This window comes from Gymnoscopelus microlampas, assembly GCF_963454915.1.
Source record: "Gymnoscopelus microlampas genome assembly, chromosome: 7".
Classification (NCBI taxonomy): domain Eukaryota; kingdom Metazoa; phylum Chordata; class Actinopteri; order Myctophiformes; family Myctophidae; genus Gymnoscopelus; species Gymnoscopelus microlampas.
Window position 1 is genome coordinate 57,587,264 of NC_139944.1, and position 72,089 is coordinate 57,659,352.

The 72,089-nt window shown below is 40.1% G+C and overlaps 3 protein-coding genes across 3 annotated transcripts in view; all 3 read right to left on the reverse strand.

Moving 5' to 3' along the window:
- Positions 1-4,711: 4,711 nt before the first annotated feature.
- Positions 4,712-44,718, reverse strand: LOC311048683 (sialoadhesin-like; the record flags this gene model as incomplete). Its single annotated transcript, XM_084061945.1, has 17 exons — positions 4,712-4,993; positions 6,854-6,881; positions 7,346-7,427; positions 8,113-8,421; positions 10,588-10,851; positions 11,773-12,033; positions 12,188-12,293; positions 13,842-13,975; positions 14,156-14,413; positions 15,171-15,250; positions 21,999-22,111; positions 23,297-23,324; positions 23,789-23,870; positions 24,696-25,004; positions 28,723-28,933; positions 43,587-43,639; positions 44,475-44,718. 17 exons carry the CDS (start codon positions 44,716-44,718, stop codon positions 4,880-4,882), a joined length of 2,676 nt encoding a protein of 891 aa, XP_083918071.1. The 3' UTR covers positions 4,712-4,879.
- Positions 44,719-63,240: 18,522 nt separating this feature from the next.
- g0s2 (G0/G1 switch 2) overlaps positions 63,241-72,089 on the reverse strand; it is a 277,791-nt gene continuing 268,942 nt past the window's right edge. Inside the window, exon 3 of the transcript XR_014601184.1 lies at positions 63,241-63,273. The gene's annotated coding sequence lies outside the window, so the exon portion shown is untranslated. The remainder of the gene's footprint in view (positions 63,274-72,089) is intronic.
- The window catches only part of LOC311048911 (sorting nexin-6), a 19,808-nt gene continuing 14,994 nt past the window's right edge, over positions 67,276-72,089 (reverse strand). Inside the window, exons 11-14 of the mRNA XM_084062260.1 lie at positions 71,673-71,759; positions 70,395-70,484; positions 69,789-69,854; positions 67,276-67,672 (exon numbers count right to left, since the gene is read on the reverse strand). Of these exons, the coding sequence (XP_083918386.1) occupies positions 67,535-67,672; positions 69,789-69,854; positions 70,395-70,484; positions 71,673-71,759 (381 nt within the window). The 3' untranslated portion in view covers positions 67,276-67,534. The remainder of the gene's footprint in view (positions 67,673-69,788; positions 69,855-70,394; positions 70,485-71,672; positions 71,760-72,089) is intronic.

Sequence of the window (72,089 nt, forward strand, 5' to 3'; positions counted from 1 at the left end):
TGACAGCAGCGATATAAATCATCGGTTCTCAAAGTGGGGTCTGGGGACCCCCAGGGGTCCTTGAGGGGGTTCCAGGGGGTCCCCATAAAAATGTGTGAAAATAGCGTCACAATACTTTTAACCTTTTATACTTTGGGCTATTCAAAAATAGCAGATCTACAAGCTCATAGTGCGGCACTGAGTGCCGCACTATGAGCTTGTAGATCTGCTATTTTTGAAAAATCTTGAAGATTCATGCAAATCTTTGAATATATTTATTTTAAAGCGAACATTTCAACACAAATCTTTGCTTCATGGGGGTCCCTGGCGCAACATATTTTCAGATGGGGGTCCGCGGCCAAATATACATCAATTTGGGGGTCCCTGGCATGAAAAAGTTTGAGAAGCACTGATATGAATTATATGCATTATGCCACGCCCCCAGCAAGAGTACGTTCAAGCCGGCCCGGACCTCTGGCCTTGCGGTCCGGGCACCTAGGCTGCAATTCGAATCCTGATCCTGACGACCTTTGCTGCGTGTCTACCCCCATTTCCTGTCAATACACTATATAAAAAAAAAAGCCCCAAAAATATGTTTTTAAAACGTCAAACTGACGTGGACTAGCCATCAGGTAAACCTCTCATAAGATGTAATGTTAAAGTGGTCACAGCCTCACGTGTAAAAATGCGTCCCATCAAACTTTCAGATGCTGTTTTTCTCCCAGTATGGAGGAAGAATGCTTATAGGATTGTTACTGTGATCTCTCGCTCTAGAAACATATAATCCTTGGTTTATGTTGTGTGTAAACAATAATAACAATAGGCTCTATGCACCCAGCAGCCATATTGGAAAGAAATTGGGCCTCTTCTTACTTCCTTCACAGGTGTTACCAATGATACTAATGAAGGCTCTGTTCCATTCTGGTCAGGGTGCTGATATTGTGCATGTTGGCTCACTAGAAACACTCCATTTTGGTTCCCAAATGGCCCCTTATGGTGGGTGTGTAACTCTGAGAGTGTACAAATTGTACACTCTCAGAGTTATGGGGGTCCTTGAAAATAAGACGACCACTATGCCACACTAAATGGAACAGGGCCTTAATTAGTATTATTGGTAACACCTGTGAAGGAAGTAAGGAAGCGGCCCAATTCATTCCCAATATGGCTGCTGTCAAAGCAGTTGTCCCCCAATCTATGTTGGAAGACATTGGCCAACTTGGCCATAGTGACACACTGTTGACACATACTGTTGATTAAAAACATAATTAGACATAACAGACCAGATGTTTCTGATACATTACAATATCTTTTATTGTTTTTATTAACAAACTGTAATGATTATTTTTGCAGATTTTGCACACAGGGACATTTAAATATTTTCATCTTTTAACGTTCTGATTACATTTCCATCTAAATAAACTGCAGAGGTTGTGATTGGTGCAGAGAGATTATAAAGGCTCTGATTGGTCAATAATTGTAAAACTGTACTTGGTTAAAACTGTAATAATGTGTCATAGTTATTGAGTTGGTCCATGACGAAAATCTACACAAATAATGTTAACAGTATCCACATCTATATTATGCTAAAATAACAACAACACGGTTGTTTACACACTTATAAATCATTTGAAGCCTTTTGCTTTAAGCAGCTGAACCATAATATAACATCGTTGTTGTCGGGCAGAAACCTCTTATCTCCATATTTTACTCTCTTTGTGTTTTTTTCCCTAAATAAACGCTCCTACTTAATCATACTTCAGCTTCACTCAAAAGCATCAAAAGTTATCCTGATTATCAGCCTGAAGCTGTGTGGAGCTTCAGTCTGATTGGCTCCAGTGTAGGCCATTACAAGGGGGAGGGGATTAGAATTTCCCTAAACCAATCCTAAGGGATCCCCACCCCCACCTCCGGACTCTCATTGGACAATACATTTTGTACCGAATAAATCCTATAGGTTCACGTTTACAACACCAGACCAAGAGGTGGTCCACTCAGAGAGTGGGCGGGGCCTATGGTCTGGAACCAGGCTAATCAAAAGTAGCAGATCTACAAGCACGAAACTTGTAGATCTGCTACTTTAGCATTTATCTATTTTTTGAATCCTGAAAAGTAACAGTTTTGGAACATATGAGGTTTCCACCACGACAAGAGACGATATATATATTTGCAGGAATGCAGTAATGAAACCTCAGTGAAAAGGAGCATTAGTCACAGTAAACATTACATTTCACCATAATACATATATCACACAAACATGTGTAAGTCAGTCAGTAGATAGTTAGTCATGCAGTATAAAGTTATAAAGTTATGCTGGTTGTTGTTAAAATGTTTTTCTGTTGGGGTTTCAGTAGATGAGGATAGAGAGACCATTGGTCAATCTGAAGGTCACCGGTTGGACCCCCGGTCTGCCCCAGTCTAAAGACACCACCTCACACTAAGTTCAAACTTAGCCTAGTTACAGCTTAAATGGCTTTAAAAAAACATTTAGACCAGGAAAATATCTGTCATTTTTAGATGTATTTGGCTATTTTTAGAGAAATCGTGAAAATGTGTGCAAATCTTTAAATATATATTTATTCATTAAAAAAAAAAACATTTGTAACATATTTTTGTTCCAGGGACCCCCAGAAGCAAAGATTTGAGTTATATATATGTTCAAAGATTTGAGTTATATATGTTCAAAGATTTGAGTTATATATATGTTCAAAGATTTGAGTTATATATGTTCAAAGATTTGAGTTATATATATGTTCAAAGATTTGCACACATTTTCACGATTTTTCAAAAATAGCAGATCTACAAGCTCATAGCACGGCACTCGGTGCCGCGCTATGAGCTTGTAGATCTGCTATTTTTGAATGGCCAAATAAATCTAAAAATTGACAGAGATGCGTCCCCGGATTGAATGGGTTAAGATATAACCTAAGTTTGAACTTAGTGTGAATTTTGCAACTGGCTCCTGGACCCCTAACAGAGAGCTTGTCTGAGCCATCTGAGCATCCATCTGCTGGGTGTATAATATAGAGCATCGAAGTCTGAGGTTAAGTTACACATCCTCCTAGCCTGGCATTGTCCAGACTGATAACGTGGATTCACTCTCACGTTCCTCCCCGGTATCAGTCTGGACTTCAGGCCAATAGGGAGCGAGTATGAGAAATCAGACAATGATTTCGCTTTCACTGTGTCGTACAGACAGCAGTTGAAACGCAGTCACTGATTGGCCCGATCACTTTCTGATTTCTCATACTCGCTCCCTATTGGCCTGAAGTCCAGACTGATACCGGGGACGAACGTGAGAGTGAATCCACGTTATCGGTCTGACCAATGCCAGGCTAGCATCCTCCTACCTGGGTCACGTTTTTTCCCCCCTCCATTCTGAATTCCCATAGACGTGTTTAATATGGCATCAAATTTTAACTGTGTTCCAGAAATAAACTAATGATCCCTGTGGGTTGACTTGGATATGAAGTATGAACTGACGCTGAGAAAACTCTAACGTTACCGTCGCCAAATTAATTATGTTTTCGCCAAAACAGACTGTATCAAATACGAGTGAGTGACTATCATAAACGATACAGAGCCTCCCTGACAATATCTCTGTATATATAATATATAAAATCTCTATATATAATATCTATACATTATAAACTATACCTGACATTAGCACCGGGACAATTTGTTTATTTTTTAGACCACAATTCTTTGGATTGGACGAGTGACGTCAGAACTTCAGTAATCTACAGAAAAGTCCCCCAGAGAGCAGAAAATACTCCCTTTATGTACCTTAATACTGCTCTAACATTTACCTTAATATATTCATATATATATATCGTTGCTGTCGGGTGGAAACCGTCCTTTTTTTATCATTATTTTAAAAAATATTTTAAGTCAGTCATTCATTTATGAAAAAACATATCAAACAATTTGATATAAAAGGTTTCTGCCCGGTAACAGCGATATATACATATATATATATATATATATATATATATATATATATATATATATATATATATATATATATGTATATATATATATATATATATGTATATATATATATATATATATATATATATATATATATATATATGTATATATATATATATATATATATATATACATATATATATATATATATATACATATATATATATATATATATATATATATATATATATATATATATATATATATATATATATATATATATATATATATATATATACACAGTCTTATTATTATGAAGTAAAGTTCTCTGTTGTTTCTGCTCTTAAACTAAGAAGCTGATCTAAGCTGTATGTCAGTGTTCAGGCAGCAGCACACTGATCATTATAAATGTAAATGAATAAATCCTCATGGCTTTGTCAGTGGTGGAAAGTAACTAAGTAAATGTACTTAAGTAATGATACTTAGGTACAATTTTGAGGTACTTTTACTTTACTGGACTATTTTCAATGTTCAGTACTTTTACTTCTACTCCATTACATCTCAGAGGCAAATATTGTACTTTTACTCCACTACAATTATTAGAACATTTTAGTTACTCGTTACTTTGCAGGTATAAATTATTACTATAAATTATTATATTCTAAAACACAGGCTACATTAACCTCTTTAGCCTTATTTTATACCTAGGCTATTTGAAAATAGCAGATCTACAAGCTCAACGCGTCGCATCGCGACGTGATGTGAGCTTGTAGATCTGCTATTTTCAAACATTTTAGTACTTTTACTTTTGGTACTTTAAGTACATTTTGATACCAATACTTTTATACTTTTACTCAAGTACATTTTGAATTCCGGACTTTTACTTGTAACAGAGTACTTCCACATTGCAGTATTGATACTTTTACTTAAGTAAAAAAACATTTGAGTACTTTTTCCACCACTGGTCTTTTGTTTACATGTTGGACTCTTCTTCTACAACTCTGGTGTCCTGGTCAGCAGAGGAGAGGAGGCCTCGTGTACGACCAGCATCACTCCCACTGATGTTCACGTAATCTGGACCGTCCTCCTGGAACATGACCACACCCACTTCACTATGAATCACATTCACAACCATGAAGATTATGTTCACTTCACTGGAACATGACCACACCCACTTCAATATGAATCACATTCACTGGAACATGACCACACCCACTTCAATATGAATCACATTCACAACCATGAAGAAAGACATCATAAGTGTATATTATGTTCACTTCACTGGCTCCACATCACCTTCAGGACGGAATGCAAGATCTCTGTGGGAGCCAAGTTTGAAGCTTTAAAGACGCACTGAAGTGACATTTTCGGTCATTTCACGACTCTAAACCAATCAGAAGGTCCCATCCCTTCAGGCTATGGGACGTTGGATCTCAATCACTTCAGCCGTGCTGGCACACGGCTAGTGTTTGTTTACAAGTGAGAGAGAGACGGCCAGTGAAGCACGTTTGCTACTACCTGGCTTATTTCTAACCTATAATGTTTTCAGATACATATTTTAGTGTGCAGATGAAGTTTAAAATGAGTAATACACTCATCTTCAATGAGATTCAAAACGGAGTATCTCTGTAATTAAAATCAGCTGTGTTTGAAGAACGTGCAGCTATGGGAATCAAACAGGTGCATGTAATCAAGATTAATTTATATTCGTGAAGGCTGTATTATGTCATCACGCAGCACGTTTTCGTTTACAGGAAGTAATTAAGATTGGCTTTTTAGGGACTTTAGATGTAATAATACACAAAAATGGGTTTTTTTCATTTTTTTTGGCATCTATTGTTAGGTATGCCCATATGATGACCACGGATATGCTCTAAAAGTGTGAAAAACATATTTTTCATTTCACTACACCTTTAAGAAGAGAGCTCAGGTTGTGTAACTGAGAATTTAATTAACAATTACCAACACCTGAGTGTGCAGGGGGGGGTCAGAGCGACACAGTTTTTTTGACCGTAGTTTATGCGCGAGAAAAAATGAGTCTCTGCTTCCAAATTCCGCCGATTTTCGCAGTTTTTTTTTACTCACGCCGTTTGGTGAACCCCCCAAGGTTGGTGCCCTGTGCTGCGCTGCTTTTATCCGCCAGATTGGGACGTTCACGGCAGATTTTGTACCATTACGGTGCGTTCATCATCGGTGACGAGTGCCTCTAACAGCCGCTGCGTGCAGCGAGATGCGAGTCGCAGCGTGTCTGTGTGCCAGGATGCGAGGCTCACACAATCACAGCATGCGTCCCCTTGCGCCTAATGGCTGTACATGGGGCCGACGCGTGCTTTAGCGTGATTGTGTGAGTGTGGCTTCAGGAAGTAAATTCCTAGCCTCGATCTCCAGGCTTTTATTTTTCAGTTTTTCTAAAAAATAAAAGCTTGGAAATTCCTGTCCCAGCTGTTGGTACAGGAAAAAAGCGCCTCACGTCGTCTGATGTGGTGCGCATTATTTGTTTTGGGTGCGCATGTGCACCTGTTATGTGCACCCCTGGCTATAGCCTCCTTCCATGTTAAAGGATTCACAAAAGTCAAATTTTCCCGATTTTACCAGACCCCCGTGCGTGTAGAGAAACGATCTCTGTACCGCCGGTCACAGAGAATATTCCATGATTTTTCAAAGGTTCAGTAAAATCGCCGTTTTCGCTGGAAAGGGGACGATAGACGGATGAATTAATTAATTAATTAATTAATTAATTCCTGGTAGTGAATGAGTTAATTAGTTAAAAAAAATAATGTCTTTGTTATTTTACTGCCATTTGCTTTTTAAACCCTGTAGCTCTTTGTGATTTGCAAACATTTAAAGTGTGTTATAAATCAATGTATTATTATTATTAGTAATAGCATTATTATTGTTATTATAGAATTCATCATTATAAATGAATGAAAGTAATGTAGATACTCACCTCTTTGTCCACGACAGAGCCTTGTTTCCTTTAGGAAAACAAACAAGAAAAGAGAAACAACCAAACCTTTTACAATGTTTGTTACAATACTGACAAGATCATGATGTACTGTAGCTCAATAGATTATTGAAATCTGAGGCTTTTTTTTAAATACTATTTTAAATAGTTTTGGGGGAAAATGCTGCTAATTGTCTCCAAAAGTGACTCCTGAATCCTGACAGATTTCTACTATTTGTTTCATAAAGCTTTAAACCCATACCAACATGTATAATAACGTTACAATGTGACATAGCTCTGTTTAACACAATGCTGAACCCCCTCTAACTCTACATACTTTATCCATTCATGTCTTACATTGTTTTCATTACGTTGACATTGCTTTGGTAATGTAAACATATGTTTTCAGAAGCCAATGAAGCTCCTTTGAACTGAACTGAATCATATTGAAACTCAGCAGGTCATTAGAATGAGTGATGATGACAGCAAACTCACCAGAGCCACAACATCAGCAAAGGAAACAGCAGAACAGCCAACAGCTTCACTCCCATCACAACACGAAGGACCACCACATCACCTGCAAGAACAAATGACACCATATTTACAATTCTTTACCAGTGGTGTAAAGTAACTAAGTACATTTACTCAAGTACTGTACTTAAATGCAATTTTACTCTACTTTACTACTTTACTGGAGTATTTCCAATTGTCTATACTTTTACTTCTACTCCACTACATCTCATAGGCAAATATTGTACTTTTACTCCACTACAATTATTTGAAAACTTTAGTTACAAGTTACTTTGTAGAGATAAATCATCATATTATAAAACATACATTAACCACTTTAGCCCTATTTTATACCTAGGCTATTTGAAAAGAGCAGATCTACTATATGCCAGTTTAACAACGGTTGCAAAGCTAGCATTCGACACTCGCTTTTGGAGTGGGGTTTAGCGAAGGGTCGATTAAGCCTCTTAAACCCTACACATAGTTGACCCATAGACTGTATAAAAGAGATGGACAAAGCCAGACCGCTGGTTTCTACAGAACGAAAATGAAGCCGATTGTTCAGGAACTTGAAAATTTGCCTTCTCCAATATAAGCCCCAAAGCACGTCGGGAACAGGAACCGGAAAACAATCCCCAAAGAATGCTATTGGTTGGGTAGCTTGTCAATCTTGTGGATAGGGTTCAAGTGGTTAGTTGATTATGTTGCCAGGTTAACAGGCTTCATTCCAGCATCCTCCTCTCTCTACTCACTGTGTGTTGAGTCCATGATCATCTGCAGCAGCACCTCAGTAGAGTTGCTTTCTCCCACAGAGTTCCTGGTCTGACAGAAGTACCGTCCGGTCTGGTGGAGCTGCAGAGAGGTCAGAACCAGAACCTGTCCTCCTGACCCTACCTGGACCAGGGAGCCGGAGGACCCAGCAGCAGGTCCGGGGGTCCTCTGGTACCAGGTGTAGCTGCTTACCGCTGGGTTGGCATCAGCGCTGCAGATCATGTTCACACGGCCTCCCTCTGCCACGCTGTCTGATGGAAAGACCTCCACCAACACACTCACTGGTGCATCTGCACGTCAAAAAGACAAACACGACATTCGACCAAAGTATAAAATATTGAATGAGTTTCAAATTAAATTCCTTAAGAATACAAGTAATGGAATTATAACGTTATTTTATTTCACTTACAAAGAACAACGGTAGTCTTCTCTGGGGGAGCTGAAGAGGGGACATGAGCTGGAAAAAAAGATGAGAGTATGTTGTCATCAGTAATCTGGTCTTTATTATCATTTACCAAATGTCAAGTGAGCACTTTGGGCTAAGCTTACCGACAAGAACTAACTATGTATAACGTTTAATACAGTAAATAGCACACAGTTGATTTAATGCCAAAATGATTAAAAAATAAACAAAAAAGAAAAAAAACGTAAATGAACTTACACTGAACATCTAGAGAGTGTGGTGATGAACTCTGGGATCCATGTTTGTTTGTCACCTTAACAACCTCTCCTGGTGGATCCATTGATATGGAAGTCTTCCCTGGGGGAGCTGAAGAGGGGGCATGAGCTGGGGAAAAGATGAGAGTAAGTTGTCTTCATCAGTAATCTGGTATTTATTAACATTTACCAGATTTCAAGAGAGCACTTTGGGCTAAGTTTAAGCTAGCTCTCCACCGCGGTAAGTGTTGGAAAGCGTCTGTTGCCGAAAATCGGCTGTTGAATGGGTGGTGGGTACACTGTTAAATCTGCTGTTGAATGGGCGGTGGGTACACTGTTAAATCTGATGTTGAATGGGTGGTGGGTACACTGTTAAATCTGATGTTGAATGGGTGGTGGGTACACTGTTAAATCTGATGTTGAATGGGTGGTGGGTACACTGTTAAATCTGCTGTTGAATGGGCGGTGGGTACACTGTTAAATCTGCTGTTGAATGGGTGGTGGGTACACTGTTAAATCTGCTGTTGAATGGGTGGTGGGTACACTGTTAAATCTGATGTTGAATGGGTGGTGGGTACACTGTTAAATCTGCTGTTGAATGGGCGGTGGGTACACTGTTAAATCTGCTGTTGAATGGGCGGTGGGTACACTGTTAAATCTGCTGTTGAATGGGCGGTGGGTACACTGTTAAATCTGCTGTTGAATGGGCGGTGGGTACACTGTTAAATCTGCTGTTGAATGGGCGGTGGGTAGGCCTGGAAAGCGTTGAAAACCCAACGCGGGCTTGTTGTTGAAAAAGACATCAAGCCATAGGCTATTTTTAGCATCATAGTAGCCGCCTGTCTGAGTGGGCTCTCAGGTGCATTCAGCTACTTATTTCCACACCTTCCAACCGACTGATCTCCTGACTTCATTTGACTGCCAGTCTGTAGTAATCTGTCTGTTTGGTGGAGAGCTACTTTTACTGACTAAAATAACTATGTGTAAAGTTGAATACAGTAAATAGCACTGTTGATTTAATGCATAAATGATATTATGGCATTTTCATCTTGGAAACAATAACATGCCTGGTTAAAAAACGAAACAACCTATGGTAGATCAGCCTGAATCAGTGTCTATAACAGTTGAAAACACCTCAAACAAACACCAGGTAAATGAACTTACAATGAACACTAAAGCCATAAATAATGTCAATTATCTAAAAGCACTTCTTTATCATCTCCTCCTCTCTCTGTCTGTCTACAGTATGTGTCTTTATAAGTGCAATGCAAACTATGATATGGTATATTGCGTTTATGCTCTGCCCCTCCCCCCACAATAAGGTCCTTAATTTAATTTAATTTGATCTTAATTTAATTAAAAACTCACAGTGAACATCAACAGTGACTCCAGGTGAAGTGATTGTAGCGATGTTGTTCTTTGCCTGACAGTAGTATGTTCCACTGTCACTGGGTTGGATGTTAGAGATGGTCTTTATGTTCCTCTGTGCCACTTCAGTGTTGTCTTTGAGAAGGATGTAGCTCTGGATTGGATTTGATCCACTGCTGCTGCAGGTCAAAGTCACAGAGCTTCCTTTGACAACATCTCCTGGTGGACTCACTGACAACATGACATTCTTGGGACCATCTGTTGGAGAAACATTTAAGTCACTTTAAAAGCCTTCTTTATCATTAATCACTCACTGAAATATCTGACAAAAACACTGTAAACATTTTTGCGACTAATGATGCTGTTGTTTTATTGTCTGGAAAAAAAAGTTGAAAATATTAAAATCAAATCGAAACACTTGGTTCACTTACACTGAACATCTAGAGAGTGTGGTGATGATCTCTGGGATCCATGTTTGTTTGTCCCCTGACATCTGTACTGTCCAGAGTCTGCAGGAGACACCTTCTCCTTCACCAGCTGAGGACCAGTGGAGATAGATCTGCTTCCACTGTCTTTGAACCAGGTGTATCTGTATACTGGTGGGTTGGCATCACTGCTGCAGGTCAGAGTCACTTTGCGGCCCTCAACAATGTCTCCTGGTGGATCCACTGATACTGAAGGCCTTTCTGGAGGGTCTATAGAGGAATAAAGATCAATATGCTCAAATAAACATTTTTCATTAATGTATATAGACCAGCGGCCTTCAAGGTTTTTCAGGCCAAGGACCCCTTAGCTGACAGAGAGATGAAGCAGGGACCCCCACTACAATGTATAACATTGTGTTGCAGATTAAACTTTTCAGCACTTTTAACAGCCCTATCATCAGTGTTGTGTGAATTAATGTATTTAAATATGTTGGATTCATATTAATGTGTATTTTCAAAACCACTTAAACCCTTAATGTTTAGTAAACCTGACCTTTCAATTTGCGTTTTGTCTGCTCTTTTTTTCCCTCTACATCAAACCTCTTTGCTGAAAATAGCTGATATGAGCTTGTAGATCTGCTATTTATGGCTAAAGTTCTCCTCAGAATATGGATACTAGGGTTCAAGTGGTTAATGTAAAATAAAAAGGTTCCTATCACACAAAGATTTGGCAACCTCCCTGTGGTAACTTTATAACCTGTTGAAGACCCCTTATCGAGTTAACTGCATTTTTCACTAGAGATGAACAATAACAATAATTCATGTCTGAATAATGTGTCTAAATTACACCAGCTACAGGATCTGCTGCAACTCTTATTTATTTTAAAAGACAACTAAAGACCTATCTGTTTGGCGCTAGATTTCATTGAGTTACTTTTCTCTTTCTCTTCTTCACTGTAACTATGTTATTTATTTCACTTCTTTTGTTTTATGCATCATAATGTTATTTATAATTGTGTTTTCTTTGAGCACATTGAATGTCCTTATTGTTGAAATGTTTAAATAAAACTGTCTTGCCTATCAGTTCAATGCAAAGTATGATGGACAATATGTGAACTGTATTTATGCTCATGCACCCTCGCCAACTAAAGTCATCAATGTAATTTTATCTTAATTAAATTATAAACTCACAGTGAACATCAACAGTGACTTCAGGTGAAGTGACAGTAGCGATGTTGTTCTTTGCCTGACAGTAGTATGTTCCACTGTCACTGGGTTGGATGTTAGAGATGGTCTTTATGTTCCTCTGTGCCACTTCAGTGTTGTCTTTGAGAAGGATGTAGCTCTGGAGTGATGGATTTGATCCACTGCTGCTGCAGGTCAAGGTGACGTTGCTTCCTTTGACAACATCTCCTGGTGGACTCACTGACAACATGACATTCTTGGGACCATCTGTTGGAGGAACATTTATGTCACTTTAAAAGCCTTCTTTATCATTAATCACTCACTGAAATATCAGACAAAAGATGATGCTGTTGTTTTTTTGTCTGGAAAAAAAGTTAAAAATATTAAAATCAAATCCAAACCAAACACTTGGTTCACTTACACTGAACATCTAGAGAGTGTGGTGAGGATCTCTGCATTCCATGTTTGTTTGACACCTGACAGATGTACTGTCCAGAGTCTGTAGGAGACACATTCTCCTTCACCAGCTGAGGACCAGTGGAGATAGAACTGCTTCCACTGTCTCTGTACCAGGTGTATCTGTGTACTGGTGGTTTGGCATCACTGCTGCAGGTCAGAGTCACTTTGCGGCCCTCGATAACATCTCCTGGTGGATCCACTGATACTGAGGTCATTTCTGGAGGGTCTATGGAGGAATAAAGATGAATATGCTCAAATAAACATTATTTTATTCATTTATCTAGGCCAGGGGTCTTCAACGGTTTTCCGCCCAAGAACCCCTTAGCTGACAGAGAGATGAAGCAGGGACCCCCACTACATATTGTACAACATTGTGTTGCAGATTAAACTTTATCAGCACTTTTAACAGCATTATCATCAGTGTTGTGTAAATTAATATATTTAAATATGTTGGAGTCATGTTAATGTGTATGTTCAGAACCACTTAAACCCTTTATATTTTGTAAACTTTCAATTTGTACTTTGTCTCCTCTTTTTTCCCTCTACACCATACCTCTTTGCTGAAAATACCTGATATGAGCTTGTAGATCTGCTATTTGTGGCTAAAGTTCTCCTCAGAATATGGATACTCTAGGGTTCAAGTGGTTAATGTAAAAAAAAGTTCCTATCACACAAAGATTTTGGCCCCCCTGTAGTAACTCTGAGGACCCCATAGGGGTCCCGGACCCCCTGTTGAAGACCCTGATCTCTAGGCAACCGTATGTTTCATTAGAGATGAACAATAACAAGAATTCATGTGTGAATAATGTGTCTAAATCACACCATTGGTGGCTAAAATAATAAAACACTGAACTCTAACGCCATCAATAATGTACATTCTCGGCCCGGACTGCTGGCGTAGCGGTCCGGGCACCTAGGCTTCTTTGTAACCTGAGAGTACATCGCAAGTTTGAGTCCTGATCCAGACAATCTTTGCTGCAGGTCTCTATCCATCTCTCTATAAATAAAGGCCTAAATATCTTTGAAAAATGTAATATTTCCTCCTCTTCCTCTCTATGTCTGTATCTTTATTAAACCATAAACATGTTGAAGCAGCATTTAGTTTTTTTCTGGAACAAAGTCACAGTAAACTACAGGTTCTACTACTGACTCTCTTATTTATTATAAAACACAAATAAAGACCTTTATGTTTGATGCTGCCTTTCATTGAGTTACTTTCATTTTTCTCTTTTCTTTCTCTTCTTCACTGTAACTGTATCTGTTATTTATTTCACTTCCTCTGTTTTATGCATCATAATGTTATTTATAATTGTGTTTTCTTTGAGCACATTGAATGTCCTTGTTGTTGAAATGTGTTTAAATATAACTGTCTTGCCTATCAGTGCAATGCAAAGTATGATGGAGAATATTTAAACTGTATTTATGCTCATACACCCTCGTCCACTAAAGTCATCAATGTAATTTAATCTTAATTAAATTATAAACTCACAGTGAACATCAACAGTGACTTCAGGTGAACTGATTGTAGCGATGTTGTTCTCTGCCTGACAGTAGTATGTTCCACTGTCACTGGGTTGGATGTTAGAGATGGTCTTTATGTTCCCCTGTGACATCACAGTGTTGTCTTTGAGAAGGATGTAGCTCTGGATTGGTGGATTTGAACCACTGCTGCTGCAGGAGAAAGTGACTGATCTTCCTTTGACAACATCTCCTGGTGGACTCACTGACAACATGACATTCTTGGGACCATCTGTTGGAGAAACATTTATGTCACTTTAAAAGCCTTCTTTATCATTAATCACTCACTGAAATATCTGACAAAAACACGTAAAAAAGAAATTGAACAAAATTTTATGATGCTGTTTTGTTTTGTTTGTCTGGAAAAAAGTTGAAAATATTAAAATCAAATCCAAACACTTGGTTCACTTACACTGAACATCTAGAGAGTGTAGTGATGATCTCTGGGATCCATCTGTGTTTGACACCAGACAGAAGTACTGTCCAGAGTCTGCAGGAGACACATTCTCCATCACCAGCTGAGGACCAGTGGAGATAGATATACCGTCTCTGTACCAGTAGTAGTTGTCTACTGGTGGGTTGGCATAACTGTTGCAGGTCAGAGTCACTGTACTGCCCTCAATAACGCCTCCTGGTGGATACACTGATACTGAGGTCATTTGTGGAGGGTCTATGGAGGAATAAAGATCAATATGCTCAAATAAACATATTTCATTAATTTATCTACGCCAGGGGGTCTTCAAGGTTTTTCCGCCCAAGGACCCCTTAGCTGACAGAGAGATGAAGCAGGGACCACCACTACATAATTTTATAACATTGTGTTGCATATTAAACTTTATCAGCACTTTTAACAGCACTATCATCAGTGTTGTGTTAATTAATGTATTTAAATATGCTGGATTCATGTTAATGTGTATAATCAGACATTTAACCACTTAAAGCCTTAATATTTAGTAAACCTGACCTTTCAGTTTGTATTTGGTCTGCTCTTTTTTCCCTCAACACCAAACCTCTTTGCCTATTTTTATTAACAAGGTGAGAATAACTTTATAAACCCCAATACAAACTATGAGACTGTCTCTAAGTACAATTTATCCCAATGATACTGTATTATACTCACCACTACGAACACCTGTGAGATATGAAAAACAAACAAAAATGGTTAATATTCAGTTTTCTTTTTTCTTTTTCTTTTTACAATGTGAGATAATAATTCTTCTGATCACACAATATGACATGTGAAGTAGTGGAAAGTACCTCAATATGATGATGTAATATAATAGAATTGAATAAGATCTATTCATCTTTACCTCAATAATTTAATACATGTATCTAGCTGTTTAACACAGTATTAGACTTGTATTTAGCTGTTTAGAAGGCCTTCATGTTTTCACTGTGAACATGAAGTCCATTTAGACGGTTCTTACCAGGCAGCAGGATCAGAATCACACTGATGGTCTTCAGGAACATCATGGTGTCTTGAGGTAAAAACCTCAGCGTCAAACAACTGCAATGAAACACACACTTTAACAACATAAATCTATGGTTGCAATTTCCAATTTTAATGTTACATTAAGTCATATTTTCAAATTTAAACCGTATGTGTGATATAAAATCATTGAAGATTTATATCACTCCCAATGTTCTTCTTCAGACTCCACCTCAGCCCGTAGCACTTCCCCTAGCCTTGATGACCTTGCAGTTTTATGCAAAGGTTAAAATGTAATTTAGATAGCATGTTATTTAGAGAGATACCAGGTTAATGTGTTGACCTGGCATCCTATCATTCTGTATAGTGTCAATGTACATATTCATTATTTTTTGTTATCATAATGTTAGGTTCTTGGTTTACCTATGATCCTACCCAGTGAACCATAGTCAGCTATTAGACGTCCGTCTAAAACTGAGTTATAACTGCTCTAAAAATGCAAGTTTTTTCAACTTTTAAGCATCCATATATAGAATGTCTATATATAGCCGTTGAACATTATAACCCGGTTTTAGCCAAGACGTATTTTAAACGTCTAATAGCTGGGAAAATGCTCAGTGGGTAGATTACTATCTCTATGCATGTGATGTATTACCTTTGTTTACCTAATTTACTGTAAATCACTCTGAATTAAGAGCGTCTGATAAATGCCTACATTAAAATGATAAATGATACGTCATCCCACACATCTCTGTTTTGTTTGAATTGATAATGACCTCATGATAACTCTTCATATTATGCTCTTTTATATAAATGATATTTTTTGTATTAAGTTACAAAGAGGTAATTCAGACATACTCACTTGTCACTCACTTCAGACGTCCGTCTCTACGGTAACAGTGGTCTAAACGTACTGATAATAATCAGTATGCATCAGGCTGATCAACACACACACAACTAAAAGAGGAAGTTAAGATGAAAACCACTAGAACATCGTTGTTGTCGGGCAGAAACCTCACATCTCAAAACTTCAACTTTTTAATGTTTTTTACATAGATGAATGCCCTACCACAAGAGTGTCACACAAAAGTAGTGAAAACAGCAGATCTACAAGCGCACAAGTTATGAGCTTGTGGATCTGCTATTTTCACTATTTTAAATTGTTTAAAACAATTACAATATTTTAAAAAGGAAGGGTTCTGGACATATACAAGGTTTCCACTCTTACATATGGACGATATGTAGTTTCCTCTCTAACGCCCTCTTTTCACACATTGTTTGCAGTTGAGAATAAAAACTGCTGATGAATATGACTTCACTGTTCTCTGTCTTAAAGGAGCAGTTCACCCAAAACATTACTTGTTGTCTCCAGGGCAAAAGGCATGTCGAGAGAGTATGTTTTGCACCCTGACCGCCCGTCCGTCCGTCCGTCCGTCTGTCCGTGCGTCCAGAAATACTATACTTTTACTCCACTACAATTATTTTAAAACATTAGTTAGGCCTACTAGTTACTTTGTAGATTCTGATTATTATTACAAAACATACATTAACCACTTCAACCCTGTATACATTTCGGCCATTTGAAAATAGCAGATCTACAAGCCCACGATGCGATGCATTGTGAGCTTGTAGATCTGCCATTTTCAAAAGATGGGACATTCTGCAAGAGATGCTCCGATCGATAATGCCTAGAGGGAGACATGCAGGAGGAGAAATAGCCCTGGTCTCAAAGTGAAGTTGTTAACGTTGTCAAACGTCTTGGATAGAGAGAGGACTGGAATAATAACTGATCATCTCAAATATAGATCTACTACTAACCTTTGTTGTTGCTGTTGTCATCTCAAATTGACCAGACAAACTAAAATCCACCATTTTAGAGAGTTGCTCCAACTTCCTTGCATTAGATCAGAGTGATCTCTCTGTGGATGTGTTTTCAACACAAATATGCATATTATTGCCAGTCAGCTGTAACACTAGCAGACTAACGATGGCTCGTTGAGCCTGTAGGTGCATTTGACCACATGTCATAGCAGGCAATAAACAGCACTAATTAATGCCAGCTGTAAATGCTTGTCGTCGATGTCTTGTGTCTGTGTATTGTGTGTTTGTGTGTATAACATCCAACTGAATGTTTTCTAGCCTAGATATAAAGTAATTCCCTGTAGAGCAGGGGTCTTCAAGAGGGGATTAGAGACCCTTAGGGGGTCCTCAGAGTTACTACAGGGGGGTCTCCAAATCTTTGTGTGATGGAACCTTTTTCTTTTATTTACATTAACCACTTGAACCCTAGAGTGTAGAGGGGAACAAGGGAACCAGGAGACCTGGTACTGCCAGACCCCTAGTGGTTGAAATCTGAATGGCCGGACTGACATGTGTGCAAAGGAAAAGAGGAAAAAAAGAGGAAAAGAGGGACAGACCGACCGACAAAGCCTCATGTAGGCCGACCCCCTGGGTCTGGCAAAAAGAGCAGACCAAGTACGGACTCACGGACTGCCTAGGGTCAAGTTTACTATGTTATGTTAGTCTATGTGCCGATTGAAAAGCGTCAGATTCAAAACAACAGTGCAACGTTTGTGGTCAGTAAAGCTTAGCATGTGTCAAGTCAGATGAAAGTAAACTCTTGTTTTCCGGTCGGTGGCCTTCAAAATAAGAGCACTTTTTCAAGTTATAGGCAAGTAAGTGACTTCTGGTCTGTGGAATTTAAAATAAGAGCTGAAGTACAACTACTAAAATGAATCTAAAATGTCTTTTGTGACCATTAAAATGTTCCTTTTTATTGATTTAACAGTCCAACAAAAAGTATAATTTCGGACAAAATGTTCACATTTGCATTTCTCCAAATGCTGTTTGAAAAGAACTTTGAGTTGCATTTTTGAAGAGAAAATACTGAAACACTATGATGTCAAATACATTCCAAGTGTAACAAGGGCTATATAAATTATACTTATTTGTGGAATATCAAAACCAGCCACAGGAAATTACATAAATCAAGCTGACCTAAAATATGTTTTTACTGTTCCTGCACTTAAAAATATAAAATAACAAGTGTGAACCATAGTCATATTGTATAGCTATTGAGATATTTGGCATAAGTATTGAGGTATGACATTTTGTCTGTCGTGCAGCCCCAGAATTTACAAGTAGAAAGTAAAGTGTTAAAATTTTACCTATCATTTTATAATGGAGATTTACCTTTTGGGCAAGTAGAACTTGACCTGCAATTGCCCGACGGCAATAACAGTCATTAAATATATAAATACTGCTACAGTAACACAATAAATAGAAGGATTTATGGATTTGACGCTGTCACGGTCACTGGAAGCAGTATCTGCCGATCCCGATATTACCGATCATCTCTAAAAGGAAGCTTTGCTCTACCGTTTATAGACGGGAAAATGTACATTTAAAAATGTCACTGAAATCACACCAGTTTGATTAATAACAAATATCTATTTTGGAGGGGAGTGGCCAACTTGGCCATAGTGACACACATGTACTGTTGATTAAAAACATAATTAGACACAACAGACAAGATGTTTCTGATACATTACAATATCTTTTATTGTTTTTATTAACAAACTGTAATGATTATTTTTGCAGATTTTGCACACAGGGCCATTTAAATATTTAAATCTTTTAACGTTCTGATTACATTTCCATCTAAATAAACTGCAGAGGTTGTGATTGGTCCCAGAGAGATTATAAAGGCTCTGATTGGTCAATAATTGTAAAACTGTTCTTGGTTAAAAATGTAATAATTTGTCATAGTTGTTATTGAGTTGGTCCATGACGAAAAACTACAAAAATAATGTTAACAGTATCCACATCTATATTATGCTAAAATCAACAACAACACGGTTGTTTACACACTTATAAATCATTTGAAGCATTTTGCTTTAAGCAGCTGAATCATAATATAACATCGCTGTTGTCGGGCAGAAACCTCTGATATCCATATTTTACTCTCTTTGTGTGTTTTTTTCCCGTAAATCAACGTTCCTACTTAATCATACTTCAGCTTCACACAAAAGCATCAAAAGTTATCCTGATTATCAGCCTGAAGCTGTGTGGAGCTTCAGTCTGATTGGCTCCAGTGTAGGCCATTACAAGGGGGAGGGGATTAGACTTTCCCTAAACCAATCGTAAGCGATCCCCACCCCCACCTCCGGACTCTCATTGGACAATACATTTTGTACCGATTAAATCCTATAGGTTCACGTTTACAACACCAGACCAAGAGGTGGTCCACTCAGAGAGTGGGCGGGGTCTATGGTCTGGAACCAGGCTAATCAAAAGTAGCAGATCTACAAGCTCGAAACTTGTAGATCTGCTACTTTAGCATTTATCTATTTTTTGAATCCTGAAAAGTAACAGTTTTGGAACATATGAGGTTTCCACCACGACAAGAGACGATACATATATTTGCAGGAATGCAGTAATTAAACCTCAGTGAAAAGGAGCATTAGTCACAGTAAACATTACATTTCACCATAATACATATCACACAAACATGTGTAAGTCAGTCAGTAGATAGTTAGTCATGCAGTATAAAGTTATAAAGTTATGCTGGTTGTTAAAATGTTTTTCTGTTGGGGTTTCAGTAGATGAGGATAGAGAGACCATTGGTCAATCTGAAGGTCACCGGTTGGACCCCCGGTCTGCCCCAGTCTAAAGACACCACCTCACACTAAGTTCAAACTTAGCCTAGTTACAGCTTAAATGGCTTTAAAAAGAACATTTAGACCAGGAAAATATCTGTAATTTTTAGATCTATTTGGCTATTTTTTTGAGAAATCGTGAAAATGTGTGCAAATCTTTAAATATATATTTATTCATTTAAAAAAAAAACATTTGTAACATATTTTTGTTCCAGGGACCCCCAGAAGCAAAGATTTGAGTTATATATATATATTCAAAGATTTGCACACATTTTCACGATTTTTCAAAAATAGCAGATCTACAAGCTCATAGCGCGGCACTCGGTGCCGCGCTATGAGCTTGTAGATCTGCTATTTTTGAATGGCCAAATAAATCTAAAATGACACAGATGCGTGCCCGGATTGAATGTGTAAGCTATAACTAGGCTAAGTTTGAACTTAGTGTGAGGTGGTGCAACTGGCTCCTGACCCCTAACAGAGAGCTTGTCTGAGCCATCTGAGCATCCATATGCTGGGTGTATAATATAGAGCACCGAAGTCTGAGGTAAGTTACACATCCTCCTAGCCTGGCATTGTCCAGACTGATAACGTGGATTCACTCTCACGTTCCTCCCCGGTAACAGTCTGGACTTCAGGCCAATAGGGAGCGAGTATGAGAAATCAGAAAATGAATTTGCTTTCACTGTATCGTACAGACAGCAGTTGAAACGCAGTCACTGATTGGCCCGATCACTTTCTGATTTCTCATACTCGCTCCCTATTGGGCTGAAGTCCAGACTGATACCGGGGACGAACGCGAGAGTGAATCCACGTTATCAGTCTGGCCAATACCAGGCTAGCATCCTCCTACCTGGGTCACGTTTTTTCCCCCTCCATTCTGAATTCCCATAGACGTGTTTAATATGGCATCAAATTTTAACTGTGTTCCAAAAATAAACAAATGATCCCTGTGGGTTGACTTGGATATGAAGTATGAACTGACGCTGAGAAAACTCTAACGTTACCGTCGCCAAATTAATTATGTTTTCGCCAAAACAGACTGTATCAAATATGAGTGACTGACTATCATAAACGATACAGAGCCTCCCTGACAATATCTCTCTATATATAATGTATAAAATCTCTATATATAATATCTATACATTATAAACTATAGCTGACATTAGCACCGGGACAATTTGTTTATTTTTTAGACCACAATTCTTTGGATTGGACGAGTGACGTCAGAACTTCAGTAATCTACAGAAAAGTCCCCAGAGAGCAAAAAATACTCTCTTTCCCTTTTATGAACAACCATTATGTAACTTAATACTGCTCTAACATTTACTATAATATATATATATATCGTTGCTGTCGGGTGGAAACCGTTCTTTTTTTATCATTATTTTAAAAAACATTTTAAGTCATTCATTCATTTATGAAAAAACATATCAAACAATTTGATATAAAAGGTTTCTGCCCGGTAACAGCGATATACATATATATATATATACAGTCTTATTATTATGAAGTAAAGTTCTCTGTTGTTTCTGCTCTTAAACTAAGAAGCTGATCTAAGCTGTATGTCAGTGTTCAGGCAGCAGCACACTGATCATTATGAATGTAAATGAATTAATCCTCATGGCTTTGTCAGTGGTGGAAAGTAACTAAGTACATTTACTTAAGTAATGATACTTAGGTACAATTTTGAGGTACTTTTACTTTACTGGACTATTTTCAATTTTCAGTACTTTTACTTTTACTCCACTACATCTCAGAGTCAAATATTGTACTTTTACTCCACTACAATTATTAGAACATTTTACTCGTTACTTTGCAGATATAAATTATTACTATAAATTATTACATTATAAAACACAGGCTACATTAACCTCTTTAGCCTTATTTTATACCTAGGCTATTTGAAAATAGCAGATCTACAAGCTCACAACACGTCGCATCGCGACGCGTTGTGAGTTTGTAGATCTGCTATTGTCAAACATTTTAGTACTGTTACTTTTGGTACTTTAAGTACATTTTGATACCAATACTTTTAAACTTTTACTCAAGTACATTTTGAATTCCGAACTTTAATTGTAACAGAGTAGCCTACTTCCACATTGCAGTATTGATACTTTTACTTAAGTAAAAAAACATGTGAGTACTTTTTCCACCACTGGTCTTTTGTTTACATGTTGGACTCTTCTTCTACAACTCTGGTGTCCTGGTCAGCAGAGGAGAGGAGGCCTCGTCTACGACCAGCATCACTCCCAGTGATGTTCACGTAATCTGGACCGTCCTCCTGGAACATGACCACACCCACTTCAATATGAATCACATTCACAACCATGAAGAAAGACATCATAAGTGTATATTATGTTCACTTCACTGGCTCCACATCACCTTCAGGACGGAATGCAAGATCTCTGTGGGAGCCACGTTTGAAGCTTTAAGAAGAGAGCTCAGGTTGTGTGACTGAGAATTTAATTAACAATTACCAACACCTGAGTGTGCAGGGGGGGGTCAGAGCGACACAGTTTTTTGACCGTAGTATATGCGTGAGAAAAAAGGACGCTCTGCTTCCAAAGTCCGCCGATTTTCGCAGTTTTTTTTTACTCACGCCGTTTGGTGAACCCCCCAAGGTTGGTGCCCTGTGCTGCGCTGCTTTTATCCGCCAGATTGGGACGTTCACGGCAGATTTTGTACCATTACGGTGCGTTCATCATCGGTGACGAGTGCCTCTAACAGCCGCTGCGTGCAGCGAGATGCGAGTCGCAGCGTGTCTGTGTGCCAGGATGCGAGGCTCACACAATCACAGCATGCGTCCCCTTGCGCCTAATGGCTGTACATGGGGCCGACGCGTGCTTTAGCGTGATTGTGTGAGTGTGGCTTCAGTAAGTAAATTCCTAGCCTCGATCTCCAGGCTTTTATTTTTCAGTTTTTCTAAAAAATAAAAGCTTGGAAATTCCTGTCCCAGCTGTTGGTACAGGAAAAAAGCGCCTCGCGTCGTCTGATGTGGTGCGCATTATTTATTTTGGGTGCGCATGCGCACCAGTTATGTGCACCCCTGGCTATAGCCTCCTTCCATGTTAAAGGATTCACAAAAGTCAAATTTTCCCGATTTTACCAGACCCCCGTGCGTGTAGAGAAACGATCTCTGAGACCGCCGGTCACAGAGAATATTCCATGATTTTTCAAAGGTTCAGTAAAATCGCCGTTTTCGCTGGAAAGGGGACGATAGACGGATTAATTAATTAATTAATTAATTAATTAATTAATTCCTGGTAGTGAATGAGTTAAATAGTTTAAAAAAATATTCTCTTTGTTATTTTACTGCCATTTGCTTTTAAAACCCTGTAGCTCTTTGTGATTTGCAAACATTTAAAGTGTGTTATAAATCAATGTATTATTATTATTAGTAATAGCATTATTATTGTTATTATAGAATTCATCATTATAAATGAATGAAAGTAATGTAGATCCTCACCTCTTTGTCCACGACAGAGCCTTGTTTCCTTTAGGAAAACAAACAAGAAAAGAGAAACAACCAAACCTTTTACAATGTTTGTTACAATACTGACAAGATCATGATGTACTGTAGCTCAATAGATTATTGAAATCTGAGGCTTTTTTTGTTATACTATTTTACATTGTTTTGGGGGAAAATGCTGCTAATTGTCTCCAAAAGTGACTCCAGAATCCTGACAGATTTCTACTATTTGTTTCAAAAAGCTTTAAACCCATACCAACATGTATAATAACGTTACAATGTGACATAGCTCTGTTTAACACAATGCTGAACCCCCTCTAACTCTACATACTTTACCCATTTATGTCTTACATTGTTTTCATTACGTTGACATTGCTTTGGTAATGTAAACGTATGTTTTCTGAAGCCAATGAAGCTCCTTTGAACTGAACTGAATCATATTGAAACTCAGCAGGTCATTAGAATGAGTGATGATTACAGCAAACTCACCAGAGCCAAAACATAAGCAAAGGAAACAGCAGAACAGCCAACAGCTTCACTCCCATCACAACACGAAGGACCACCACATCACCTGCAAGAACAAATGACACCATATTTACAATTCTTTACCAGTGGTGTAAAGTAACTAAGTACATTTACTCAAGTACTGTACTTAAATGCAATTTTACTCTACTTTACTACTTTACTGGAGTATTTCCAATTGTCTATACTTTTACTTCTACTCCACTACATCTCATAGGCAAATATTGTACTTTTACTCCACTACAATTATTTGAAAACTTTAGTTACAAGTTACTTTGTAGATATAAATCATCATATTATAAAACATACATTAACCACTATTTTATACATAGGCTATTTGAAAAGAGCAGATCTACTATATGCCAGTTTAACAACGGTTGCTAAGCTACAGTAGCATTCGACACTCGCTTTTGGAGTGGGGTTTAGCGGGTGCATTTCGCCTTTCCGACATGTCGCCTTTCCGACGTTAACGAACCCTATACCTAACCCTAACCCTAACCCTAACCGCACGCGGAAGCCACTAGTCGGAGTGGCGAGATGTCGGAATGGAAGGAGAACCCCGGGTTTAGCGAAGGGTCGATTAAGCCTCTTAAACCCTACACATAGTTGACCCATAGACTGTATAAAAGAGATGGACAAAGCCAGACCGCTGGTTTCTACAGAACGAAAATGAAGCCGATTGTTCAGGAACTTGAAAATTTGCCTTCTCCAATATAAGCCCCAAAGCACGTCGGGAACAGGAACCGGAAAACAATCCCCAAAGAATGCTATTGGTTGGGTAGCTTGTCAATCTTGTGGATAGGGTTCAAGTGGTTAGTTGATTATGTTGCCAGGTTAACAGGCTTCATTCCAGCATCCTCCTCTCTCTACTCACTGTGTGTTGAGTCCATGATCATCTGCAGCAGCACCTCAGTAGAGTTGCTTTCTCCCACAGAGTTCCTGGTCTGACAGAAGTACCGTCCGGTCTGGTGGAGCTGCAGAGAGGTCAGAACCAGAACCTGTCCTCCTGACCCTACCTGGACCAGGGAGCCGGAGGACCCAGCAGCAGGTCCGGGGGTCCTCTGGTACCAGGTGTAGCTGGTTACCGCTGGGTTGGCATCAGCGCTGCAGATCATGTTCACACGGCCTCCCTCTGCCACGCTGTCTGATGGAAAGACCTCCACCAACACACTCACTGGTGCATCTGCACGTCAAAAAGACAAACACGACATTCGACCAAAGTATAAAATATTGAATGAGTTTCAAATTAAATTCCTTAAGAATACAAGTAATGGAATTATAACGTTATTTTATTTCACTTACAAAGAACAACGGTAGTCTTCTCTGGGGGAGCTGAAGAGGGGACATGAGCTGGAAAAAAAGATGAGAGTATGTTGTCATCAGTAATCTGGTCTTTATTATCATTTACCAAATGTCAAGTGAGCACTTTGGGCTAAGCTTACCGACAAGAACTAACTATGTATAACGTTTAATACAGTAAATAGCACACAGTTGATTTAATGCCAAAATGATTAAAAAATAAACAAAAAAGAAAAAAAACGTAAATGAACTTACACTGAACATCTAGAGAGTGTGGTGATGAACTCTGGGATCCATGTTTGTTTGTCACCTTAACAACCTCTCCTGGTGGATCCATTGATATGGAAGTCTTCCCTGGGGGAGCTGAAGAGGGGGCATGAGCTGGGGAAAAGATGAGAGTAAGTTGTCTTCATCAGTAATCTGGTATTTATTAACATTTACCAGATTTCAAGAGAGCACTTTGGGCTAAGTTTAAGCTAGCTCTCCACCGCGGTAAGTGTTGGAAAGCGTCTGTTGCCGAAAATCGGCTGTTGAATGGGTGGTGGGTACACTGTTAAATCTGCTGTTGAATGGGCGGTGGGTACACTGTTAAATCTGATGTTGAATGGGTGGTGGGTACACTGTTAAATCTGATGTTGAATGGGTGGTGGGTACACTGTTAAATCTGATGTTGAATGGGTGGTGGGTACACTGTTAAATCTGCTGTTGAATGGGCGGTGGGTACACTGTTAAATCTGCTGTTGAATGGGTGGTGGGTACACTGTTAAATCTGCTGTTGAATGGGTGGTGGGTACACTGTTAAATCTGATGTTGAATGGGTGGTGGGTACACTGTTAAATCTGCTGTTGAATGGGCGGTGGGTACACTGTTAAATCTGCTGTTGAATGGGCGGTGGGTACACTGTTAAATCTGCTGTTGAATGGGCGGTGGGTACACTGTTAAATCTGCTGTTGAATGGGCGGTGGGTACACTGTTAAATCTGCTGTTGAATGGGCGGTGGGTAGGCCTGGAAAGCGTTGAAAACCCAACGCGGGCTTGTTGTTGAAAAAGACGTCAAGCCATAGGCTATTTTTAGCATCATACAGTAGTAGCCGCCTGTCTGAGTGGGCTCTCAGGTGCATTCAGCTACTTATTTCCACACCTTCCAACCGACTGATCTCCTGACTTCATTTGACTGCCAGTCTGTAGTAATCTGTCTGTTTGGTGGAGAGCTACTTTTACTGACTAAAATAACTATGTGTAAAGTTGAATACAGTAAATAGCACTGTTGATTTAATGCATAAATGATATTATGGCATTTTCATCTTGGAAACAATAACATGCCTGGTTAAAAAACGAAACAACCTATGGTAGATCAGCCTGAATCAGTGTCTATAACAGTTGAAAACACCTCAAACAAACACCAGGTAAATGAACTTACAATGAACACTAAAGCCATAAATAATGTCAATTATCTAAAAGCACTTCTTTATCATCTCCTCCTCTCTCTGTCTGTCTACAGTATGTGTCTTTATAAGTGAAGAATTATAACGTTATTTTATTTCACTTACAAAGAACAACGGTAGTCTTCTCTGGGGGAGCTGAAGAGGGGACATGAGCTGGAAAAAAAGATGAGAGTATGTTGTCATCAGTAATCTGGTCTTTATTATCATTTACCAAATGTCAAGTGAGCACTTTGGGCTAAGCTTACCGACAAGAACTAACTATGTATAACGTTTAATACAGTAAATAGCACACAGTTGATTTAATGCCAAAATGATTAAAAAATAAACAAAAAAGAAAAAAAACGTAAATGAACTTACACTGAACATCTAGAGAGTGTGGTGATGAACTCTGGGATCCATGTTTGTTTGTCACCTTAACAACCTCTCCTGGTGGATCCATTGATATGGAAGTCTTCCCTGGGGGAGCTGAAGAGGGGGCATGAGCTGGGGAAAAGATGAGAGTAAGTTGTCTTCATCAGTAATCTGGTATTTATTAACATTTACCAGATTTCAAGAGAGCACTTTGGGCTAAGTTTAAGCTAGCTCTCCACCGCGGTAAGTGTTGGAAAGCGTCTGTTGCCGAAAATCGGCTGTTGAATGGGTGGTGGGTACACTGTTAAATCTGCTGTTGAATGGGCGGTGGGTACACTGTTAAATCTGATGTTGAATGGGTGGTGGGTACACTGTTAAATCTGATGTTGAATGGGTGGTGGGTACACTGTTAAATCTGATGTTGAATGGGTGGTGGGTACACTGTTAAATCTGCTGTTGAATGGGCGGTGGGTACACTGTTAAATCTGCTGTTGAATGGGTGGTGGGTACACTGTTAAATCTGCTGTTGAATGGGTGGTGGGTACACTGTTAAATCTGATGTTGAATGGGTGGTGGGTACACTGTTAAATCTGCTGTTGAATGGGCGGTGGGTACACTGTTAAATCTGCTGTTGAATGGGCGGTGGGTACACTGTTAAATCTGCTGTTGAATGGGCGGTGGGTACACTGTTAAATCTGCTGTTGAATGGGCGGTGGGTACACTGTTAAATCTGCTGTTGAATGGGCGGTGGGTAGGCCTGGAAAGCGTTGAAAACCCAACGCGGGCTTGTTGTTGAAAAAGACGTCAAGCCATAGGCTATTTTTAGCATCATACAGTAGTAGCCGCCTGTCTGAGTGGGCTCTCAGGTGCATTCAGCTACTTATTTCCACACCTTCCAACCGACTGATCTCCTGACTTCATTTGACTGCCAGTCTGTAGTAATCTGTCTGTTTGGTGGAGAGCTACTTTTACTGACTAAAATAACTATGTGTAAAGTTGAATACAGTAAATAGCACTGTTGATTTAATGCATAAATGATATTATGGCATTTTCATCTTGGAAACAATAACATGCCTGGTTAAAAAACGAAACAACCTATGGTAGATCAGCCTGAATCAGTGTCTATAACAGTTGAAAACACCTCAAACAAACACCAGGTAAATGAACTTACAATGAACACTAAAGCCATAAATAATGTCAATTATCTAAAAGCACTTCTTTATCATCTCCTCCTCTCTCTGTCTGTCTACAGTATGTGTCTTTATAAGTGCAATGCAAACTATGATATGGTATATTGCGTTTATGCTCTGCCCCTCCCCCCACAATAAGGTCCTTAATTTAATTTAATTTGATCTTAATTTAATTAAAAACTCACAGTGAACATCAACAGTGACTCCAGGTGAAGTGATTGTAGCGATGTTGTTCTTTGCCTGACAGTAGTATGTTCCACTGTCACTGGGTTGGATGTTAGAGATGGTCTTTATGTTCCTCTGTGCCACTTCAGTGTTGTCTTTGAGAAGGATGTAGCTCTGGATTGGATTTGATCCACTGCTGCTGCAGGTCAAAGTCACAGAGCTTCCTTTGACAACATCTCCTGGTGGACTCACTGACAACATGACATTCTTGGGACCATCTGTTGGAGAAACATTTAAGTCACTTTAAAAGCCTTCTTTATCATTAATCACTCACTGAAATATCTGACAAAAACACTGTAAACATTTTTGCGACTAATGATGCTGTTGTTTTATTGTCTGGAAAAAAAAGTTGAAAATATTAAAATCAAATCGAAACACTTGGTTCACTTACACTGAACATCTAGAGAGTGTGGTGATGATCTCTGGGATCCATGTTTGTTTGTCCCCTGACATCTGTACTGTCCAGAGTCTGCAGGAGACACCTTCTCCTTCACCAGCTGAGGACCAGTGGAGATAGATCTGCTTCCACTGTCTTTGAACCAGGTGTAGATGTCTACTGGTGGGTTGGCATCACTGCTGCAGGTCAGAGTCACTTTGCGGCCCTCAACAATGTCTCCTGGTGGATCCACTGATACTGAAGGCCTTTCTGGAGGGTCTATAGAGGAATAAAGATCAATATGCTCAAATAAACATTTTTCATTAATGTATATAGACCAGCGGCCTTCAAGGTTTTTCAGGCCAAGGACCCCTTAGCTGACAGAGAGATGAAGCAGGGACCCCCACTACAATGTATAACATTGTGTTGCAGATTAAACTTTTCAGCACTTTTAACAGCCCTATCATCAGTGTTGTGTGAATTAATGTATTTAAATATGTTGGATTCATATTAATGTGTATTTTCAAAACCACTTAAACCCTTAATGTTTAGTAAACCTGACCTTTCAATTTGCGTTTTGTCTGCTCTTTTTTTCCCTCTACATCAAACCTCTTTGCTGAAAATACCTGATATGAGCTTGTAGATCTGCTATTTATGGCTAAAGTTCTCCTCAGAATATGGATACTAGGGTTCAAGTGGTTAATGTAAAATAAAAAGGTTCCTATCACACAAAGATTTGGCAACCTCCCTGTGGTAACTTTATAACCTGTTGAAGACCCCTTATCGAGTTAACTGCATTTTTCACTAGAGATGAACAATAACAATAATTCATGTCTGAATAATGTGTCTAAATTACACCAGCTACAGGATCTGCTGCAACTCTTATTTATTTTAAAAGACAACTAAAGACCTATCTGTTTGGCGCTAGATTTCATTGAGTTACTTTTCTCTTTCTCTTCTTCACTGTAACTATGTTATTTATTTCACTTCTTTTGTTTTATGCATCATAATGTTATTTATAATTGTGTTTTCTTTGAGCACATTGAATGTCCTTATTGTTGAAATGTTTAAATAAAACTGTCTTGCCTATCAGTTCAATGCAAAGTATGATGGACAATATGTGAACTGTATTTATGCTCATGCACCCTCGCCAACTAAAGTCATCAATGTAATTGTATCTTAATTAAATTATAAACTCACAGTGAACATCAACAGTGACTTCAGGTGAAGTGACAGTAGCGATGTTGTTATTTGCCTGACAGTAATATCTTCCACTGTCACTGGGTTGGATGTTAGAGATGGTCTTTATGTTCCTCTGTGCCACTTCAGTGTTGTCTTTGAGAAGGATGTAGCTCTGGATTGGTGGATTTGATCCACTGCTGCTGCAGGAGAAAGTGACTGATCTTCCTTTAACAACATCTCCTGGTGGACTCACTGACAACATGACATTCTTGGGACCATCTGTTGGAGGAACATTTATGTCACTTTAAAAGCCTTCTTTATCATTAATCACTCACTGAAATATCAGACAAAAGATGATGCTGTTGTTTTTTTGTCTGGAAAAAAAGTTAAAAATATTAAAATCAAATCCAAACCAAACACTTGGTTCACTTACACTGAACATCTAGAGAGTGTAGTGATGATCTCTGCATTCCATGTTTGTTTGACACCTGACAGGTGTACTGTCCAGAGTCTGTAGGAGACACATTCTCCTTCACCAGCCGACGACCAGTGGAAATAGAACTGCTTCCACTGTCTCTGTACCAGGTGTATCTGTATACTGGTGGGTTGGCATCACTGCTGCAGGTCAGAGTCACTTTGCGGCCCTCAATAACGCGTCCTGGTGGATCCACTGATACTGAGGTCATTTCTGGAGGGTCTATGGAGGAATAAAGATGAATATGCTCAAATAAACATTATTTTATTCATTTATCTAGGCCAGGGGTCTTCAACGGTTTTCCGCCCAAGAACCCCTTAGCTGACAGAGAGATGAAGCAGGGACCCCCAATACATTTTGTATAACATTGTGTTGCAGATTAAACTTTATCATCACTTTTAACAGCACTATCATCAGTGTTGTGTAAATTAATATATTTAAATATGTTGGAGTCATGTTAATGTGTATGTTCAGAACCACTTAAACCCTTTATATTTTGTAAACTTTCAATTTGTACTTTGTCTCCTCTTTTTTCCCTCTACACCATACCTCTTTGCTGAAAATACCTGATATGAGCTTGTAGATCTGCTATTTGTGGCTAAAGTTCTCCTCAGAATATGGATACTCTAGGGTTCAAGTGGTTAATGTAAAAAAAAGTTCCTATCACACAAAGATTTTGGCCCCCCTGTAGTAACTCTGAGGACCCCATAGGGGTCCCGGACCCCCTGTTGAAGACCCTGATCTCTAGGCAACTGTATGTTTCATTAGAGATGAACAATAACAATAATTCATGTGTGAATAATGTGTCTAAATCACACCATTGGTGGCTAAAATAATAAAACACTGAACTCTAACGCCATCAATAATGTACATTCTCGGCCCGGACTGCTGGCGTAGCGGTCCGGGCACCTAGGCTTCTTTGTAACCTGAGAGTACATCGCAAGTTTGAGTCCTGATCCAGACAATCTTTGCTGCAGGTCTCTATCCATCTCTCTATAAATAAAGGCCTAAATATCTTTGAAAAATGTAATATTTCCTCCTCTTCCTCTCTATGTCTGTATCTTTATTAAACCATAAACATGTTGAAGCAGCATTTAGTTTTTTTCTGGAACAAAGTCACAGTAAACTACAGGTTCTACTACTGACTCTCTTATTTATTATAAAACACAAATAAAGACCTTTATGTTTGATGCTGCCTTTCATTGAGTTACTTTCATTTTTCTCTTTTCTTTCTCTTCTTCACTGTAACTGTATCTGTTATTTATTTCACTTCCTCTGTTTTATGCATCATAATGTTATTTATAATTGTGTTTTCTTTGAGCACATTGAATGTCCTTGTTGTTGAAATGTGTTTAAATATAACTGTCTTGCCTATCAGTGCAATGCAAAGTATGATGGAGAATATTTAAACTGTATTTATGCTCATACACCCTCGTCCACTAAAGTCATCAATGTAATTTAATCTTAATTAAATTATAAACTCACAGTGAACATCAACAGTGACTTCAGGTGAACTGATTGTAGCGATGTTGTTCTCTGCCTGACAGTAGTATGTTCCACTGTGACTGGGTTGGATGTTAGAGATGGTCTTTATGTTCCCCTGTGACATCACAGTGTTGTCTTTGAGAAGGATGTAGCTCTGGATTGGTGGATTTGAACCACTGCTGCTGCAGGAGAAAGTGACTGATCTTCCTTTGACAACATCTCCTGGTGGACTCACTGACAACATGACATTCTTGGGACCATCTGTTGGAGAAACATTTATGTCACTTTAAAAGCCTTCTTTATCATTAATCACTCACTGAAATATCTGACAAAAACACGTAAAAAAGAAATTGAACAAAATTGTATGATGCTGTTTTGTTTTGTTTGTCTGGAAAAAAGTTGAAAATATTAAAATCAAATCCAAACACTTGGTTCACTTACACTGAACATCTAGAGAGTGTAGTGATGATCTCTGGGATCCATCTGTGTTTGACACCAGACAGAAGTACTGTCCAGAGTCTGTAGGAGACAAATTCTCCTTCACCAGCTGAGGACCAGTGGAGATAGATATACCGTCTCTGTACCAGTAGTAGTTGTCTACTGGTGGGTTGGCATAACTGTTGCAGGTCAGAGTCACTGTACTGCCCTCAATAACGCCTCCTGGTGGATACACTGATACTGAGGTCATTTGTGGAGGGTCTATGGAGGAATAAAGATCAATATGCTCAAATAAACATATTTCATTAATTTATCTACGCCAGGGGGTCTTCAAGGTTTTTCCGCCCAAGGACCCCTTAGCTGACAGAGAGATGAAGCAGGGACCACCACTACATAATTTTATAACATTGTGTTGCATATTAAACTTTATCAGCACTTTTAACAGCACTATCATCAGTGTTGTGTTAATTAATGTATTTAAATATGCTGGATTCATGTTAATGTGTATAATCAGACATTTAACCACTTAAAGCCTTAATATTTAGTAAACCTGACCTTTCAGTTTGTATTTGGTCTGCTCTTTTTTCCCTCAACACCAAACCTCTTTGCCTATTTTTATTAACAAGGTGAGAATAACTTTATAAACCCCAATACAAACTATGAGACTGTCTCTAAGTACAATTTATCACAATGATACTGTATTATACTCACCACTACGAACACCTGTGAGATATGAAAAACAAACAAAAATGGTTAATATTCAGTTTTCTTTTTTCTTTTTCTTTTTACAATGTGAGATAATAATTCTTCTGATCACACAATATGACATGTGAAGTAGTGGAAAGTACCTCAATATGATGATGTAATATAATAGAATTGAATAAGATCTATTCATCTTTACCTCAATAATTTAATACATGTATCTAGCTGTTTAACACAGTATTAGACTTGTATTTAGCTGTTTAGAAGGCCTTCATGTTTTCACTGTGAACATGAAGTCCATTTAGACGGTTCTTACCAGGCAGCAGGATCAGAATCACACTGATGGTCTTCAGGAACATCATGGTGTTTTGAGGTAAAAACCTCAGCGTCAAACAACTGCAATGAAACACACACTTTAACAACTTAAATCTATGGTTGCAATTTCCAATTTTAATGTTACATTAAGTCATATTTTCAAATTTAAACCGTATGTGTGATATAAAATCATTGAAGATTTATATCACTCCCAATGTTCTTCTTCAGACTCCACCTCAGCCCGTAGCACTTCCCCTAGCCTTGATGACCTTGCAGTTTTATGCAAAGGTTAAAATGTAATTTAGATAGCATGTTATTTAGAGAGATACCAGGTTAATGTGTTGACCTGGCATCCTATCATTCTGTATAGTGTCAATGTACATATTCATTATTTTTTGTTATCATAATGTTAGGTTCTTGGTTTACCTATGATCCTACCCAGTGAACCATAGTCAGCTATTAGACGTCCGTCTAAAACTGAGTTATAACTGCTCTAAAAATTCAAGTTTTTTCAACTTTTAAGCATCCATATATAGAATGTCTATATATAGCCGTTGAACATTATAACCCGGTTTTAGCCAAGACGTATTTTAAACGTCTAATAGCTGGGAAAATGCTCAGTGGGTAGATTACTATCTCTATGCATGTGATGTATTACCTTTGTTTACCTAATTTACTGTAAATCACTCTGAATTAAGAGCGTCTGATAAATGCCTACATTAAAATGATAAATGATACGTCATCCCACACATCTCTGTTTTGTTTGAATTGATAATGACCTCATGATAACTCTTCATATTATGCTCTTTTATATAAATGATATTTTTTGTATTAAGTTACAAAGAGGTAATTCAGACATACTCACTTGTCACTCACTTCAGACGTCCGTCTCTACGGTAACAGTGGTCTAAACGTACTGATAATAATCAGTATGCATCAGGCTGATCAACACACAGAGAACTAAAAGAGGAAGTTAAGATGAAAACCACTAGAACATCGTTGTTGTCGGGCAGAAACCTCACATCTCAAAACTTCAACTTTTTAATGTTTTTTACATAGATGAATGCCCTACCACAAGAGTGTCGCACAAAAGTAGTGAAAACAGCAGATCTACAAGCGCACAAGTTATGAGCTTGTGGATCTGCTATTTTCACTATTTTAAATTGTTTAAAACAATTACAATATTTTAAAAAGGAAGGGTTCTGGACATATACAAGGTTTCCACTCTTACATATGGACGATATGTAGTTTCCTCTCTAACGCCCTCTTTTCACACATTGTTTGCAGTTGAGAATAAAAACTACTGATGAATATGACTTCACTGTTCTCTGTCTTAAAGGAGCAGTTCACCCAAAACATTACTTGTTGTCTCCAGGGCAAAAGGCATGTCGAGAGAGTATGTTTTGCACCCTGACCGCCCGTCCGTCCGTCCGTCCGTCTGTCCGTGCGTCCAGAAATACTATACTTTTACTCCACTACAATTATTTGAAAACATTAGTTAGGCCTATTAGTTACTTTGTAGATTCTGATTATTATTACAAAACATACATTAACCACTTCAACCCTGTATACATTTCAGCCATTTGAAAATAGCAGATCTACAAGCCCACGATGCGATGCATTGTGAGCTTGTAGATCTGCCATTTTCAAAAGATGGGACATTCTGCAAGAGATGCTCCGATCGATAATGCCTCTATCGGCACACACACACACACACACACACACACACACACACACACACACACACACACAGACAGACAGACAGACAGACAGACAGACAGACAGACACACACACACACACAGTGCTAACACAGAGAGAGGGAGACATGCAGGAGGAGAAATAGCCCTGGTCTCAAAGTGAAGTTGTTAACGTTGTCAAACGTCTTGGATAGAGAGAGGACTGGAATAATAACTGATCATCTCAAATATAGATCTACTACTAACCTTTGTTGTTGCTGTTGTCATCTCAAATTGACCAGACAAACTAAAATCCACCATTTTAGAGAGTTGCTCCAACTTCCTTGCATTAGATCAGAGTGATCTCTCTGTGGATGTGTTTTCAACACAAATATGCATATTATTGCCAGTCAGTAACACTAGCAGACTAACGATGGCTCGTTGAGCCTGTAGGTGCATTTGACCACATGTCATAGCAGGCAATAAACAGCACTAATTAATGCCAGCTGTAAATGCTTGTCGTCGATGTCTTGTGTCTGTGTATTGTGTGTTTGTGTGTATAACATCCAACTGAATGTTTTCTAGCCTAGATATAAAGTAATTCCCTGTAGAGCAGGGGTCTTCAACAGGGGGTCCGGGACCCATAGGGGGTCCTCAGTGTTACTACAGGGGGGTCTCCAAATCTTTGTGTGATAGGACCTTTTTCTTTTATTTACATTAACCACTTGGAGAGCCCTAATATCCCTATATTCTGAGGGGAACTTTAGAAGAGGTAGAGTGTAGAGGCAAAAAGAGCAGACCAAGTACGGACTCAAGGACTGCCTAGGGTCAGGTTTACTATGTTAGTCTATGTGCCGATTGAAAAGCGTCAGATTCAAAACAACAGTGCAACGTTTGTGGTCAGTCAAGCTTAGCGTGTGTCAAGTCAGATGAAAGTAAAGTCTTATTTTCCGGTCGGTGGCTTTCAAAATAAGAGCACTTTTGTCAAGTTATAGGCAAGTAAGTGACTTCTGGTCTGTGGAATTTAAAATAAGAGCCCAGACAGCTGACCTAAAATATACTGTGTTTGAAGAATGAGTTTTCACTGTTGATACAATTAAAAATATAAAATAACAAGTGTGAACCATATATAGCTATTGAGATATTTGGCATAAGTATTGAGGTATGACATTTTGTCTGGCGTACAGCCCCAGAATTTACAAGTAGAAAGTAAAGTGTTAAAATTGTACCTATCATTTTATAATGCCAATTTACTTTTCGGGCAAGTAGAACTTGACCTGCAATTGCCCGACGGCAATAACAATCATTAAATATATAAATACTGCTACAGTAACACAATAAATAGAAGGATTTATGGATTTGACGCTGTCACGGTCACTGGAAGCAGTATCTGCCGATCCCGATATTACCGATCATCTCTAAAAGGAATCTTTGCTCTACCGTTTATATACGGGAAAATGTACATTTAAAAATGTCACTGAAATCACACCAGTTCGATTAATAACAAATATCTATTTTGGAGGAGGATGGCCAACTTGGCCATAGTGACACACATGTACTGTTGATTAAAAACATAATTAGACACAACAGACCAGATGTTTCTGATACATTACAATATCTTTTATTGTTTTTATTAACAAACTGTAATGATTATTTTTGCAGATTTTGCACACAGGGCCATTTAAATATTTAAATCTTTTAACGTTCTGATTACATTTCCATCTAAATAAACTGCAGAGGTTGCGATTGGTTCCAGAGAGATTATAAAGGCTCTGATTGGTCAATAATTGTAAAACTGTACTTGGTTAAAACTATAATAATGTCTCATAGTTGTTGTTGAGTTGGTCCATGACGAAAATCTACAAAAACAATGTTAACAGTATCCACATCTATATTATGCTAAAATCAACAACAACACGGTTGTTTACACACTTATAAATCATTTGAAGCATTTTGCTTTAAGCAGCTGAACCATAATATAACATCGTTGTTGTCGGGCAGAAACCTCTTATCTCCATATTTTACTTTGTTTGTGTTTTTTTCCCGTAAATAAACGTTCCTACTTAATCATACTTCAGCTTCACACAAAAGCATCAAAAGTTATCCTGATTATCATCCTGAAGCTGTGTGGAGCTTCAGGCTGATTGGCTCCAGTGTAGGCCATTACAAGAGGGAGGGGATTAGAATTTCCCTAAACCAATCCTAAGGGATCCCCACCCCCACCTCCGGACACTCATTGGACAATACATTTCGTACCGAATAAATCCTATAGGTTCACGTTTACAACACCAGACCAAGAGGTGGTCCACTCAGAGAGGGGGCGGGGTCTATGGTCTGGAACCAGACTAATCAAAAGTAGCAGATCTACAAGCACGAAAACGCGTCGCTTCGCGCTGCGTTTCAAGCTTTTATGTAGATCTGCTACTTTATCATTTATTTATTTTTTAAATCCTGAAAAGTAACAGTTTTGGAACATATGAGGTTTCCATCACGACAAGAGACGATACATATATTTGCAGGAATGCAGTAATTAAACCTCAGTGAAAAGGAGCATTAGTCACAGTAAACATTACATTTCACCATAATACACATCACACAAACATGTGTAAGTCAGTCAGTAGATAGTTAGTCATGCAGTATAAAGTTATAAAGTTATGCTGGTTGTTAAAATGTTTTTCTGTTGAGGTTTCAGTAGATGAGGATAGAGAGACCATTGGTCAATCTGAAGGTCACCGGTTGGACCCCTGGTCTGCCCCAGTCTAAAGACACCACCTCACACTAACTTCAAACTTAGCCTAGTTACAGCTTAAATGGCTTTAAAAAGAACATTTAGACCAGGAAAATATCTGTAATTTTTTAATATATATTTATTAATTAAAAAAAAACCATTTGTAACATATTTTTGTTCCAGGGACCCCCAGAAGCAAAGATTTGAGTTATATATATGTTCAAAGATTTGCACACATTTTCACGATTTTTCAAAAATAGCAGATCTACAAGCTCATAGCGTGGCACTCGGTGCCGCTCTATGAGCTTGTAGATCTGCTATTTTTGAATGGCCAAATAAATCTAAAATGACAGAGATGCATGCCCGGATTGAATGGGTTAAGCTATAACCTAAGTTTGAACTTAGTGTGAGGTGATGCAACTGACCCCTGACCCCTAACAGAGAGCTCGTCTGAGCCATCTGAGCATCCATCTGCTGGGTGTATAATATAGAGCACTGAAGTCTGAGGTAAGTTACACATCCTCCTAGCCTGGCATTGTCCAGACTCATAACGTGGATTCACTCTCACGTTCCTCCCCGGTATCAGTCTGGACTTCAGGCCAATAGGGAGCGAGTATGAGAAATCAGACAATGATTTTGATGCTTTTCACTGTGTTGTACGAACAGCAGTTGAAACGCAGTCACTGATTGGCCCGATCACTTTCTGATTTCTCATACTCGCTCCCTATTGGGCCTGAAGTCCAGACTGATACCGGGGAGGAACGTGAGAGTGAATCCACGTTATCGGTCTGGACAATGCCAGGCTAGCATCCTCCTACCTGGGTCACCTTTTTTTCCCCCCCTCCATTCTGAATTCCCATAGACGTGTTTAATATGGCATCAGATGATAACTGTGTTCCAAAAATAAACAAATGATCCCTGCCGGTTGACTTGGATATGAAGTATGAACTGACGCTGAGAAAACTCTAACGTTACCGTCGCCAAATTAATTACATTTTCGCCGGAAACAGACTGTATCAAATATGAGTGACTGACTATCATAAACGATACAGAGCCTCCTTGACAATATCTCTATGTATATAATATATAAAATCTCTATATATAATATCTATACATTATAAACTATACCTGACATTAGCACCGGGACAATTTGTTTATTTTTTAGACCACAATTCTTTGGATTGGACGAGTGACGTCAGAACTTCAGTAATCTACAGAAAAGTCCCCCAGAGAGCAGAAAATACTCCCTTTATGTACCTTAATACTGCTCTAACATTTACCATAATATATTCATATATATATCGTTGCTGTCGGGTGGAAACCGTTATTTTTTTATTATTATTATTCTAAACATTTTAAAATGTTAAATCTGCTATTTTCACTAATTTTGTGCGACACTCACTTGTGTGATAAAGTCATTCATTTATGAAAAAAACATAACAATTTGATACAAAAGGTTTCTGCCCGGTAACAGCAATATATATTCACCTGTTTCCTAGGCTGTGTGTTTTCCACTTCCCGTCGATTTGATCCAATGAAATCCAATGAAATCCAATGAAACGGGTCAGATGACCAATGAAATCCAATGAAACTGTTCAGATGACCAATGATATCCAATGAAATCGACAGGAGGTGGAAAACACACAGCCTAGGAAACAGGTGAATATATATAGTCTTATTATTATTATGAAGTAAAGTTCTCTGTTGTTTCTGCTCTTAAACTAAGAAGCTGATCTAAGCTGTATGTCAGTGTTCAGGCAGCAGAACAATGATCATTATAAATGTAAATGAATTAATCCTCATGGCTTTGTCAGTGGTGGAAAGTAACTAAGTACATTTACTTAAGTAATGTATGTACTTAGGTACAATTTTGAGGTACTTTTACTTTACTGGACTATTTTCAATTTTCAGTACTTTTACTTCTACTCCACTACATCTCAGAGGCAAATATTGTACTTTTACTCCACTACAATTATTAGAACATTTTACTTGTTACTTTGCAGATATAAATTATTACATTCTAAAACATAGGCTACATTAACTTCTTTAGCCTTATTTTATACCTAGGCTATTTGAAAATAGCCGACCTACAAGCTCACAACGCGTCGCATCGCGACGCTTTATGAGCTTGTAGATCTGCTAGTTTCAAACATTTTAGTACTTTTACTTTTGGTACCTTAAGTACATTTTTATACCAATACTTTTATACTTTTACTCAATTTTGAATTCCGGACTTTTACTTGTAACAGAGTAGGCCTACTTCCACATTGCAGTATTGATACTTTTACTTAAGCAAAAAAACATTTGAGTACTTTTTCCACCACTGGTCTTTTGTTTACATGTTGGACTCTTCTTCTACAACTCTGGTGTCCTGGTCAGCAGAGGAGAGGAGGCCTCGTCTACGACCAGCATCACTCCCACTGATGTTCACGTAATCTGGACCGTCCTCCTGGAACATGACCACACCCACTTCAATATGAATCACATTCACAACCATGAAGATTATGTTCACTTCACTGGAACATGACCACACCCACTTCAATATGAATCACATTCACAACCATGAAGAAAGACATCATAAGTGTATATTATGTTCACTTCACTGGCTCCACATCACCTTCAGGACGGAATGCAAGATCTCTGTGGGAGCCGAGTTTGAAGCTTTAAGAAGAGAGCTCAGGTTGTGTGACTGAGAATTTAATTAACAATTACCAACACCTGAGTGTGCAGGGGGGGGTCAGAGCGACACAGTTTTTTTTACCGTAGTTTATGCGCGAGAAAAAAGGACTCTCTCCTTCCAAATTCCGCCGATTTTCGCAGTTTTTTTTTACTCACGCCGTTTGGTGAACCCCCCAAGGTTGGTGCCCTGTGCTGCGCTGCTTTTATCCGCCAGATTGGGACGTTCACGGCAGATTTTGCACCATTACGGTGCGTTCATCATCGGTGACGAGTGCCTCTAACAGCCGCTGCGTGCAGCGAGCTGCGAGTCGCAACCTGTCTGTGTGCCAGGATGCGAGGCTCACACAATCACAGCATGCGTCCTCCTGCGTCTAATGGCTGTACATGGGGCCGACGCGTGCTTTAGCGTGATTGTGTGAGTGTGGATTCAGGAAGTAAATTCCTAGCCTCGATCTCCAGGCTTTTATTTTTCAGTTTTGCTAAAAAATAAAAGCTTGGAAATTCCTGTCCCAGCTGTTGGTACGCAAAAGCGCCTCACGTCTCGTCTGATGTGGTGCGCATTATTTATTTTGGGTGCGCATGCGCACCAGTTATGTGCACCCCTGGCTATAGCCTCCTTCCATGTTAAAGGATTCACAAAAGTCAAATTTTTCCGATTCTACCAGACCCCCGTGCGTGTAACGAAACGATCTCCGTGACCGTCGCTCACAGAGAATATTCCTTGATTTTTCAAAGGTTCAGTAAAATCGCCGTTTTCACTGGAAATGGGACGATAGACGGATGAATTAACTAATTAATTAATTCCTGGTAGTGAATGAGTTAATTAGTTTAAAAAAACAATGTCTTTGTTATTTTTATGCCATTTGCTTTTAAAACCCTGTAGCTCTTTGTGATTTGCAAACATTTAAAGTGTGTTATAAATCAATGTATTATTATTATTAGTAATAGCATTATTATTGTTATTATAGAATGAATCATTATAAATGAATGAAAGTAATGTAGATACTCACCTCTTTGTCCACGACAGAGCCTTGTTTCCTTTAGGAAAAGAAACAAGAAAAGAGAAACAACCAAACTTTTTACAATGTTTGTTACAATACTGACAAGATCATGATGTACTGTAGCTCAATAGATTATTGAAATCTGAGGCTTTTTTTGTTATACTATTTTAAATTGTTTTGGGGGAAAATGCTGCTAATTGTCTCCAAAAGTGACTCCTGAATCCTGACAGATTTCTACTATTTGTTTCATAAAGCTTTAAACCCATACCAACATGTATAATAACGTTACAATGTGACATAGCTCTGTTTAACACAATGCTGAACCCCCTCTAACTCTACATACTTTACCCATTTATGTCTTACATTGTTTTCATTACGTTGACATTGCTTTGGTAATGTAAACATATGTTTTCTGAAGCCAATGAAGCTCCTTTGAACTGAACTGAATCATATAGAAACTCAGCAGGTCATTAGAATGAGTGATGATGACAGCAAACTCACCAGAGCCACAACATAAGCAAAGGAAACAGCAGAACAGCCAACAGCTTGACTCCCATCACAACACGAAGGACCACCACATCACCTGCAAGAACAAATGACACCATATTTACAATTCATTACTGACAGAGAAAGAAATCAATCATTGCTTCAGTATCCTTCATCATCATCAGTATATTCTCAGTACATTTAATTTGATGCTTTATATTTTAAATAAATACCGGGATCCCCCAGGGCTCTGTACTAGATCCTCTAGAATTTCTGTCGACACCAAATCTCTTCAATGTAAAATAGCCGATCTACAAGCTTTTGGGCAGCTTTACATTTCTGACTAATAAAGTATTCAATCAAAGATCCACATTGTTTTCGGCAAATGTTTGCCCCAGAAAAGGGAGGATATTCACCCGTTTCCTAGGCTGTGTGTTTTCCACTTCCTGTCGATTTGATCCAATGAAATCCAAAGAAACTGGTCAGATGACCAATGATATCCAATGAAATCGACAGGAAGTAGAAAACACACGGCCTAGGAAACAGGTGAATAGGTTTCAAGAATTAGAGGCCCTCAGTTGTGGAGCTCTGTGGATGCATCACTAAAATCATCACTATCATTAACAATATCAAATTTCTGCCTCTCTGTTGTCCATATGTGACTGGGTACAATGCTTTATGCCGCAAGTTGGCATTTTTGATGTGTTCATTTGAATCTGGTTATCTATTGTAGTGCAAACTGAGATAATCCCTTCTAAAGAATTGTCACTTCTGATTTAGTTCTGATGTGTAGTCTCTACAAATCCGTTCTTTTTGTCTTTTTCTTCCTTTGTGCAGTGTTTGTGTTTTCATTTCTTTATTGCACTGCTGCTCCCCTTATGAGAGAGGAGAGGAGAGGAGAGGAGAGGAGAGGAGAGGAGAGGAGAGGAGAGGAGAGGAGAGCTAAAGTGGTGAGGTGAGTTGAGTACTCACTGTGTGTTGAGTCCATGATCATCTGCAGCAGCACCTCAGTAGAGTTGCTTTCTCCCACAGAGTTCCTGGTCTGACAGAAGTACCGTCCGGTCTGGTGGAGCTGCAGAGAGGTCAGAACCAGAACCTGTCCTCCTGACCCTACCTGGACCAGGGAGCCGGAGGACCCAGCAGCAGGTCCGGGGGTCCTCTGGTACCAGGTGTAGCTGCTTACCGCTGGGTTGGCATCAGCGCTGCAGATCATGTTCACACGGCCTCCCTCTGCCACGCTGTCTGATGGAAAGACCTCCACCAACACACTCACTGGTGCATCTGCACGACAAAAAGATAAACCTTTTAGTTGTTATAAAAAAAATAAAGTGTTGAATGAGGTTCAAATTGAATTCCTTTAGAATAATGGAATTGTAATGTTATTTTTTTTCACTTACAAAGAACCACGGTAGTGTTCTCTGGGGGAGCTGAAGAGGGGACATGAGCTGGAAAAAAGATGAGAGTATGTTGTCATCAGTAATCTGGTATTTATTATCATTTACCAAATGTCAAGTGAGCACTTTGGGCTAAGCTTACCGACAAGAACTAACTATGTGTAACGTTTAATACAGTAAATAGCACACAGTTGATTTAATGCCAAAATGATTAAAAAATAAATAACTATATAACAGTTGAAAAAAACGTAAATGAACTTACACTGAACATCTAGAGAGTGTGGTGATGAACTCTGGGATCCATGTTTGTTTGTCACCTTAACAACCTCTCCTGGTGGATCCATTGATATGGAAGTCTTCCCTGGGGGAGCTGAAGAGGGGGCATGAGCTGGGGAAAAGATGAGAGTATGTTGTCTTCATCAGTAATCTGGTATTTATTAACATTTACCAAATTTCAAGAGAGCACTTTGGGCTAAGTTTAATCTAGCTCTAAGTGTTGGAAAGCGTCTGTTGCAGAAAATCTGCTGTTGAATGGGTGGTGGGTACACTGTTAAATCTGCTGTTGAATGGGTGGTGGGTACACTGTTAAATCTGATGTTGAATGGGTGGTGGGTACACTGTTAAATCTGATGTTGAATGGGTGGTGGGTACACTGTTAAATCTGATGTTGAATGGGTGGTGGGTACACTGTTAAATCTGCTGTTGAATGGGCTTATTTTCACACCTTCCAACCGACTGATCTCCCGACTTCACTTGACTGCAGTCTGTAGTCTGTTTGGTGGAGAGCTACTTTTACTGGCTAAAATAACCATGTGTAAAGTTGAATACAGTAAATAGCACTATTGATTTAATGCATAAATGATATTATGGCATTTTCATCTTGGAAACAATAACATGCCTGGTTAAAACAACAAAACGATCTATGGTAGATCAGCCTGAATCAGTCTCTATAACAGTTGAAAACACCTCAAACAAACACCATGTAATTGAACTTACACTGAACACTAAAGCCATCAATAATGTCAATTATCTAAAAGCACTTTTTTTATCGTCTCCCCTCTTCCTCTCTCTGTCTGTCTGTCTACAGTATGTGTCTTTATAAGTGCAATGCAAACTATGATATGGTATATTGTGTTAATGCTCTGCCCCTCCCCCCACAATAAGGTCCTTAATTTAATTTGATCTTAATTAAATTATAAACTCACAGTGAACATCAAGGGTGACTCCAGGTGAATTGACAGTAGCGATGTTGTTCTTTGCCTGACAGTAGTATGTTCCACTGTGACTGGGTTGGATGTTAGAGATGGTCTCTGTCTTCTTCCATGCCACCACAGTGTTGTCTTTGAGAAGGATGTATCTCTGGATTGGTGGATTTGAACCACTGCTGCTGCAGGAGAAAGTGACTGATCTTCCTTTAACAACATCTCCTGGTGGACTCACTGACAACATGACATTCTTGGGACCATCTGTTGGAGAAACATTTATGTCACTTTAAAAGCCTTCTTTATCATTAATCACTCACTGAAATGTCTGACAAAAACACATACAAACGTTTTTTTAACAAATAATGCTGTTGTTTTGTTGTCTGGAAAAAAGTTTAAAATATTAAAAACTAATCCAAACACTTGGTTCACTTACACTGAACATCTAGAGAGTGTGGTGAAGTCTGGGATCCAAGTTTGTTTTTCCCCTGACAGATGTACTGTCCAGAGTCTGTAGGAGACACATTCTCCTTCACCAGCTGAGGACCAGAGGAGATAGATCTGCTTCCTTTGTACCAGGTGTATCTGTTTACTGGTGGTTTGGCATCACTGCTGCAGGTCAGAGTCACTGTACTGCCCTCAACAATGTCTCCTGGTGGATTCACTGATACTGAAGGAATTTGTGGAGGGTCTATGGAGGAATAAAGATGAATATGCTCAAATAAACATTATTTGATTAATGTATCTAGGCCAGGGGGTCTTCAACGTTTTTCTGCCCAAGGACCCCTTAGCTGACAGAAAGATGAAGCAGGGACCACCAATACATTTTGTACAACATGGTGTTGCAGATTAAACTTTATCAGCACTTTTGACAGCACTATCATCAGTGTTGTGTAAATTAATGCATTTAAATATGTTGGATTCATGTTAATGTGTATGTTCAGACATTTAACCACTTAAAGCCTTAGTATTTTGTAAACTTTCAATTTGTACTTTGTCTGCTCTTTTTCCCCTCTACACCAAATCTCTTTGCTGGAAATAGCTGATATGAGCTTGTAGATCTGCTATTTGTGGCTAAAGTTCTCCTCAGAATATGGATACTAGGGTTCAAGTGGTTAATGTAAAAAAAAATCACACAAAGATTTGTAGTAACTCTGAGGACCCCCTAGGGGTCCTGGACCCCCTGTTGAAGACCCTGATCTCTAGGTAACTGCATGTTTCACTAGAGATGAACAATAACAATAATTCATGTGTAAATAGTGTGTCTAAATCACACCAATGTAAAATAATAAAACACTGAACTCTAACACCATCAATAAAGTAAATGATCTGCCTGGACTGCTGGCGTAGCGGTCCGGGCACCTATAGGCTTCTTTGTAACCTGAGAGTACATCGCAAGTTTGAGTCCTGATCCAGACGATCTTTGCTGCAGGTCTCTATCCATCTCTCTCTCCCTGTTTACTGTCTGTCTTTACTATAAAAACTATAAATAAAGGCCTAAATGCCCCAAAACATATCTTTGAAAAATGTATTATTTCCCCCTTTTCCTGCTCTGTATAACTGTAACTGTATCTATTAATTTGCTTTGTTTTATGCATCATAATGTTAGTTATAATTGTGTTTTCTTTGAGCACATTGAATGTCCTTGTTGTTGAAATGTGTTTAAATAAAACTGTCTTGCCTATAAGTTCAATGCAAAGTATGATGGACAATATTTAAACTGTATTTATGCTCATGCACCCTCACGCACAAAGTCATCAATGTAATTTGATCATAATTAAATCATAAACTCACAGTGAACATCAACAGTGACTTCAGGTGAAGGGACAGTAGCGATGTTGTTCTTTGCCTGACAGTAGTATGTTCCACTGTCACTGGGTTGGATGTTAGAGATGGTTGTTATGTTCCTCTGTGCCACTTCAGTGTTGTCTTTGAGAAGGATGTAACTCTGGATTGGATTTGATCCACTGCTGCTGCAGGAGAAAGTGACTGAGCTTCCTTTAACAACATCTCCTGGTGGACTCACTGACAACATGACATTCTTGGGACCATCTGTTGGAGGAACATTTATGTCACTTTAAAAGCCTTCTTTATCATTAATCACTCACTGAAATGTCTGACAAAAACACATGCAAACGTTTTTTAACAAATAATGCTGTTGTTTTGTTGTCTGGAAAAAAAGTTAAAAATATTAAAAAATAATCCAAACACTTGGTTCACTTACACTGAACATCTAGAGAGTGTGGTGATGATCTCTGGCGTCCATGTTTGTTTTTCCCCACACAGATGTACTGTCCAGAGTCTGTAGGAGACACATTCACCTTCACCAGCTGAGGACCGGAGATAGATCTGCTGCCACTGTCTCTGTACCAGTAGTAGCTGTCTGCTGGTGGGTTGGCATAACTGCTGCAGGTCAGAGTCACTGTCATGCCCTCAATAACGTCTCCTGGTGGATCCATTGATACTGAAGGCCTTTCTGGAGGGTCTATGGAGGAATACAGATGAATATGCTCAAATAAACATTATTTCATTAATGTATCTAGACTAGGGGTCTTCAACATTTTTCAGCCCAAGAATCCCTTAGCTGACAGACAGATGAAACAGGGACCCCCAATACATTTTCTACAAAATTATGTTGCAGATTAAACTTTTTCATCACTTTTAACAGCACTACCATCAGTGTTGTGTAAATTAATATATTTAAATATACTGGATTCATGTTAATGTGTATGTTCAGACAATTAACCACTTAAACCCTTAATATGTATTAAACCTGACCTTTGTATTTTGTCTGCTCTTTTTTCCCTCTACACCAAACCTCTTGGAAATAGCTGATATGAGCTTGTAGATCTGCTATTTGTGGCTAAAGTTCTCCTCAGAATATGGATGCTAGGGTTCAAAGTTCCGATCACACAAAGATTTGGCGGCCCCCCTGTAGTAACTCTGAGGACCCCCTAGGGGTCCTGGACGACCTGTTGAAGACCCCTGATTTCTAGGCAACTGCATTTTCCACTAGAGATGAACAATAACAATAATTCATGTCTGAATAATGTGTTAAATAATAAAACACTGGGCTCTAACTCTATGTAATGCAAAGTATGATGGACAATATGTGAACTGTATTTATGCTCATGCACCCTCGCCAACTAAAGTCATCAACAATTTAATCTTAATTGAATTATAAACTCACAGTGAACATCAACAGTGACTCCAGGTGAAGTGACAGTAGCGATGTTGTTCTTTGCCTGACAGGAGTATGTTCCACTGTCACTGGGTTGGATGTTAGAGATGGTCTCTATCTTCCTCTGTGACATCACATAGTTGTTTTTGAACAGGGTGTAACTCTGGATTGGATTTGATCCACTGCTGCTGCAGGTCAAAGTCACTGAGCTTCCTTTGACAACATCTCCTGGTGGACTCACTGACAAAATGACATTCTTGGGACCATCTGTTGGAGGAACATTTATGTTACTTTAAAAGCCTTCTTTATCATCAATCACTCACGGAAATATCTGACAAAAACACAGTAAACATTTTTGGGACAAATGATGCTGTAGAAAGAAAGTTTTAAATATTAAAAACAAATACTTGGTTCACTTACACTGAACATCTAGAGAGTGTGGTGGTGAAGTCTGGGATCCATCTGTGTTTGTCACCTGACAGATGTACCGTCCAGAGTCTGCAGGAGACACATTCTCCTTCACCAGCTGAGGACCAGTGGAGATAGATCTGCTTCCACTGTCTTTGAACCAGGTGTATCTGTATACTGGTGGTTTGGCATCACTGCTGCAGGTCAGAGTCACTTTGCGCTCCTCAATAACTTCTCCTGGTGGATCCACTGATACTGAAGGAATTCCTGGAGCGTCTATGGAGGAATAAAGATGAATGTGCTCAAATCATTTGAACTATGTTCTAAGTGTTTAAAAAGTGTAAGGATGAACATGAACAATAATTGATACTGATACATAAAACAAGCTCACAGGGACAACAAAGGCTTCAGATGAATTGACTGAGGTGGTTCTGATGTTAGAGATGGTCACTATCTTACTCTGTGATATATTTTGTTATTTAAGAATGTTGTATTTCTGAATTGGTGGAAAGTGACTGAGCTTCCTTTGACAACATTGGTAGGTTGGTTCTCTCTCTCTCTCTCTCTGATAATGTATTATACTCACCACTACGAACACCTGTAAAATATATAAAATAATAAACAAAAATGGTTAATGTTCAGATTATATATATATTTATTTGAATATTCTGTTCACACAATATGTCAAGTAGTGTAAAGTAGCCCCCCCCATCAATATGATCATGTAATAGAATAGAATAAGATATTTAATTTAACACATGTATCTAGCTGTTTAACACAGTATTAGACTTGTATTTAGCTGTTTAGAAGGCCTTCATGTTTTCACTGTGAATATGAAGTCCATTTAGATGGTTCTTACCAGGCAGCAGGATCAGAATCACACTGATGGTCTTCAGGAACATCATGGTGTCTTGAGGTAAAAACCTCAGCATCAAACAACTGCAATGAAACACACACTTTAACCCCTTAAATCTATGGTTGTAACTTCCAATGTTAATGTTACATTAACCCATTAAAACCAGGAACACATCTGTGTAACTTTAACCATTATTTTATGCTATGGCTATTAAAAAATCACACTCTGTGTGAAGGAAGCGCTGCCTTTGATGAGGTTATTGAATTGGTGTGTGTGTGCGTGCGTGTGCGTGTGCGTGTGCGTGTGTGTGTGTGTGTGTGTGTGTGTGTGTGTGTGTGCGTGTGCACGTGTGCAGTGCTGGCGGGCCCCCTGGGTGCCACACGTGGCCCCTGGTGTGATTGTGATGGCAGACCCCTGGCAATGTTGGTGCGGATCGGAGCTGCGGTGCGCCTCACAGGTGCACATGTTATGTGTGTGTGTGTGTGCGTGTGTGCGTGTGTGTGTGTGTGTGTGTGTGTGTGTGTGTGTGTGTGTGTGTGTGTGTGTGTGTGTGTGTGTGTTTTGTGTGCATTTCTTGAAGTGCCGCATGTGTTGCATCTTTGCCGTCCGCAAACATACGGACGGACGGACGGACACGGCTAAAAAATAGCAGATCTACAAGCTCATAGCACGAGCTTGTATATCTGCTTTTTTTTTAAATGAAAATGTGTGCAAATCTTTAAATATATATATATATGTAAAGCGAACATTTTTAACTCAAATCTTTGCTTCTGGGGGTCCCTGGAACAACATATTTTGAGATGGGGGTCTGCGGACAAATACATATGATTTTGGGTGGTCCCTAACATGAAAAAGTTTTAGAACCCACTGAATATCATAGCAACATACATTTTTAAAAAACTGTTAGGATTTAGAAGACATTTGTAGAAACCCCCCTGAAGCAAAGATTTGAGTTAAAAATGTTCGCTTTAAAAATATATATATATATATTCAAAGATTTACACACATTTTCAAAAATAGCAGATCTACAAGCTCATAGCGCGGCACTCAGTGCCACGCTATGAGCTTGTAGATCTGCTATTTTTTAATAACCCCAAAGAAATCTAAAATGACACAGATGCGTTCCCTGTCTTAATGGGTAAAAAAAAAAGTGACATTTTCAAATTCAAAACATATAAAATCCCGTGGTTTCAAAAATGTGTACGTCTGTACGTCGTGCCACGCATTTCTGAATTGTCTGAATTGATAATGACCTCATGCTACCTTGTCAAAACCGCCCAAAACCGCTGCTGTCTTTTCTTTTAAATAGTGAAAATAGCCGATCTACAAGCTCACAGCGCTTTTGTGCGACACTCTTGTGTGATGAAGTAGGGAGTTAATTCACGAAAAAACATTAAAATATAGATACAAGGTTTCTGCCTGACAGCAACGATATACTCTTTTATATAAATTATTATTTATTTTTATTTTTTATAAAGAGGTAATTCAGACATACTCACTTGTCACTCTCTTCAGACGTCCGTCTCTACGGTAACAGCGGTCTAAACGTACTGATAATAACCAGGTCAACAACAACACACTCACAACTAAAAGAGGAAGTTAAGATGAAAACCACCAGAACATCCTTGTTGTCGGGCAGAAACCTCACATCTCCATACTTCAACTTTTTTATCTTTTTTTTTTGTCATAATTTATAAATTCTATTCATCATTATAAATGAGTGCAATCAATGAAAGTAATGTAGCTGTACTGTGTCCACGCCAGAGCCTTTAAAAAACATATATATATCATTTTTAAGCCCATTTTCGCAATGCAACGTGCAACAACTTGCAGTGGTGGAAAAAGTACTCACATTTTCTACTTAAGTAAAAGTATCAATACTGCAATATAGAAGTACTCTGTTACAAATAAGTTTTCAAATAATTGTAGTGGAGTAAAAGTACAATATTTGCCTCTGAGATGTAGTGGAGTAGAAGTAAAAGTACTGAAAATGGGAAATACTCAAGTAAAGTAAAAAATTCCTCAATTGTAAGTTAAGTACAGTACTTGAGTAAATGTACTTAGTTACTTTACACCACCCGACAACTTGCAACAACTTGCAACATTATCCCGAAACTGTGAGGGCTTGCATGGGCTCATTTCGTCAAGCAGAGATTGTTGCAACTATAGTTGTGTTGCAATTCATTTGTGTGAAGTCAATGGGCTTTAAAGAGGAACAACCACGTTTTACTGGGTTTGTTACAATACTGACAAGAACAGGATATAGTTCTTTTTTTTTAAATAGTTCTGGGGTTAAATTCTGACAGTTGTCCCCAAAAGTGTTTGATTGATTGATTGATTGATTGATTGATTGATGTACTTTATTTAGTAAGACATGAGAACAACAGTACATGGAAGTACAAATTCACAATACAAGATCTACTAAACTGGAAGACTCATAAAAGCACTGAGCTTGTTTCAAATGAGTTCCCCATGCACACAAATCATGATGACATATAAGAGACAGACAGATATACACAACTACTATAGAATGTCATACAATCAGTTTACAGGTTACTGGTATGAAGAGTGAGAAATATGTACAAAAGCAGAAAGAGAGAGGGGGGGTAGGGGGTAGGTTAGGTTAGGACTTACACAGGGGCCATTTTTCAATTGCAGCCTCCTGAAGGTGTATCTTCAGGGCAGTTTTGAAAGATAGTAGGGTTTTACACTCCTTTACTCCTTTTGGTAGGGCGTTCCACATTTTTGATGAATAGCATGAGAACGAGTTACTTCCCTTTGTTGAGCCAAAAAAGGGTTGGACAAGGTTTGTGGAGCTGCCTCTGGTGTTGTGATCATGGACATCATTAACATTTTGGAAGTATCTTGACAAATACAGTCCCATTGTGAGCTTGTAGATCTGCTATTTTCAAATGATGATGTTTATACATTTCATACATTTGAAATATTGTGAAACGGGACATTCTGCATAATGACTTTCTACTTCTGGTACTTTAAAGTACATTTTTCATACCAATACTTTACCTGGGCCGTAGCGTGACGGTCCAGGCCCCTACAGGCTGCAATGCCCACCGGCTTCGAATGCTATCAATGCATTGAATGGGAGATTATCACGTTTTATCAGACCATTGAATGGGCGAGTAGGTGAGGAGTAGGCGATACACGGACCTACCGCGATTTGTCAGACCATTCATTGGGCGTAATCAGGAGCTACTGACCTACTTTGGAGGCGGAGCAGTCCCCACAACAATATTTACCATTCTGTGCCTATCGGTACATAACTCCAACGGCGCTGAGTAGTCTCAGGCGAGCGTCGCACCGCTCCGGACGGCAACTCGGTCGCTTTAGCTCCCTCGGTGGTCCTTCACGGGGCTCCAGCTGGACTGAGACTGCGCGCCTCCGTCATGGTCCCAAACCAAAACAACCAAAACCAAAACCGAAACTGAACTATTTAAGTCATCTCCGTTGGTAGGTCAGTATGTCTTGATAACACCCAATGAATGGTCTGATAAATCGCGGGTAGGTAAGTAGGTCTAATAAAAGGTGATAATGTCCCATTCAATGCATTGATAGCATCCGAATCAGGTGCAATGCCAGCCTGACAGCGTGTCGTGGGTTCGAGTCCCGATCCCGACGACCTTTGCAGCGTGTCACCCCCGCCCCCCCTCTCCCTCCCCATTTCCTGTCAGTCTACTGACCTCTCTATGAAGGCATAAAAGCCCTTAAAAAAACAGATCTTCAAGCTCGTGAGGCCTTTGCAATGTTTTTATTAGAATCCTGAAAAATAACATTATTGTGTTTTCCATGCTAATCGCAGAGGCAGAAAGGCTAATGATAATAATGTACTGTATATGTACAGTATGAAGCCTCGGCCGGCCATTTACTGTAGAATGACAGGACAGTACCCCCCCCCCCCCCCCAGCCTGTCAGCCCCCCAGCCTGTCAGAGACCTGAGTGCTGACATTTCTGCTGCAGACCTAATTAACCCTTTATCACCGGGAACGCATCTGCTGCTGTGTCCTTTTTAGATTTGTTTGGGCTATCCAAACATAGCAGATCTACAAGCTCATACTGTGAGCTATGGGGCTCGTAGATCTGCTACTTTTGAAAAATCTTGAAAATGTGAGCAAATCTTTGAATATAATACGTATATATGTTTTAAAGCGATTTTTTTTTTTACTCCGGGGGTCCCTGGAAGCGGAACAACACATTTTGAGATGGGGGTCCGCTGTCAAATACGTATCATTTTGGGGGGTCCTTGGAACACCACTGATTATAGCAACATACGTTTTTTTTAAAGGATTTAGAAGACATTTGGAGAATATCATATTCAAAGATTTTTCACACATTTTCACGATTCTTTCAAAAATAGCAGATCTACAAGCTCATAGCGCGGCACTCGGTGCCGCGCTATGAGCTTGTAGATCTGCTATTTTTGAATCTCTTTGAATTTATAGGCTACATTTTTGAATATTTTTTTTATTTTTGAATTCAAAATGCTATTTTTGAATATTGTTGAGCTTGTAGATCTGCTATTTTTTAATAGTCCAAATAAATCTAAAAATTACACAGATGTGTTCCCGGGTTGAATGAGTTAACAGCGTTAACCCGTCACCCCTCGGTCCGTTGAACACATGACAAGCAGGCAGAGAGAGAGAGAGAGAGAGAGAGAGAGAGAGAGAGAGAGAGAGAGAGAGAGAGAGAGAGGGGGATGGAGTTATTAATATTTATGGCTCCGTTCCAACAGAAAGAACAGAGAAATGGACTGAATTAGCAAGTCTAATGTACTGCCATGCTTTGAACCCGCGCTGCGACGAGAGGAAAACCATGAGCTACGGACGCTACTACACAGTGTAGCTATACACACATGCAGCATCAGTGTGGCTGTGGCCATGACTGTTGGCTGGTTTGACATTTTGGATTAAGCCCTTTCACCGTGTCTCAGCTCGGAACTCAACAAGATCTGCATCTGGCTCTCCGACAACAAACTTTCATTACACCTGGGTAAAACTGAATCCATCCTCTTTGGGTCCAGTCCTAACCTTAGCAAGGCTGAGAGTTTCACGATCAAAGCGGGTGATGATGTCATCAAAAGAAAGAACTAAATTACCTACCTGGGCTCTATCTTGGAGGCAAACCTCTCTGGTAACAAAAACGCCAAAAAAAAACGATCAAAAAGGTCCACAAAACAACACGCTATTTGTGGAGGATTGATCGTCTAGTCAGTAAGAATACTCTGAAGATTCTTGCAGTGGCCCTCATACAAGGTCATTATGATTATGCATGCACTTCATGGTATCACAACACCTCCAAGGCCTTAAAAACAAGGCTCCAAACATCCCAAAACAAACTTGTAAGGCTACTTCTTGGCCTCAATTACAAAACCCATCTAACCCCTGATCATTTTGCTAGGATTGGATGGCTTAGGGTTGAGGACAGAGTACACCAACTTGCTATGGGCCTGGTCTTCAAGATATATCACAACATTGGGATCCCCCTGTATTTGTCAAAATACTTCCTAAACGTTAATGATGTCCATGATCATAACACCAGAGGCAGCTCCACAAACCTTGTCCAACCCTTTTTTGGCTCAACAAAGGGAAGTAACTCGTTCTCATGCTATTCATCAAACATGTGGAACGCCCTACCAAAAGGAGTAAAGGAGTGTAAAACCATACTCTCTTTCAAAACTGCCCTAAAGATACACCTTCAGGAGGCTGCAATTCGAAAATGGCCCTTGTCTAAGTCCTAACCTAACCTACCCCCTACCCCCCCTCTCTCTTTCTGCTTTTGTACATATTTCTCACTCTTCATACCAGTAACCTGTAAACTTATTGTATGACATTCTATAGTAGTTGTGTATATCTGTCTGTCTCTTATATGTCATCATGATTTGTGTGCATGGGGATCTCATCTTAAACAAGCCCAGTGCTTTTATGAGTCTTCCTGTTTAGTAGACCTCATATTGCGAATTTGTACTTCCATGTACTGTTGTTCTCATGTCTTACTAAATAAAGTACATCAATCAATCAATCAGTCTTTATTTATCCTGCATCTATATAGTGCGTTTTTCAGATTTTCTTTGTTAAACAGTATGAGCTATCTCTCCCTCTCTCTCCCTCTCTCTCTCTCTGTCTCTCATCTGTCTTTCATCTCACTCTCTCGTTCTCTCACACTCAACATACTTTCAATAACTCATAAACTGCATTTCCCGGAATTTCACCCACAGAGGAATCAATGAAGATTTTTCTATCATACTTCAGTGATTTGTGTTTTTAACCAGGGTGCCGACAAACTTTAGTTGACACACGTTCTGAGCTGTGACAGCCAACACTAAACGTCTGAACCAGGTCAAACCATGCCAGGCCATGGCGCCCATGACCAGTGAGTGGCCTGGCATGACCAATATAATAATAAATTATTATATTATAAAACGTACATTAGCCTCTTTAGGCCTATTTTATACACGCAATGCGACACGCTGTGAGCTTGTAGATCTGCTATTTTCAAACAGTTTAGTACTTTGACTTTTGGTACTTTAAGTATATTTTGATGCCAATACTTTTGTACTTTTACTCAAGTAACATTTTCAGCACAGGCCTTTTACTTGTAACAGAGTATTTTTTTCGTATATTGTGTTATTGCTACTTTCTTTATATGTGAGTTTTTTTCATCTTTGATTAGCCTCTGGTACTCTGACACTGACAGGGATGTGTGAGGCTTAGAGAGTCTCTAATGAATGAGCTTCCATGTTAGCATTTGGTTGTCAGTTTTAGACGTGTGTCTCGCCATGCAGGAGCAGAAGACCCTTAAGTTTATATGAACCCTAGCGTCTTTATTCGGGGGTGAACGTTCACTGCAAAAAGGTCAATCTACAAGCTCACAAGGCGTTGCGATGCTATACGCCTTGTGAGTTTGTAGATTGGATCATTTTGGGGCGAAGAGATTTGGCGAAAAAGGGGAAATAATAGCCGACCTAACATAGACCCCTGCATGGGGGGACTCCAAATATACAGGGTTTAAGTGGTTAAAGATATCAAATGAATGGTTCTTTTTTGTCTCTTTTCTAAATGGCTCTGTATGAGAGCATGTGCTAAATGCCTGAAAACCATGATGGCTCTCTATCATAACATACAGTACAGTTGTTGCTCTACAGCAGGGGTCTTCAACGGGGGGTCCGGGACCCCTAGGGGGTCCTCAGAGTTACTACAGGGGGTCCGCCAAATCTTTGTGTGATACAATTATTTTTTTTACCATAACCACTTGAACCCAAAGCATCCCTTTTCTGAGGAGAACTTTGGCCAAAAAATAGCCGATCTACAAGCTCACAACGGCTCGCGCTGCGAGGCGTTGTGAGCTTGTAGATCGGCTATTTTTTGGCAAAGAGGTGTTTGGTGTTTGGAGGGAAAAAAGAGCGGACCAAGTAAACAAAAAAAGCTGAATCTGAAACACAATTTTATACAATATAGAGTAGGGGGGTCCCTGCTTCATCTCTCTCTCAGCTAGGGGGTCCTTGGGCTGAAAACGTTGAAGACCCGTGGCTCTACAGTGCAATATGACACTTAAGTACCTTTATTACACGGCTTGGTTGAATGCTCGATTCTGATTGGTCAATCATCGGTCATTATTTCTGGATAATGACCGATGAGCTCAATAACGGACCGCTGTCTAATCAGAGACTCAGAACACCTGCTCATATCAACCTGCGCTGCTTGATTTTATGCTTTATCCAACATGACAGCCATGTAAACAAACAGCCAATGTCATTTACAACTAAACGTTGCTCTCAAGAATGTTTTTGAAAACATTTGAAGTGAGAAATAGACGATGCAATGACCGAAAAGTCATTCTATTTGATCCACTACACTTCCTTGTTTATCGTGGCGCAACAACGGGGGAATACCAAAACGCTCGCCCCAAAACATAGTCGCCCCGGGGCAAATCCGGCGGTATTACAGGCAAATCGGCAGTAAATAGAATGGGGGGCGAGTGTGTTTTGGGGCGAGTTTTTTTCCATTTCGTCATTTGTTTTTGCGAGGCGAACTTGTCCGCCCAGCCCAATACTTATGGAATACTTTCATTGCCGTAAGCAAGGAAATACTTCGTTTTGTTGTTACTTTTGGGTAAATGTATTTATGTATTTATTAAGTAGCCGTGTAATAAGCGGGATAATGCATGGGGAGGTAGTCATTATTGAAATTTAAAGCCCTTCAGGGCGATTAACCACCTCGGCTGCGCCTTGGTGGTTAATCGCCCTGTCGGGCTTTAAATTTCAATAATGACTACCTCCCCATGCATTATCCCTTGCTTAATCTATTGTGAAATCTATTCAGTCAACTATAGCCTTGAATCAGTGTGATCTCACTCACGCTCTGTTAAACTATGTTTTGCTGTCAGGAAAGTGTAGGATCAGGACCCAGAGGCAGGACAACGGAGCAGGCAGGTTCAAACTAAAGGTCACAAATCACCGAAGGCCAAACGGCCAAACATGAACTCTCCTCTAGGATGGACTGACAGGAACACACAGAGAGTGGGTGCTTCCACACATGAGCGTACGCTGACGTGCAACGCTACGCTACGCTACGCTAGCCCCGTCCACTCTCATGTTAAGTTAAAAAACGGAAGTTCCGGTCCGGTTTCTCCTATAACATGGGAGTGGGACGGGACTTCCGACTTCCGGGGCGTCAAGTTGTCGCTCATGTGTGGAAGCACCCAGAGGGGGGTTTATTCACCTGTTTCTTGGCTGTGCTGTGTTTTCCACTTCCTGTCGGATTTCATTGGATATCATTAGTCATCTGACCGGTTTCATTGGATTTCATTGGATCAAAAGACAGGAAGTGGAACACAGTGAAAAGCCTATAGGAAACAGGTGGACTATGGGTACATACACACATGTCCGTTCGCGACCGTTTCGCGTCCGTTTCATACCGTTTCCGTTCGCCGGAAGTCCCATCCACTCCCATGTTAAAAAAATCACACCCTGTGTGAAGGAAGCGGTGCCTTTGGGGCGGGGCGTAACTCATTTCAGTTCGTCCCTATTGGTGGTCTGAGTCCACTTACCAAATGTGTACTTGGTAGCATGCTGCAAACTGGAATAATGGCTGTTTAAAGCCCAGCCAATGGGCAGACAGAGGGGGCGGGGCTTAAGTAATTACAGTTTGTCCCTATTGGTGGTTTTAGTCCATGCACAAAATTTGTACTCCGTAGCATGCTGCGAACGTGAGTTATGGCTGTTTAAAGGTCTAAGTCCACATAACAAATTTGGACTTGGTGGCATGCTGCAAACTGGAGTTATAGCTGTTTTAAATCCCGTGCCCTAAACGGGCGGACGGACATAACATACGCGGGGGGTCCCTGGACCCCGCTTTGATAACTTCAGCAATTCATGCTCGTCCCTATTGGTGGTGTAAGTCCACATACCAAATGTGGACTTGGTGAAATGCTGCAAACTGGAGTTATAGCTGTTTTAAATCCTGTGCCCTAAACGGGCGGACGGACAGAACATACGCGGGGGGTCCCTGGACCCCGCTGTGATAACTTCAGCAATTCATGCTCGTCCCTATTGGTGGTGTAAGTCCACATACCAAATGTGGACTTGGTGGCATGCTGCAAACTGGAGTTATAGCTGTTTTAAATCCTGTGCCCTAAACGGGCGGACGGACAGAACATACGCGGGGGGTCCCTGGACCCCGCTGTGATAACTTCAGAAATTCATGCTCGTCCCTATTGGTGGTGTAAGTCCACATACCAAATTAGGACTTGGTGGCAGGCTTCAACCTGGAGTTATAGCTGTTTTAAATCCCGTGCCCTAAACGGGCGGACGGACAGAACATACGCGGGGGGTCCCTGGACCCCGCTGTGATAACTTCAGCAATTCATGCTCGTCCCTATTGGTGGTCTAAGTCCACATACCATATTTGGACTTGGTGGCATGCTGCAAACTGGAGTTATAGCTGTGTAAAATCCCGTGCTCATCATCCCGTGCTGATACGGACGGACGGACATACGGACAAAGTCAAGTGTAGAGCGGTTGGCACCGCTAAAAAACGGGACCGTACGGTCCCGTTTTTTTTTAACATGGGAGTGGATGGGACTTCCGGCGAACGCGGAACGGTCGCTAACGGACATGTGTGTATGTACCCAATGGGAACCATAGACATATAAAGGTAGACGCCTCCTCTGGCTCTGAAGCGTGTGTATGGAGCGTCTGTATATCATATACACACACACACACACACACACACACACACGCACACACGCACGCACGCACGCACGCACGCACGCACGCACGCACGCACGCACGCACGCACGCACGCACGCACGCACGCACGCGCACCCACACACACACACACAGCAGTGCCATGATCACCATAACCTTCATGTGAGTCATGCAGTTCAAAAGACCTCTCATTAGTGTGTACATGTGTGTGTGTGCATGCATGTACTGTACATGCATGTGTGTGTGTGTGTGTGTGTGTGTGTGTGTGTGTGTGTGTGTGCGTGCGTGCGTGCGTGCGTGCGTGCGTGCGTGCGTGCGTGCGCGTGCGCGTGCGCGTGTGTGTGTGTGTACGCGCAGCGTCTAATATAATGCAGTGACAAGCTGCGGGGGGGGATGAAGCCATAATGGCTGTGAATAATAATATCATAACATCATTTATTATTGTATGACATTGTGTGTAAAACCTTATGGATTCACTGCAGGTTATTGTGTGGAGGGTTTTATTCACACGGTGCTTCAAAGACACATTTTCCTGGTTCCGATACAAAGCTTTTCTCTGAATGTTTAAAGGAATTAAATGACTGACTCATGGACATGCTCCATAAAATCCCTCGAGCCTTTTTTGCGTTTATTTCGCCTCATTAAAATCAACATTTATGCAGCTTGGGTTGAAGGATGTTATTTATACCTGAGAGAAATGTTTCTGAGCACTATAAACCCTTGGTTCTCAAAGTGGGGTCCGGGGACCCCCAGGGGTCCTTGAGGGGGTTCCAGGGGGTCGCCAGCAAAATGTGTTAATATGGCATCACAATCATTTTAACCTTTTATACTTTGGGCTATTCAAAAATAGCAGATCTACAAGCTCATAGCGCGGCAGAGAGTGCCACGCTATGAGCTTGTAGATCTGCTGTTTTTGAAACATCTTGACGATTCGTGCAAATCTTTGAATATATTTATTTTAAAGTGAACATTTTAACACAAATCTTTGCTTCTGGGAGTCCCTGGCACAATATATTTTCAGATGGGGGTCCGCGGCCAAATATATATCAGTTTGGGGGTCCCTGGCACGAAAAGGTTTGAGAATCTATGAACTTATGAACGGACCTGTTAGACAAAGTATTTTAAATGTAAATGTGCTGTTTTACATTCTTTTGCCTAATAAAATATTCAATCAATCAATCAATCACTGCTATAAGCAGTAGAGATGCACGGATCGCGGTTTTAGACGCGGTTGCCGCAGATAACCGCAGTTTGGGCGGTTTGGGTCAATCAAATATAAGTATTAATTAAAATTGGATAAACCGTGGGTGAAACAATGCGGTAATTAAATTAATAATATCTATCTAGAGGCCTATTATAGCTTTTAAAAAGCACAAAATCTCGGCGTGCGTGTGTGCATATGCAGTATTTTAATGTTAAGTCATTTTCCATCAGGCACAAATTAGCCGCCTAGCTACCACACGTTGATTTGCCAGCAAGGGGTCCTTCCATTTCCAAACAACAACAGTGGACCACAGCCAGTGTTGCCAGATTTTGCGAGAGGAATAAGCAACCAGGTCTAACAATCCCAAACTAGAAAAAGTGCTCCTCGGAGCACAGGTGTCCACCAGGTCAGGTACGTTATTGTGGCGTCCTGGTGGTGCTGTAATAGGCCAATGTGAAAAGGGTGGCCGTTTCTTCTTGGGCCTTTCACGGCAATCCCCCGGACGGACAGGGGGTAAAACATACTCTCGCTGTGACTTTCGGCCTGGTGGAGACAGCTAAGCGACTATAGGCCACATGCACACTTCAAACCTATATACAGTATGTCGGCTATTTGAAAATAGGGGGGGGGGGGCGTCCCTGCGGACTGGACCTTATAACTCATTCACCTGCAGGGGGCACAAGAAATGTAACGATGATGATAAGCTCTGGACAATGACACACACACACACACACACACACACACACACACACACACACACACACACACACACACACACACACACACACACACACACACACACACACACACACACACACACACACACACACACACACACACAGTCCTCCTATAACATGGCTGTGAGGACACTGTAGGAGCAGTCAGTCAGTGGTTTGTTTTCAGAGAGCAGAGATGATGTAGGATGCAGATATAGAGATATGAATATAGAGATGACATGAAGATGAGCCCTATACCTATCCTCCTGTTCTACTCAGGCCTCATGTCATCCATCTCTCTGATTACAGCCAGCGACCTGATTAACAGATCAGCCACCATGACAGTTATTTAGGAAGATACAGCATCCCCACTGGAGCCACTAGAGGCAACACGGTACAAATGTCACCAACGTCCTATGTGTACTGGTGCTATAGATCTATGTTTACTGGTGCTATAGATCTAGTATGTTTACTGGTGCTATAGATCTATGTTTACTGGTGCTATAGATCTATGTTTACTGGTGTTATAGATCTATGTTTACTGGTGCTATAGATCTATGTTTACTGGTGCTATAGATCTATGTTTACTGGTGCTATAGATCTATGTTTACTGGTGCTATAGATCTATGTTTACTGGTGCTATAGATCTATGTTTACTGGTGCTATAGATCTATGTTTACTGGTGCTATAGATCTATGTTTACTGGTGCTATAGATCTATATTTACTGGTGCTATAGATCTATGTTTACTGGTGTTATAGATCTATGTTTACTGGTGTTATAGATCTATGTTTACTGGTGCTATAGAACTATGTTTACTGGTGCTATAGATCTATGTTTACTGGTGCTATAGATCTAGTATGTTTACTGGTGCTATAGATCTATGTTTACTGGTGCTACAGATCTATGTTTACTGGTGCTACAGATCTATGTTTACTGGTGCTACAGATCTATGTTTACTGGTGCTATAGATCTATGTTTACTGGTGCTATAGATCTATGTTTACTGGTGCTATAGATCTATGTTTACTGGTGCTATAGATCTATGTTTACTGGTGCTATAGATCTATGTTTACTGGTGCTATAGATCTATGTTTACTGGTGCTATAGATCTATGTTTACTGGTGCTATAGATCTATGTTTACTGGTGCTATAGATCTATGTTTACTGGTGCTATAGATCTATGTTTACTGGTGCTATAGATCTATATTTACTGGTGTTATAGATCTATGTTTACTGGTGCTATAGATCTATGTTTACTGGTGCTATAGATCTATGTTTACTGGTGCTATAGATCTATGTTTACTGGTGCTATAGATCTATATTTACTGGTGCTATAGATCTATGTTTACTGGTGCTATAGATCTATGTTTACTGGTGCTATAGATCTATATTTACTGGTGCTATAGATCTATGTTTACTGGTGCTATAGATCTATATTTACTGGTGTTATAGATCTATGTTTACTGGTGCTATAGATCTATGTTTACTGGTGCTATAGATCTATGTTTACTGGTGCTATAGATCTATGTTTACTGGTGCTATAGATCTATATTTACTGGTGCTATAGATCTATGTTTACTGGTGCTATAGATCTATGTTTACTGGTGCTATAGATCTATATTTACTGGTGCTATAGATCTATGTTTACTGGTGCTATAGATCTATATTTACTGGTGTTATAGATCTATGTTTACTGGTGCTATAGATCTATGTTTACTGGTGCTATAGATCTATGTTTACTGGTGCTATAGATCTATATTTACTGGTGCACACACACTCCCTGGGCCAGAGCAGAAACTCTGCAATGATTTTTTCAGACAGGCCTGTTATAGCGCCACCAGCAGGCCGATATTTGCAGAACCTTTTTTTTTTAAATATTACTCCTACAGACTTGGTCCAAATATCTTGCAAATCAGTCCATATTTAATAGTCAAGTGATCAAGACGGATCTGTCCTATTTTTTAGACCCCCATTTAATGGAATTTCTATCACTTGGACCGCAAATGATATTCTAAAATTATGTCAGTTTAACTCTGAGAGTGTACAAATGGAACCAAATGGACCCGTTGAGGGTCCATTTGGTTCCATTTGTACACTCTCAGAGTTACAGACCCATAAGGGTCCATTTGGTGCCTAATCTATCATTTAGCTGGAGACCCCCTGAAAACTCCCTCAAGGACCCCTGGGGGTCCCCGGACCACACTTTGAGAACCAATGCTTTATACTTCTATTCTATTCTAGTTCTAGTACATGTGGAAACTCACAGACCACACAGTCAGCACGCTGAGTGTCCTTCATGCTGCCTTGTCCTTGAAGGAGCAGTCAAACCTCTGATTAATGATCCACACACACACGCACACACACACACACACACGCACACGCACACGCACGCGCACGCACACGCACACGCACACGCACACGCACACACACACGGCAAAGCAAGGAGTCTGGAAATCAATTCATCACACTTTATTTTGCATCATGACCCCGACTGATGTTGTTGCGGTTGGAGAGAGAGAGAGACATGCACACTGTCTCTCAGCTGTCTCTCTACTACACACAGACACACACGCACACACACACACACACACACACACACACACACACACACACACACACCCCCAGAATAGAATATCCACATGGACACCTTCAGTTCGGCAGGAGCAGACTTCATAGTGTGTGACAGAGTGGTCGGGTTGACAGAGTGTTTTAGGTGTTACAGTAGTTTGTGTGTCTGTGTAGAAACTAGTGACGTATAAAAACACAGGACCGGCGAGATATAGCCAGGAGACACAAGCTCAATAATGTCGAAATTTGTTACATTTTATACTGGATTGGAGGAAAAACAATGTGATGAGCCTGCAGAGCGACTGTGGCTCAACGGGGTTGAGAACATGTGTGGGAGATACTGGCAGGGCTGCAATGCTCACTGGACGGCCTTGCACGCCGTGCCAGAAGAACCTATTTGACCAGGAGGAGCACACGCAGGCACACGCATAGATTTAAAACTACTTTAAATTCACACTTCAACAAAGTTTACAAAGGCTCCCGACTCACACCTAACGAATGAACCCATTAAGACCTGGAACTGTGTCATTTTTAGATTTGATCATTTTACACTTTGGGCTATTCAAAAATAGCAGATATACAAGCTCATAGCGCGGCACCGAGTGCCGCGCTACGAGCTTGTAGATCTGCTATTTTTGAAAAATCGTGAAAATGTGTGCAAATCTTCTGAATATATATATTTTTAAAGCGAACATTTTTAACTCAAATCGTTGCTTCTGGGGGGGTCCCTGGAACAAAATATTTTGATGGGGGTCCGCGGCCAAATACATATCATTTTGGGGGTCCTTGACATGAAAAAGATTGAGCACCACTGATATAGAAACATACGTTTTTCAGAAAACTGTTGAGATTTAGGAGACATGTAGAATCGGCTTCAGGTCTCAATGGGTTAAAACTACTTTAAATTCACACCTCAACAAAGTTTTCAAAGGCTCCCGACTCACACCTAGTGAATGAACATAGGCTAACATTAACATTAGCCTATAGATGCATATCAAATGTCCATTGTGTAACTTGCAGTGTAGGTGTTAAGGGACGTGTGCGTCACGTCATTGAAATAGAGTGCAAGAACCAGGGACGTGCACAGATAGACTCTAGGTGGTGCTTGAGCACCTGCCCTTTGCCCTCTTGACCAGAAGTGCCCTTTTTTTTCAGTTTACAGCAGGGGTCTTCAACAGGGGGTCCGGAACCCCTAGGGGGTCCTCAGAGTTACTACAGGGGGTCCGCCAAATCTTTATGTGATATGATTTTTCTATTTACCATAACCACTCGAAACCTAGCATCCCTTTTCTGAGGAGAACTTTAGCCAAAAATAGCAGATCTACAAGCTCACAACGCCTCGCGCTGCGAGGCGTTGTGGGCTTGTAGATCTGCTATTTTTGGCTAAAGTTCTCAAAGAGGTATAGGTGTAGAGGGAAAAAAGAGCAGACCAAGTAAACAAAAAAAAGTATAATTTACTTGAGCACCTGCCCCTCAAAATGTCTGTGCACGCCACTGGCAAGAACATACCAAATGAGCATTGCATGCCTGGGTACTGGGCTATGTTTAGGCTCATCCTGTAGGTGGAGAACATGTGGGAGGTACTGGGCTATGTTTAGGCTCATCCTGTAGGTGGAGAACATGTGGGAGGTACTGGGCTATGTTTAGGCTCATCCTGTAGGTGGAGAACATGTGGGAGGTACTGGGCTATGTTTAGGCTCATCCTGTAGGTGGAGAACATGTGGGAGGTACTGGGCTATGTTTAGGCTCATCCTGTAGGTGGAGAACATGTGGGAGGTACTGGGCTATGTTTAGGCTCATCCTGTAGGTGGAGAACATGTGGGAGGTACTGGGCTATGTTTAGGCTCATCCTGTAGGTGGAGAACATGTGGGAGGTACTGGGCTATGTTTAGGCTCATCCTGTAGGTGGAGAACATGTGGGAGGTACTGGGTTATATTTAGGCTCATCCTATAGGATCAGGGCAGCCATTCACAAACCAGTAGATGTGACTTATATTCACTGGAATGCCTTCTGAGGGCAGAGTTTAATTTCATTGGTTCTCCCGCCCGTCCAGCGTTAGTCTTCCAGTCACAACGTCATGGATTTAGGAATTAGGTTTAAGCATAATTTCGCCACATTAGGCATTCAAAAAAATGAATCTTTTAACACATTGAGTGCCATAAACGGTCCGGACCATTTTTGGCCCATCTTTCTTTTTATACGTGGGGCCCACGTGGGGGGCGCTCTAACGAAACTTTGGGATCATCCCAGGAGTAAAAAGTTTGTTGTTTACCCAGGGTGTCGGACTAAGTACGAAACTTGTTTCCAGCCGGACCCTGCATGGAAGCCTTGCTCAAGGGCTATTCAGCGGTGATTCATGATTGATGTGATGAATTGGGGAATCGAACTAGGGACCTTCCGGTATCAAGGCCGACCCTCTAACCACTAGGCCACCGCTGCCACAAAGTCTCTGAGAAGGAGAGGCCGGGTGTGGATCCATGTCAAAAATCCTTCCGGTCGGCCTCTCCAATGTTAACTCCTTGACTAAAAGCGTAATATCTCCATTTCTTTTTAACGTGGTGGAAGTGAGCCGCTTTAGATCGGTGATCACTCTGCAATGGAGGATCGCGTTAGAAATATTATTGTTCCAGGCGTTAGTCGGGACCCTCCGCCGTCTCGCACGCTCTGTTTACATGCACTTCCACGTCGGGGCTTCTACAGCACTAAACGTATCAACGTAAGTGGATGGAAGATATGCAGGCACTGAACGTATAATATTTGACTTAACCTCTGGCACACGATGTGTTAAAACAAAAACAGAAAAAAGTTATCATGGTGATACAGATAAATAGTAACTTAACCCATTGATACCTGGAACGCATCTGTGTCACTTTAGATGTCTTTGGCTATTCAAAAATTGCAGATATACAAGCTCATAGCGCGGCACCGAGTGCCGCGCTATGAGCTTGTAGATCTGCTATTTTTGAAAAATCATGAAAAATATGTTTTTATATTTTTTTCCGATTTTTTTTTTCCGATTTAGATTTTTTTAGACGCAGCCTCAGGTCTTAATGGGTTAAAGTATAATAATGGCTGAATGTAATGCATTACATTGTATAAAACGCTTTGGAGAAAGGCTCTATAATATAAATGCACCAATTTACCATTTATAATCTATGTTAGTTCCTTTGATTGAAGCCAGAACACAATCCATTGATTGATCATAAAAAACTAATATTACAAAACAACATGTTGTCCTGCAGCACTAGACCAGAGGTTCTCACTGTCCCCAGATCATTTGCTTGTTGTAAAACATTGTTTTCTCACTGAACAGTAAACACACCAACATACAGTAACGTGTATACAGGGTATCTGCACATTTATAAAGTGACATTTTAAGGACTTTTTAAGACCTTTTTAAAACACAAATTAAAGAAGGTAATCAACAAACTATACTATAGAAACATGGTCAAACATTTGGCCAAATTGTCAAGTATTATCAAAGAAAGAGGCAAACATTGTGAGAATATATCACAATAATTATCTGTGGAATCAAGTCCAATACAAAATGTAATGCCTCTACTCAGGCTTGTCAGGGTGGGGGGGGGGGTCCCCAGATCACATTATGATTATTTGGGGGGGGGGGGGGGGGGGGGATAAAAAACCACAGCACTAGACCATCTCTGTGTGTGTTGAAGGCGGTGGTGTAAAGTAACTAAGTACATTTACTCAAGTACTGCACTTCAGTACTATTTTCAAACATTTTAGTACTTTTACTTTTGGTACTTAAGTACTTTTTTTTTTATTCCGAACTTTTACTTGTAACGGAGTATTTTTGTATTGCAGTATTGATACTTTTACTTGAGTAAAACAGCCGAGTACTTTTTCCACCACTGGTTGAAGGGGCGTGGCACACAGGAGGTCGTAGGACTACACCATCTCCCTGAAGGCCTGCAGGTGAAGGTCGTAGCGCTCAGCGGTCTCTCTGGCCGCGTCCAGCTGCTTCTCACACCACTGGACTAGCGCCTGCTGCAGCATCTGGACACGCACGTCCTGGAAGCGTGTGATCTGGAGGAAAATAACAGATTAGTATATATGCTGCTCAGGGACGTGCACAGATAGACTCTAGGTGGTGCTAGAGCACCTGCCCTTTGCCCTCTTGACCAGAAGTGCCCTTTTGAGGAAAAAAAAAAAAAAACGTTTTTTTTTTTTCAGTTTACAGCAGGGGTCTTCAACAGGGGCTCCGGGACCCCTAGGGGGTCCTCAGAGTTACTACAGGGGGTCCGCCAAATCTTTATGTGATATGATTTTTCTTTTTACCATAACCACTCGAAACCTAGCATCCCTTTTCTGAGGTGAACTTTAGCCAAAAATAGCCGATATACAAGCTCACAACGCCTCGCGCTGCGAGGCGTTGTGAGCTTGTAGATCGGCTATTTTTGGCAAAGAGGTATAGGTGTAGATGGAAAAAAGAGCAGACCAAGTAAACAAAAAAAAGTATGAGCACCTGCCCCTCAAAATGTCTGTGCACGCCACTGTATGCTGCTGACAGGTGAGTCAGTATGATACAACAGAACATATTAGACATCGTTTGTTATCCCCTTGCCAGCTTAAAATGACATTCTCCGATGATATTTGAAACAACGTGGAGGCGACATAGTATTTAAAAAAAAAAGGCGGAGGGAAGGGGTAAGCGGAGAGATATGTGTATTCAGACGAACCACAACATTCCAAGATTCCAACCGTGATCTGCCATGTTGGGGGTTTGGTCCGCTGAAAACAGATGTTTTCAATGCAAAAAAAAACAGCAACTGAGTTACAGCTGTTTTTCTGAAAATCCCATAGTCAGGGCGGATGGATGTGACGTTTTTTGGTCACATCCACATACTTCTTCTCTCATTGACGATGGATCATCCCATCAGCGCTGTGTTACGCTGCCTAAAACAGCGTGCCTATTTTTTTTAATAGAACGACTTCATGCGTTGGCGGGCAAGTGCGCTATTTAATAGCACGACTTTATGCGTGTATGGCAGGAAATGAGTTACGTGTCGTGTCAAGAGTCCTACAGTATACGTCTGGCATTATACTGGTTGCCGAGGGAGTTCTGACGTGTGCTCCATACACAAACTGATGTCCACAAGATGTCCCGTTGAGTTAATAAACAAACGTTTTTTTCTTAGTAGCTTTCGTGCCATTCACTATAGCATACAGAAAATAATAACATAAATAAATGAACAGTCAAACGCACACAGACCTCCAGCTCTCATGTAACACAGTCTAAAACTGTTTGCCTCTGTCACTGGCAACACCTGCTGCTGATTACAGCCCTGTTAAATACCTAGGCTGTTAAAATTAAATACCTAGGCTGTTAAATACCCTGTTAAATACCTAGGCTACTTGGCCTTGACCAAGCCCTGCGGTGACATCATCAATGAACACATCGGGTGCCAGCATTTTATAATAACAGATTACGTTCGGTGCCGAAATCTCACCGTTGAGCTGTGCAGCGCTGTTTACACTGTAGACCCCACGACGTGCATTCCATGAGAAAAAAAAGCATGTCTCCATTTTAGCCGATGGTCCTGGCTAACGCCTGGAACGTTAACATCGCGCACGCGAGTAACAACGGCGGAGCGATCGTGCACACAAAATGAGTCGTTTTCCCCAGAGTAAAAAGTTTGGGAGTTATAGGGGTTTTAGAGAAGGAAACATTATAAACACATATCGATGACAAAATGTATCAAAGGCGCCGCTGCCTTCACACAGGGTGTGATTTTTCTGTTAAAATTAAATATTCAGAAACAGTTTAGTCAGTTAAATGAAGTCCTGTCACACATCTAGACATTATATCCTACACATCATTCTACATTCATTCAAACTCCAAACTCTGACTGGGGAGGGAGTGTGAGTCTCTGAGAGATCTGAGTCTAATGATCATTATATCCTCAAAGAAAATAGTTCTAGAGGAAGAAGAAGAAGAAGAAGAAGAAGAAGAAGAAGAAGAAGAAGATTCTACTGAAGCTGGCTGAGAATTCTCCCAGCTGTGACATATATTAATGTGGGGGTCCTGAGGACGAAAAGGTTTGAGAACTACTGAATTAGAAGGCGTTTGTAGAATGGGCCGCAGGTCTTACAGGGTTAAAGTATTTAGCTGTGTACTACATGATAAAACATGCTGCTTTACCTCCTGTTTGGCCACTCCAGAGATGTGATCAAAGTCCTTCTCTGAAGCCTTCTTCAAATCATCCATCTAATGCACAGAGAACATCATGACATTACAATAAGGTCATAAGGTAATAACGTAATAAGGTATTAAGGTAATAAGGTAATAAGGTAATGTAGTGAATGTTCTTGCATGTCATGTTTTTAAACAGCATAAGTCCATTTCTCAGCCACTGTAATAATATGATCAGCTGAGCTTGAAAGACCGTTACTGCCACCTACTGGTTGCATTAAGACATTACAGACAGTGGTGGAAAGTGACCAAAGGTACATTTACTCAAGTACAAGTACTGACCAATTATATTTAACATCAGTTAATCAGCTCCTTTAACACTGATGGGACAAGATATCTGTCTACTTAAACAAAAAAAACAAAAACAAAAACACTATGACTGTCTCTACTTGTTATATCTGATTTATTTTGTTATTTTTTTTATGAAATGGGAAATGTTTTTTCTGTGATGCATAGTGTTTTATGTTGTTTGTTTTTAATGGACCCCTGAGTCCACATAAATAAAGTTGACTGACTGACTGACTGACTGACTGACTGATTAATTGATTGACTCACAGCAGCCTTCTTGACAGGTTTGGCTCTCTCTGCGTTCCTCGTAGCGGCCTCCAGCTCCACCAGTTTACACGTCCTTCTGAACAGCATCTCCTGTGTAACACACACACACACACACACACACACACACACACACACACACACACACACACACACACACACACACACACACACACACACACACACACACACACACACACACACACACACACACACACACACACACACACACACACACACACACACACACACACACAGTTTACACGTCCTTCTGAACAGCATCTCCTGTGTAACACACACAAGACGCTTTACATATTCTATAGTGTAGTGTAAATCATCTTCACCAGTATCCCCTGGGGATGGAGGGGTCTTGTCCGCTCCAAATGTCAGATTTGTCCCCCCATAAAGCTATTTATTTGAACATAGAAATCATTCCCACTTAAACACGATGCTTATTGAAGGATATATTCCCCCCACCCCTCCTCCCTAAACATACAGTATAATACATGACATGTTTGTCAGCTGTGCTGTGTCTCGGTATTGGCCTATATTTCGCCTGGAGGCAGTGTCGTGCACAGACATTTTGAGCGGCAGGTGCTCAAGTAAATTATACTTTTTTTGGTTTACTTGGTCTGCTCTTTTTTCCCTCTACACCTATACCTCTTTGCCAAAAATAGCCGATCTACAAGCCCACAACGCCTCGCAGCGCGAGGCGTTGTGGGCTTGTAGATCTGCTATTTTTGGCTAAAGTTCTCCTCAGAAAAGGGATGCTAGGTTTCGAGTGGTTATGATAAAAAGAAAAATCATATCACATAAAGATTTGGCGGACCCCCTGTAGTAACTCTGAGGACCCCCTAGGGGTCCCGGACCCCCTGTTGAAGACCCCTGCTGTGCCATTTTTTTCAAAAGGGCACTTCTGGTCAAGAGGGCAAAGGGCAGGTGCTCTAGCACCACCTAGAGTCTATCTGTGCACGTCCCTGCCTGGAGGCGATCAGTGACATCGCGACACCTGTCAATGTTAAAGACGCCGTCTCCCGTCTTAACATTTAGAGGAAAATTAAGGGGGATTTATTTTTTTGCACTTGCGTGCTGCCCGCCAGTATCGATAACATCACATACATCAACATGAACAAACTTTAGCCTAACGTAGTTAAAGGTGACTACAATGAACACATAGAACTACACAAACACATCTCAGGAACCTCAATACCCACTATACCTACTCAGGTCTCTGTTTAGAAACAGCTTGTATGAGATGAGACCAAATGACATGAGAATCACCTTCTCTGCTTCCTGGTACCGAGAGTCCAGATCCAGACCCAGACCCAGAGTGTTCACATCGTTGTCAGCAACGCTCGCAATGTTCTTCTGCGCACGCACGCACGCACGCACGCACACACACACACACACACACACACACACACACACACACACACACACACACACACACACACACACACACACACACACACACACACACACACACACACACACACACACACACACACAGATATTTTACTTTAAGTAAAAATAGCAATACCATAATATAAAAATACTCTGTTACAAGTACAAGGCCTGTGTTCAAAATGCTACTTGAGTAAAAGTACAAAAGTATTGGTATCAAAATGTAGTTAAAGTAGCAAAAGTAAAAGTACTAAAATGTTTGCAAATACCCGATCTACAAGCTCACAGCGTGTT